General features: G+C 44.3%; 5 protein-coding genes across 7 annotated transcripts; 2 read left to right on the top strand and 3 right to left on the bottom strand.

The window, feature by feature from the left end:
• Positions 1-18,422: 18,422 nt before the first annotated feature.
• Positions 18,423-18,899, top strand: LOC117861730 (uncharacterized mitochondrial protein AtMg00810-like). Its single transcript, XM_034745277.1, has one exon. The coding sequence runs from the start codon at positions 18,423-18,425 to the stop codon at positions 18,897-18,899; it is 477 nt and encodes a 158-aa protein (XP_034601168.1).
• Positions 18,900-27,496: 8,597 nt separating this feature from the next.
• LOC140223126 (uncharacterized) lies at positions 27,497-30,093 on the bottom strand. Its single transcript, XM_072294624.1, has 3 exons — positions 28,701-30,093; positions 28,321-28,542; positions 27,497-28,239 (listed from the first exon to the last, which is right to left on the bottom strand). Exons 1-3 carry the CDS (start codon positions 29,196-29,198, stop codon positions 27,601-27,603), a joined length of 1,359 nt encoding a protein of 452 aa, XP_072150725.1. The 5' UTR covers positions 29,199-30,093; the 3' UTR covers positions 27,497-27,600.
• Positions 30,094-30,121: 28 nt separating this feature from the next.
• On the top strand, positions 30,122-31,876 carry LOC117860577 ((DL)-glycerol-3-phosphatase 2). The gene is made up of 6 exons (XM_034743898.2): positions 30,122-30,352; positions 30,460-30,684; positions 31,040-31,100; positions 31,218-31,365; positions 31,445-31,521; positions 31,594-31,876. The coding sequence occupies exons 1-6, from the start codon at positions 30,259-30,261 to the stop codon at positions 31,715-31,717; spliced, it is 729 nt and encodes a 242-aa protein (XP_034599789.1). The 5' UTR covers positions 30,122-30,258; the 3' UTR covers positions 31,718-31,876.
• A 66-nt stretch (positions 31,877-31,942) lies between these two features.
• On the bottom strand, positions 31,943-39,828 carry LOC117860576 (phosphatidylinositol 3-kinase, root isoform). 3 transcript variants are annotated; one of them, XM_034743897.2, is made up of 18 exons: positions 39,352-39,828; positions 38,838-38,934; positions 38,413-38,509; positions 37,720-37,878; positions 37,375-37,584; positions 36,914-37,092; positions 36,538-36,685; positions 36,062-36,157; positions 35,328-35,463; positions 34,842-34,963; positions 34,551-34,745; positions 34,286-34,456; positions 33,922-34,059; positions 33,609-33,763; positions 32,995-33,138; positions 32,760-32,904; positions 32,495-32,666; positions 31,943-32,391 (listed from the first exon to the last, which is right to left on the bottom strand). In XM_034743897.2, exons 1-17 carry the CDS (start codon positions 39,431-39,433, stop codon positions 32,529-32,531), a joined length of 2,412 nt encoding a protein of 803 aa, XP_034599788.1. In that variant the 5' UTR covers positions 39,434-39,828; the 3' UTR covers positions 31,943-32,391; positions 32,495-32,528. The 3 variants fall into 3 exon arrangements, with proteins under 3 accessions (XP_034599788.1, XP_034599787.1, XP_034599786.1); XM_034743896.2 differs by having other exon boundaries at positions 31,943-32,355; XM_034743895.2 differs by having other exon boundaries at positions 31,943-32,312.
• A 1,000-nt stretch (positions 39,829-40,828) lies between these two features.
• Positions 40,829-46,340, bottom strand: LOC117861616 (NADPH--cytochrome P450 reductase). Its single transcript, XM_034745189.2, has 17 exons — positions 45,802-46,340; positions 44,941-45,000; positions 44,747-44,823; positions 44,268-44,409; positions 44,125-44,161; positions 43,971-44,040; positions 43,682-43,873; positions 43,480-43,572; positions 43,146-43,374; positions 42,954-43,037; positions 42,715-42,866; positions 42,537-42,633; positions 42,199-42,348; positions 42,037-42,114; positions 41,834-41,956; positions 41,631-41,744; positions 40,829-41,187 (listed from the first exon to the last, which is right to left on the bottom strand). Exons 1-17 carry the CDS (start codon positions 46,129-46,131, stop codon positions 41,107-41,109), a joined length of 2,109 nt encoding a protein of 702 aa, XP_034601080.1. The 5' UTR covers positions 46,132-46,340; the 3' UTR covers positions 40,829-41,106.
• Between the last annotated feature and the right edge of the window lie 24,006 nt (positions 46,341-70,346).

Below are 70,346 nucleotides of genomic sequence, written 5' to 3'. Positions count from 1 at the left end.
TCCTGGGCCTAAATTAAACCGAGACTAAAGAGGGAGGGATCGAAAGTCAGTTCTCTAATAGTGAATATAGGACCCACATGTCAGTGGATCAATCTTCCCCCCCCCCCCCCCCCCCCCCCCCGCCCCTCTGTTCTCTCTCCCTTCTTTTGAACTTTGATATTTTCTGAAATGGATGAAAATGAAAAGAAATGGCCTTTGTGGGTTGGTGGGCGGCATGATGCAGTAGGTCTAAACTAGGAAAATGAATGTTGGACATTATAGGATGGCAGTGTAAACTTTTTCCAGCTGCTTGAACAAGGAAATTAAAGTACGGAGCATTTCAAGATTGTGTTAGGAAGACAAAAAGTTATTCCTGTTCTTCCAGTAGTTAATATTTAAGCAACTCTGCGTGATTATATTTTTCTCATCCTTGCTTCGACTTATTTGATTCACAAAGAACCACAAGCTTGGACAATCAAATTTCCCACGGTGTTCTCATAGAATTGTAGTGCTGATCACCATATGGTACCATCTCTGATCTGATCTACGCAAATGAACCTATATACACCTGTGTTGCGCAGCTATTTACTTACCAGTATTCAGTACTACTACCACCGTGCTATAGTATGAATAATTTCTCATGCATTATGTGCATGAATGCATGTGTGGTCAGCAAGAGGCATCGACGTGCTTGTTGTCTGACTTGTAACACATGTTCATGTCGTTGTGTTGGTGCCCAAACTACAAACTATACGTATATTATTGGAAGCATATACGAGTATGGCTATGGCCTACGGCCACAAGTCCAACGTGTTTTTTGCAGCTCAAATCTCTACAAGCTTATCTTACGGCAACTCCAGCATATATCCATCATGTTCCCCTTTACTTGCTTACTGGGGAACCTGGCCCTTTCACAAATTTTCAGGATTTTGGGGATGGATGCTTCAAAACATCCCTTTTTTTATTCTTCTTTCACCCGATATGGAGTATCCACGTGTGGGTCAATCTTCTTTCTCTCACTAGTAGAGATCTGACTTTCCATCCAGGTACTTTTGTCCTGGTTAATTTTGAATCCGGGACTAGGTATAGTTCCGGTTGGAATTACCAACCGGGATAAAAGGGGGGTCTTTTGTCTCGGTTGGAATATCCAACCGGGACAAAATCTCATCCCCTATAAATCCAACCAACCCGAAACTCTTCTTCCTCCCCCAACCAGAGCCGCTCCACCAGAGACTGAGAGCTTCATCCTTCTCTCCATGATGAGCAAGCAACCTTAGAGGAGGTGCTGCCCAAAATTTTTTCCTCATTTCCATGGGGATTTCAATCATCCAAAGTGTTGTGAAGGTTAGCTACTTCATCCTCCCTTCATTTATTGTTATTATGCTTTGTTTTATGCTTTAGAGAGGGAGAAAAATGAGTTTTTTAGAATGAGGGAGAATGGAGAGGATTTTTATTTATACATGTTTTTGAGCTAGAATTTGATGGATAGCTTGCTTGTTATATATGGTTCGTATTAGTTAAAAGAACTTGATCAATATTAGGTATGGGAAAAAAAATAGAGTGATAGACCAAGTTGAGATGTGACTTGGTCTATTTGTGATGAGTGATTGACTGAATGATTTGAGGCTTTACTAGTTGAGTCCATATTCCTTATGTGCTTGATTATACTAACAGCTAACCGAAGGTGTGAGTTGTGTTGTTGTGGTGTTTGTGTAAACTATATGTTGTGTGTTGTGTCTCTTGGCTTGTGATATGCAGGTGTAGGATGTGACATGGTGGTCGACGACAAGAGGTGAAGGTCAAGTGCGAAAGGTTCATGTCGATGTACTAGGGCTGTGAAGGATGGACCCGAGTAGGCTTGGACTGAGGGACCCGAGTAGTCCAAGCGGAGTCATGGGCGATCCACATGGTGCACGAAAGAGCAAGAGTACACACACGATGATAAAGACAGCGCCGGTCAAATCAAGAGGGACGGAGGCGAGTCGAGTAGGCGGCCTGGGAGCCGGGAGCGAAAGACTTGGAGGCGTCGAAGGCTTGGCGGAGGCCGAACATGCATCAACATCGGTGAGTCACGTCGTACACGGTGTGCAAGATAGTTTGACCGGTTTGGCCTCAAAACCGGGGATGAGTCACGCCTGCAGGGTGTGCAAGAGGGTTTGACCGGTTTCATCTCAAAACCGGGGAACGAGTCTAGTGCGGCTGGACAGCGTCGAGTCGGTGGATGCGTGGCACCATTATGAAGCTTGCGTCGAGGTGAAGCTAAGTCGTGAAGGCGTCAGGTCCATCCGATGAACGAAGAAAAAGGTGGACAGTTTTGCCCCTATGGGGTTTGGAGTTGTATGCATCAAGTAAGAGAACCTTGGGAAATAGCCAAGTGTCTATATATATGAGAGATGGCTGGTTGGGGCAGCTATCCCTTTTGTTATTTTGGTGGGGGTTTTCTCATTTGTTTTGTGAGAGCCTTTGGTAGAAGGAGAGAGGGAGAGAGGTCAGGGATCTTTATGTTGATTTTTTTGCTATCCTAGCTTGGATTGTGCTTAGGAGTGGCTTTGTCACACCCGATTTTAGTGCAAAAACTAAGTGCATCTTATATCTGTGTCAAGATCAAAATTTCACACATATAATAGACTTCAAGTGAATAACCACAACCACATCATAACGAAAGAGAGTATTAAAGTAATTATTAAAACTCAGAGTGACCCAACCATGCTGTGCAAAGTAGGCACTTATCACACTACCATGGTGTCATTGTATAAGGACACTACGAGGCCTTTACAAAGACGTCTCCAGTGTGTTCCAGTGCTTGAGGTTCCACGAGTCATGCCCCCTCTTATCATCAGTCCAGCACTAGAGTCCTCTAATTAGTTAGCCAAGACCAGAGCCATGTAGTTCTTGTGGTTCTACTCTTTTCCTGGGTGGTCGCTCCATGTTCCAATGATCTTGCAATTAATAAAACATACCAGAACATAGAGTAAATAATAAGTATAACCATGTTGTTTATTTACCAACCCAATTGAGAAAACTAAGCATCATCTACCATCAAGTTTATTTAAACAAACCGACTGCAAGGTATGATCAAAAGAAACTAGAAATCATCCTTAATAGGAACTCATCATATTAATGCAAGCGATAAATAAATATTGTGAACAAATTGCATGTCATTTAGGTATAAACAGGAATAACCAAGGACACTTGCCTTTCTCAAAGCACTGCTGCTGCTCAGAGTCTTCAAAGCCTTGAGCTTCAGGAAACTCCTCGAACGGCACACTCTCTACGCACACAAGCACATGCAAAGACAGCAATAAAAATAAAATAAGAAACAGTACACCAAACATTACTAACAGTACTGAAAAGAAGTACAAAACTAATCTACATGTTAAGATGAACACGTGAGCGAAAGAATCACTTTTCAGTACAAAACTAATCTACATGTTAAGATGAACACGTGAGCGAAAGAATCACTCAAAATGGAGCTAAAACGCAAAAGATATCGCTTAAACAAGATACAGGGACATTATTGCAAAAAAACTAAATTTTGAGGGGCATCTCTGCAAAAATGAAGGCCTAAAATGCATTAAAAACCTTCAAATTGACTGGATCTCGATATTATGAGTTCTCTTGGGTTCAAAAATGCAAAGCTGCCTTATCTTCTTCAACCTCCAGACATCACAGCTCGAGTGGCTGGCGGGGGAGACCTGCGGGCGGTGGCGGCCGTGCCACGGGTGCGGGCGGCAGCGGCTAGGCTTCAGCAGTGGTGCCACGTAGGCGACGGTGGCCAGGCGCACAGGACCCAAAGCGGCGCAGGCATGGGCGATGCAACAAGAGTCGACGGTGCTCAGGAGCGATGCGGCGCAGGGCGCGATGGTGCAGGGCAAGAGCGGCTTGGGCGAAGAGGCGGGGGGAAATAGGAAAACGAGCTCCTTCAAGGTGCCTACCATGGCAGATGGTGAACAGGAGCAAAGAGAGAAAGAAGAAGTAGAAAAGGGGATGGACGGCCATGGAACTCCAAACGCGTGCTGGAACGGCAAAGCCGGACGAGGACGAGGACGACGAGAGCAACGCGTTGGTGCACTCACCTTCAGCTTAGGGTTTTGCCTGATTTTCAAGCTGGAGTTCTCGCTGGAAAGCTCGCGAAGTTTAACAGATGCAATTATTCAGCGTCGAACTGTGGGACCTAGAGTTGTCGAAACAAGATGGGGTTTGCGGGATTGGAAAAAGGACACCATGGAAATTATCAGAAAGTATTTATAGGGCGGATTGGAGTCCGATTTTATTTTCCTCCTTTTTCTAATTTCTGGAATTAATTTCAGATTCAAAAACAATTCTAGGAAATCTTGACATCGCAATTAAATCATGAAAAACACTCCAAAAAATCCAAAAAATTCTGAAAAATTCCTGCAACGTTTTGGGACACGAGGAACCCAAATAAAATACTTGGAGCTCCTGGAAAGATATATAGAACCATCCAAAAATTGGATTAAGCTCTAGGAACATGAGAATAAATTCTCAGATAAACCTAAAAGACGCATAAATGTATTTTAAAAACTTTTGCACTTATAAAATACCACCAGCATGAATGCATGCACACACTTATTTGAACTAAATTAGTTAGTATGATGTTTGAGTTCAATTAGCTCGAAGGATTTCCAATTAAACCTAATAGTTTAATAAAGCCTTTATTAAATCCTAGAAAAATTCAGAAAGCTGCTAGATCAATTATGTGATGAATTTTAGGGTGTTACAAACCTACTCCCTTAATATGAATCCCCTCCTTAAGATTTGGATAGATTAGCAAAGAGCTGAGAAAATTCTGCCTTCAGTTCATCCTCTCTTTCCCAAGTTGCCTCATCCTCTACATGGTGATCCCTTGTACCTTGGACATCCTGATTACTTTACTCCTTGTAATCCTCTCTAGAGTATCCAAGATTTTGATGGGGTGTTTAGTATAGGTGAGATCATCTTGCACATTCAACTCTTCCATAGGTAATTGTTCCTTTGGCACTCTAAGGTACTTCTTTAACTGAGAAATATGGAATACATCATGCACATCTGAGAGTCGAGCAGGTAACTCTAACTGATAAGCTACTTCTCCCATCCTTTCCAAAACTTTGAAAGGTCCAATAAAGCAGGGTGACAACTTCCCTTTAACTTTGAACCTATGCATCCCTCTGATAGGTGACACTTTTAGATAGATATAATCACCTTCCTCAAAGGTCAACTGTCTCTTTCTAATATCATCATAACTCTTCTGTTTGGATTGAGCTATTCTCAGGTTCTCCCTAATAATCCGTACTTTCCTTTCAGCTTCTTGAAAATCTCTACCCCAAATAACTGACTCTCTCCTGTCTCACTCCAATATAGAGGGGTTCTGTACTTCCTCCCATACAAAGCCTCAAATGGTGCCATTTTGAGACTACCTTGGTATCTGTTGTTATAAGAGAACTCAACATAGGGCAAACTCTTATCCCAACTACCTCCATATTTAAGAGCACATGCTCTCAACATATCCTCTAGGATCTAGTTAGTCCTCTCTATCTGTCCATCTGTCTAGGGATGATAAGCTGAGCTAGAATTCAACTTTGTATCATGGACTCATCAAGCTTCTACCAAAAATGAGATGTGAACTGAGTACCTCTATCTGACACTATCTTCTTGGGCACACCATGCAAACACACAATCCTTAACATATACAATTCTACCAATCTAGCTCCAGAGTGAGTGGTCTTCACAGAAATAAAATGAGCTACTTTGGTCAACTTGTCCATAATTACCCATATAGAGTCATAACTAACTTGAGTACGAGGCAATCCCACTATGAAGTCCATGCTAATCTCTTCCCACTTCCATTCTGGCACCTTTAATGGTTGAAGTAATCCAGCAGGCCTCCTGATGTTTAGCTTTGACCCTCTAGCATATATCACACATGGCTACATGCTTAGCCAAATCTCTCTTCAACCCATACCACCAATACTTCTCCTTGAGGTCTTGGTACACCTTGGTACTACCAGGATGTATATAGTAAGTAGAATCATGAGCTTCCTTTAAGATGGTGTCTCTGAGATTCTCCACATCAGGTACACAAATCCTCTTTCTGAACCATATAGTCCCTTGGTCATCCTCTGTGAACTCTGGGACCTTTCCTTCTTCCATAAGTTCCTTGATCTCCTTTATCTTAGCATCCTCAAGCTATCCTCTTTATATTTCCTATTCCAGGGTAGGTTCTAGTTCCATAATCATTCCTTCAGTGTGAGCAACTATTCCGAGGTTGATTTTCTCGAACTCCTTCGTCAATTCCTCAGGCATCTGGAATGCTAGAGTCATGCTGGCATGGCCCTTCCGACTCAAGGCATATGCAACCAAGTTTGTTTTACCAGAGTGATAGTGAATCTTCAGATCATAATCCTTGATCAGCTCCAACCAACGATGTTGTCTTAGATTAAGGTCCTTCTGAGTGAAGATGTATTTCAGATTCTGTGATCGATGTAGATCTGGCATTTGGTTCCAGAATATAATGCCTCCAAATCTTTAGAGCATGTACCACTACTGCTAACTCTAGATCATGAGTAGTATAATTCTGCTCATGTTTTCTCAACTACCTGGATGCATAGGCTATAACATGTCCCTCCTACATAAGAACACAGCCTAAACCTTGTCAAGATGCATCACAATAAATATCAAAGCTCTTCTACAAATCAGGCATTACTAGCACTAGGGTTGTAGTCAATCTCTTCTTCAACTCTTCAAAGCTAGCTTGGCAAGCTTCTGTCCACCTGAATTCCTTTTCTTCTCCAGTAGTGATGTGAGAGGCTTCACTATTTTGGAGAATCCCTCAATGAACCTGCGGTAGTATCCTACAAGTCCAAAAAACTCCTGACTTCTATAACTATCTGTGGTGGCATCCACTTAAGAACATCCCTAACTTTGCCTGGATCAATTGCAATTCCTACATTGGTGATGACATGACCAAGAAAAGAAACCTCATTCAGCTGAAAATCACACTTGCTAAACTTGCATACCGTTGATTCTCTCTGAGCTTCTGAAGTACTAGCATCAAATGTTCCTCATGCTCTTCTTCATTCTTGGAGTATATCAGAATATCATCAATGAACACCACAATGAATTTATCAAGATACTCCACAAATACCTTATTCATCAGATACATGAAGTAGGTAGGTGCATTAGCCAACCCAAAAGACATAACTGTGTACTCATAGAGCCCATTTCTAGTGGTAAAAGCGGTCTTGGGAATATCTGATGGCCTGATCTTCATCTGATGATAGCCAGAACGTAGATCTATCTTGGAGAATATTTTGGCTCCTCTTATCTGAACAAACAAATCTTCAATGCGAGGCAATGGATATTTATTCTTGATGGTCACCTCATTGAGTGACCTATAGTCCACACACATCATTTGAGTACTATCCTTCTTCTCCACAAAGATAACCGGTGCTCCACACGGTGATGAACAAGGGCGAATGAACTCCTTATCCAACAAATCCCTTAACTGTTTCTTGAGCTCCTTCAATTCATCAACAGACATCATATATGGTCTCTTAGAAATAGGTGTAGTGCCCGGTATAAGGTCAATAACAAACTCAATGTCTTTATTAGGTGGCATGCCTGGCAAATCATTTGGAAAAATATTTGAAAACTCACACACCACTCTAATTTCTATTAAGGGAGTAACCTTCACCTGATTAACCACAGAATGTGTTGCTGATGGTAGTGTAGACACATACTCGATCCTTTCCCCTTGTGGGCTTGTAAGCAGCACTGATCCTTGAGCACATTGAACAACTCCATCAAAGGTGCTCAGCCACCCAATTCCAAGGGTTACATCAATGTCGGTTGATTCCAACACTACAAGGTCAGCTGGAATGTCTAACCCATTTATGTTTATGTTAGCTCTTGGACATATGCGCTTCGCCTTCATCTCTTTCCCAATAGAATCAACTGACATGGGTCATCTCAAAGGGACTGTGACTAACCCTTTATTTGCAACATATTGTTTACTAACAAAAGCATGTGATGCATCAGAATCAAAGAGAGCTATTGCTGGAGTAGAGTTAACTAGGAATGTTCCAAGTACCACATTTGTAGCACTTCGAGCACTATCAATAGTCATATGGTTCACCTTGCCTTGCTCATAGTTTGATTGTATCCAATTTCCTGAAGTAGAAACTTGATTGACATTACTTAATAGCGATTGCACTGGGCCTTCTTCTACCTATTTTTACCAAGTAGATGTAGGAGCTTCTTTGGGCACTGTCCAATTAAATGACCTTCTTGCTTACAGCAGAAGTAAGCCTTCTTAGTTGGAGTTCTTGGTTCACTCGGTATCATTTGGGAAGTCATTGGTATTGCCTACTCAGGGGTTTGGAAAGTAGGATGGGGCTCCTAAAACTCGGGTGGTCCAAGAGGATCCTGCCCAGAGTTGCCATATTGATCCATTGGACAATCATGTGGCCAAGGCTGTTGAATAAGATGCGAGCGACTGTTGCTGCTAAATAGTATTTTGGAGTTGAACTTCCTCTTCTTCTCTTGTAGCTCGTGATGCTTATCCTCCACCAGGAGTGCCTTATCTACCAGCTGTTGGAAAGTGGGGAATGTATGTGCCACCAACTAATATTGAATAGGTCCATCTAAACCATGTAGGAAATGATTTTACTTCTTCTAATCAGTAGCGACCTCTTCTAGTGCATAACAGGATAGCTGGATGAACTTATCTCGATACTCATTAACGAACATCCCTTCCTATTTAAGACTGAGAAACTCCTGCTTCTTAAGCTTAATGACACTAGCTGGAATGTGGTGCGCTTTGAAGTTATTCTTGAACTCTAACCAGGTGGTGGTAGATGGGTCTACATGGGCACCAGTATAGGAATCCCACCAATCTGCAGCAGGTCCTTCCAGTCTTCTTGTAGAATATAGAACCTTCTCCCTATCATTACATTAGGTGATCTCTAGCTTCTTTTCTACACTTTTGAGCCAATCATTAGCTTGAAGGGGATCTGTTGAGTGTGAGTAGGTAGGAGGTTTATGGCTCATGAACTCCATGTGCTTGTCCCTAGACTGCACAGGTGGTGGTGGTGACGACTGGTTCACTTGAGCTTGCAAATTGGCTACAGTGTTGGCCAGGTTCTTCAATAGCTCAGTCTGGGCGGCGAAGAACTGCTCCATCCCTTCTGGTGGCACCTGGTTCTACTAAGGATCAGGGTTGGAGTTGCCACTTCTCTAACGGGGCTGTGCAGGCTAATCAACTCCAGATCTGGACCAGGTGTTCACCATCTGATCATTAGAATTATGAGACTCAGATAGTTGTAGATATAGATAAATCAAGAAGATAGGATGATATGAATCCTAGATTATGACAGATTATATTTTTCTTACTAAATTAGATGTAACTGTCAAACAAGATATCCAAAAATAGCGAACCTTTTCCAGAACATATATTAAAAAAATTTGAAACTAACTCAACTGGAATCACCTCAACAAGAGATCTGGAACTCGAGATATTAAATAAACAATATGATTGTGTCAGGCAGTAATGATAGATTCTGAATATTCCATTAATATGCAGGTTTCTCTCTATCAAAAAATCCAAAAACTATGAAACCTTGCTAGAAATTAGCCTACTAAATTCTTGATCTAACCCAACTGGATTCATATCATTCTAAGTTTTGTAGCTCCAGATATAATTCAAATAGTACAGCTATGTCGGATGGTGATGAGAACAGATTTGAACAGCACAAGATTTATAGGATGGATAAAGAAAGATAGATAAACTATTACTTGAGAATTAAAAAAAAGAACTAGATTATACCCCCAAACTAATTAACTAGCTATATTGATTCAATTTTCTTAGATGCGGTCATCACTCCACAACTAGGCACAGTCATTACAAAGATCCAAATCACACATTTAGCACGGAAGCAAACACTCCTAAACAAAATCTAAAGCAACGATTCGACCTTCACAATGACTCAAACTAAACGTTTAACTTTACCAAGGGGAAGACCTATCCTATAGAATATAGGTGGTAGCACTAGGAAAGCCACCTTAAAAGCACTACTCCTGGTTAGAACCATCTATGGGTGGAGGAAGTAGAAGGTCAAAACAACTTTAAGAACCTCAAAGCAAGATAAGATATGATAGAATGAGTAGAGAATAAATAGTGACAAGGTTAAGTGAGTACAAATAGCAACAAGGAGAAGGTAAATAATCAATGAGTAAGAATATATAACAAAACAAGAGCAAGGATAATTAGAACAAGGTAGAATAAGCATAGTAATCCTTAAACAAAGACTGTTGCTAACTAGGCTCACGTCCTACAATCAACATAGCTCTGGTACTATTTCTGTCACACCCGGTTTTAGTGGAAAAACTGAGTGCATCTTATATGTGTAATAGGATCAAAATTTCACACATATAATAGACTTCAAGTGAATAACCACAACCACATCATAACGAAAGAGAGTATTAAAGTAATTATTAAAACTCAGAGTGACTCAAAAGTCTCAGCAGAAGAATAAATGAACGTTTAACTAGGAAACGTAAACAAAATCTCCAACTCCACAAGCAGCTGACTAGGGGACTCGCCTAGAACTCCTCAAAATCTTCAGTAAACTCCTCAAAATTCTCTGGATCTGAGCAGCAATCCAGGTGTTGTAGATGCAATATATAAAACACAAGCGTGAGCACATGTCGTACTCAGCAAGAGAAAAGAATATATGACATGCAAGGTTTTAAATGGTGCAAGGCTAACAAGGTTAACTGCAATTAGGACTTTTAGTTGGTCAAGTTTTATTTAGCAGCTAATTACTAGCAAATGTAAGTTTATAACATCCCACAACTAATATTGAACATCAATATACCAAAGGCACGAACATAAACAAAGAAAAAAAGTTGTTTCATCTTCAAGTAACCTTGAGCACGGTTGTTATAACAGTTTTTAGACACTCTACAGAGGTTGTACAACTTTACCACAAGTCACGTAAAAGTTTAATAGAACTTTAGACCCAACAATGTTGTACAAAAGTAGGCACTTATCACACTACCGAGGTGTCATTGCATAGGGACGCTACGAGGCCTTTACAAAGACTTCCCCAGTGTGTTCCCGTGCATGAGGTTCCACGAGTCATGCCCCCTCGTATCACCAGTCTAGCACTAGAGTCCTCGAATTAGTTAGCCAAGACCAGAGCCATGTAGTTCTTGTGGTTGTACTATTTTTCTTGGTGGTCGCTCCATGTTCCAATTATAGATATGGTCTTGTAATTAATAAAACATACCGGAACATAGAGTAAATAATAAGTATAACCATGTTGTTTATTTACCAACCCAGTTGAGCAAACCAAGCATCATCTACCATCAAGTTTATTTAAACAACCCAGTTATAAGGTATGATCAAAAGAAACTAGGCATCATCCTTAATAGGAATCCATCATATTAATGCAAGCGATAAATAAATATTGTGAACAATTGCATGTCATTTAGGTATAAATGGGAATGATCATGGACACTTTCCTTCCTCAAAGTCCTGCTGCTACTCAAAGTCTTCAAAGCCTTGATCTTCAGGAAACCCCTCGAATAGCGCGCTCTCTATGCACACAAGCACATGCAAAGAAAGCAATACATATAAAATATGAAACAGTACACCAAACATCACTAACAGTACTGAAAAGTGGTACAAAACTAATCTACACATTAAGACGAACACCTGAGCAAAAGAATCACTCAAAACAGAGCTAAAACGCAAAAGATATCACTTACACAAGATAAGGGGCATTACTAGAAAAAAACTAAACTTCAAGGGGCGTCTATGTGAAAACTGAGGGCTTAAACATGTTAAAAACCTTAAAATGTACTAGATCTTAGAATTATGAGTTCTCTCAAGGTCTAAAACATAAAGCTGCCTTATCTTCTTCAACCTCCGGACATCAGAGCTCGAATGGCTGGCCGGGGAGACCTGCGGGCGGCGGCGGTCGGGCCAGGGTTGCGGGCGATGGCGGCAGCGGCGGTTGGGCCTCAGCGGTGGTGGCAAGCAGATAGCGGCGGTCAGGTGCGCGGGACCCGAGGCGGCACCAACGTGGGCAGCGCAACAGGAGGCGGCGGTGTTCAGGAGCAGCACGGCGCGGGGCACGAGGGTGCGGGGTGAGAGCGGCTCGGGCAAAGACGCAAGGAAAACAGGTAAAAGGCTCCGGCCGGTGGAGCTTCAAGGTGCCTACCATGGGAGACGGCGAACAGGAGCAGAGAAAAAACGGAGTCGAAAAGGGAATTGCCAGCCATGGACCTCCAAATGCGTGCTAGAACGGCAAAACCGGACGAGGATGACGAGAGCAACGCGTTGGTGCACTCACCTTCAGCCTCTGGTCTTAAGGTTTCGCCGGATTTGGTCGTCGGAGTTTTCGCTGGAAAGCTTACCAGAGTTTAACAAGTGCATTCGACATCGAACTGTGGGAGCTAGGGTTGTTGTAACAAGATGGGGTTTTTATGGGATTGGAAAAAGAATGTCAAGATATTACTGCAAAGTATTTATAGGCCAGGTTAGACTTTGATTTTATTTTTCTCCTTTTTCTAATTTTGGGAATTAATTTCAGATTCGAAAACAATTCCAAAAAAATCCTAAAATCACAATTAAATCATGAAAACACCCCGAAAAGTTCTTAAACATTCCTGGAGACGATTTGGGACACGAGGAACCCAAATAAAATACTTGGTGCCCCTGGAAAGACATATAGAACCATCCAAAAATTGGATTAAGCTCTAGGAACATGAGAATAAATTCTTTGAAAAACCTAAAAGACGCATAAACGCATTTTAAAAATATTTGTACTCATAAAACACCAGAATGCACCAACATGAATGCATGCACACACTTATTTAAACTAAATTACTTAGTATGATCTTTGAGTTCAATTAGCTTGAAGGATTTCCAATTAAAACCTAATAATTTAATGAAGCCTTAATTAAAACCTAGAAAAATTTAGAAAGTTGCTAGATCAATTATGATGAATTTTAGGGTGTTATAGTGTTCTCCCGAGATTACTCCACCTGATCGCGGGATCCCGACAAACCAAATATCTGCCGATCTAAATCATCGACTGTACTTCTTGTTAAAGCCAATGTTTACTTGAACCGATATACTTTTCATTGCAAAGAAAACCATGAATTAAACACTAGGTCATTCAAATATTCAAAACCTGTTTGAGGTAGAAAAGAATAACCAATTTCTCTACCAGACTCCATGTTCCAATCTTAATAATAGTTTGCTTCAAATTGTATTGCCATCTCAATATTTTTGATGAGGTGGCTCTAAAATAATAAGGATGGAGAAGAAAGGGATTTCATTTAGCAAAACTACCTAGACACCGTTTCTAACACAAATATTGCCTTGCTTATGTGTTGTCTATGAAACAACAGAAATGAAACAATATATTGGAGGAAGGACTGTTTCAATCATCAATTAAACGCATTCTTACACATGTGGCACTCATTGCCCAATAGGGGTTTCATTTTTTGTTAAAGAGTTTCATATCGGTGGCACATTAGTACCGGGTGGGGCAACCAACCGGTACTAATATGTACGTTTTAGCACCGGTTGGTACCCCCAACCGGTACTAAAGGGGGTCACGGGGTGGCTCTGGGGGACTAGCCATTAGGTCCGGTACTAATGCTTACATTAGTACCGGGTCCAATTCCAACCGGTACTGATGCAGTGGAAGAAAGATCCATTCTCTAGTAGTGTGAGATAGCAAAGAAATAATGAACAGAGCAAAACTATGTGGGAACCATTTCCAACATAAATACTCTCTTTATTATTATATTGCCTATATAAAGGAACAAAAACGAAACGACACATCGGAAGGGCTATTTGAATCATCAGGTAAATGCTCTCTTTCAAATATAATAATCTTGGAAACATCATCCATATGGAATTTTCATTGGAAATGGCGTACTATATGTTTGTCTAAGAAAGAAAATGCTCATAACTACTAAAATGCACGGTTCATACAGAAAACAAATTCATTTGGGCACCAAGATTTAACACACCGTGGATATTCCTACCTACCGTGGTAACAAGCATTGCTTTGTATGCGAGAGAGCCGCGCGCAAGCTTCCTTTTGTGTACATTGGTCTTTGTTTCATGATGTGAACTTTAATATCCGAAAGATAGTGAAGGGTGACTCCAAATTGAACTGAATATGTAGCACTACGGAATCGGAGGCAATCAGGCAATGTGGGTACGACGACACATCAAATGCTATTTTGGCTATCTTTAAATTTCTAGCGTTGCTTTAAGTGTCCACTAGTATTTTAATATTCCTTTAACATAAACGCTAGGTCTAGGTAAATAATGTTTTATATAAAAAGATTTTAGACGAAAGAGAGATCCATACAGGCGCACACAACACGGCTAAAAGAGCTGCTCATTAACCTTTTGTTATCATCAAAACCAATACTAGGGAATAGGAGGTATCGGGAGAGGTATAGAGACAGATTGTTGATGACATACGTGTATCGGAGGCATCATGCATGAGAGGCATGGAGAAGTCGGGAACGAACAACCCAGGAGCTTCCACTTCTCCGAGCATCCATTGCCTCACATCTAAATTGCAGTAGTTGCTCCAAGCTTGTCTTAGCTGGCTCCGAACTGATGATGGCTTTGAGCCATCAACTCCATGGCTTACGAGTAAATTGACTTTGGCTTAGTAATAAGCCGTGAGAAGTCATCATTAATTAGTACTACTTAAATATTGACATGCTAATAATTAATCACACTTAGAGAAAACATCCAGGAGAGAAAGTAGAAGACTAATCACGCAGGGAACCTGTGGAAGACTAAGTAGTAAATCGTGCTAAAAAGCCCCTATTCTTGCTTGAAGAACACTTGTTCCAAATTATTATAATCATTATATAAGTTTAAAAAACAGTACTGAGAATTGAGAAATAGTAGCTTGAACCTCTATAACATATTCAAAGAAATGTAGTCACTATCAACACGAGTTACATATTTCACTTTGTCACAAAAAAATTCTTAAATGCAGGCAAATCGAGAACTAGATAAACTTGGTTATAAAGAAATTTCCTTTAAACATATATTTCCATAGGCCAATTGTTGGTCACCAACTGACCGCTTGGAACCATTTAGTAGCAAGATTGGATCCTGTTCAGTTGGGTAGTGTGCGAAACTTCTCCAACTGGGATCTACATGCAAATGGTAAATTCTGTCCATTCAATGTATAAAAAATTGATAAATTATCACACTTTCTAGTTTGTACACAACAAGATGGTTATGGGAGTTAAAACTCCCAGTTAAAATAGAGGCTTTTCTGCGGTATGTTGGACCTGTTTGTAGATGTGTGATTTTGACCAAACATAATTTAGTCAAAAGAAATTGAAATGGGAACATCTGAGGACTCCTGTATGCCTTCCGGAAGGCACGTAGCAACTGATTTTTAGCCCATATTAAATCCATGTACAAATTTTTTTTAACATTTTTACGTACATCAATATTTGTTGACATTCATCAATATTTTTTTGAAAAGCTTGGCTTAGTTGTCACCAACATTTTCTTATATATACCAACATTTTATTTAATATTTTGACATTCACCAACATTATTGCTTAACAATTTTTTTGCATGCACCAACTTTTTTTTGCATTCGCCAACATCTTTTTGCTTAACATTTTTCTAACATTCCCCAATTTTTTTACGTAAAAAATACTGAGACGGTTCATCTAAAAATGTTAAGATAGTTCCTTGGGTCGCTGTGGGTCAGTTATTATTAGGCTAATGCTCGGTTATTCTACCAGAAGATAGATAGGAAATCCCGAACGGTGTTATTTTACAACCAGAATGAAACCACAAGAGTGGCAAAAAAAAGTGAAACGTTGCAGGGCCTGGCTCACACAACAGTCCACGATCCCTTATGTCCCTTTTTTTTTTTGAGTTAACGATCCCCTATGTATGTGATTCTAAGTTCCGACTGGTCCGACCAAGGAAACAATTTAAGCCCAAAGAACAGAGTTTTTGCCAGCCGAGGCCCACCAAAGGGCGTCCCTGGCTGCCTGCCAGCGGCGTTGGTGGGCGCCAATGAGGCGACGACACCTAGGGATGAAAACAGGAGGGAAAATCCCATCCCGACCGACCTGGGTTATAGGCGCAAAATTCAACCATGTGTTATAGGCAGTGTCATGCGTCAAACCTGTGAGTTTTGGCAAGTCATTTCCCGGCATTTTGTTAAGCAAATTCACTCGGTGCCTAAAAATTTTGATTACTTTATTGTATTGTATGCCATAAATTTTTGAGAAATTCCTAGGGTGCCATACTTAACACCATATGGATGGAAAGATGGACAGAATGGCATTGAGGGGATAAATCAAAATTTTAATGGCACTAAAGGAATTTCTCAAAATTTTATGGCATATAAGGAAGTCATCAAAATTTCTATAGCACTGATTTTGTTTCCTGATAAGAAGCTTGAGATGTCAGAGTCAAATTTATTTGTATTGTTTCTGTAAAATGTTATGTGATACAAGTTTCTTACCCCTGACATAACTGCCCTGACATAACTGCATTGCATTTTCATCGATGGAACAGAACCCAACAGTCGCTTTTACTGAAGCATTTCTTGAGCAGAAAATATGCAGGTAGTGTGGTTAAAAAACGATACTTGCACATCACGGGTATAACTGAAACTAATAAGCTATGTACTCATTCCCATTATCTTCTGCAGTTTGCGGATAATGGCGTTCCTGTTTTGGTAAGTGGAAAATTATGAAAAGACAGACTATAATGGGAAATTTCAGCTTGGGCTCTGATATCATATTTGAACATATTTGTTTTCAGGAGATGCATTTCTAATGCGGTGGAAGCAAAATAAATTATCTATACTATCAGTGAATTTCGCCACTTTCTCTGATAATTACTGTTCGGCATCATATCTTTTGTGTGGTCATTCATTTTCCTCTGTCTTATTCACAAAATCTGGCTAAGATAGCCTGAACTCGGACAATGTAACATTCCACTCCATAAACGAAGATAAAAAAGCCTAATAGCTTGATGATTCCCATTTCCCAGGTGGCAGGTCTGTTGAAATGAAGACAATCGCGCTTCGGACTGCGACTGCGGCACGCGCGCCCCGACTGCTCCGAACGCGACCGCGCCATGCGCGGGTGCAGCCCTGACCGCGATCGCCGTGCTCCCGTCTGATCCGATTGTGACCGCGCGCGCGTGGGTGTGCTCCCGACTGCTCCGACCGCAACCGCATCACGCGCGGGTGTGGCCCCGATCGCATCGTCCACATCGGCGCGCGCTCCAATCGGTCAAGCAAGCACCCCGACAGCACCGGCGAACGCCCCAACCACATCGGCGAGCGCTCTAATCGGTCGGGCGAGCACCCCGACCGTACCGGCGACCACCCCGACCGCATCGGTGAGTGCTCCGATCGGTCGGGCGAGCGCCCCGACCGCACGGGTGAGCGCTCCGACCGGTCGGGCGAGCGCCCACAGTCCTCCCCCCTCCCACACCCGCGGCCCTAGCACCTACTGCGTCCTCCTCATCACCTTTTGCCCCTCTGTGCTTTGTCACTCAGTCTGTGACTTGGGCAGTCCAACGGGTTCACTACCAGGGCATGACAGCCTCGACTTCTTCTCTGCCCTCTCCGATTCCAGCGAACCATCACAATGCTCTGGATGACGCCAACTGGCGTGCCGCCATGGTCGATGAGTTCTAGGCCCTCCTCGACAACGACACTTGGTGCCTCGTCCCATGGCTGCACGGTGCCAATGTCATGTCAGGCAAGTGGATCTTTCAGCATAAGTTCCATGCCGATGGGTCCCTCGCCCGGCACAAGGCGTGCTAGGTGGTTTGTGGCTTCTCCCAGCGTCACGGCATCGACTATGACGTGAACTTCAATCCGATTGTCAAACTAGTGACAATACGGACCGTCCTCAGCATCGCCACTTCTCGCACCGAGCCGATCCACCAGCTGGACGTGAAGAATACATTTCTTCACAGACACCTCACGGAGATTGTCTACTGCTAGTAGCCTCCCGGCTTCATCGACCCCGCCGCCCCCGATCACGTCTGTCTCCTGCAGAAGTCCTTGTATGGACTTAAGCAGGCCCTGAGGGCGTGGTACCAGCGGTTCGCCTCCTTCCTTCGACAGCTCAGCTTTGTCGCCTCCACCTCTGACACCTCCCTCTTTGTATACAAAGAGGGGCCGAGCATTGCCTACCTGCTGCTCTACGTCGACGACATCGTCCTCACCGTCTCATCCTCGACTCTTCTTCGACACATCATGGGGCGTCTTCACTCCGAGTTTATCATGACGGATCTTGGCAACCTACACCACTTCCTCGGCATCTCCGTCATGCGTTCCTCCCGGGGCTTGTTCCTATCTCAATGACAGTACGCCCTGGATCTTCTCCAGGGTGCTAGCATGGCTGAGTGTCACTCTACAGCGACTCCCATTGACACTCATGCCAAGCTTTCGACACACAACGGCGCCAAGCTCCAGGACAGCTCTGAGTATCGGAGTCTTGCTGGGGTTCTTCAGTACCTCACTCTGACTCGACCTGACCTGGCGTATGCGGTTCAGGAAGTGTGCCTCTTCATGCATTACCCGCGCGAGCCCCATATGGCCCTGATCAATCGCATCCTACGCTATGTGAAGGGCACGCTCTCCTCCGGGCTTCACATCGGCACCGGCCCTGTTCAGTCTCTGACTGCCTACTCCGACGCCGACTGGGCTGGCTACCCGGACTCTAGATGCTCCACCTCCAACTTCTGCGTCTACCTCGGCGACAATTTGGTGTCTTGGTCCTCCAAGCACCAGACCATGGTGTCTTGTTCCTGTGCTGAGGCGGAGTACCGGGCTGTGGCTCATGCTGTGGCAGAATATTGCTGGCTTCGTTAACTTCTTTAGAAGCTTCATGTCCCTCTTGCTTCGGCCACTGTTGTCTACTGTGATAACGTGAGTGCTGTCTACATGACTGCCAACCCGGTGCATCATCGGCGCACAAAGCACATCGAGATTGATATTCACTTCGTTCGTGAGAAGGTGGCCTTGGGTGAGGTACGGGTCCTCCATGTGCCATCCTCTCACCAGTTCACGAATATCATGACGAAGGACCTGCCAACTCCTTTGTTTACTGAGTTTAGGTCCAGTCTATGCGTTCGTGATCCTCCTGCTTCGACTGCGAGCGGGTATTAGGAAGTATATGTGTATATTATGATGTATTTATCCTTTTCTTGTACACTTGATGTATTCCTTGTAGTCCAAGCCATATTGGCCATATATACAGAGGTCACCCCCCCTCATTACGATGTGTGATGTTTCCCATCTACTTCTCTACACTCTCCCCCTTCTCTCTTCCTACTCCCCTCTCTTCTCTCGGGTTAGCGCGGTGGCAGCGGCAAGGGAGGAAGCCTCAGTGGATGGGAGAGGCCGGGGGCTTGGCCTCCTTTTATAGGTTCGAGGGCTAGGGTTTGCGACCGTGGGGTCGTGCACTGTGGACGGTCGGCGTGCCTCATTGTCCACGCGCGCGGACGCATGGCGCGCATCGGCGCTACGAGGGCATGACAGGGATTTCAGCTATGCGCGGAGGCTTCTAGACGGGGTCACGTGCGGGCGCGCGGCTAGGGCTGCGGGGAAGGCATGCGACGCTCCCCTCGTTGTCGTGGAGTTGGGATGGCGCACGGGCTCCAACAGCAACGGCGGAGGCAGAGCAAAGGGTCGGCGCGAGCTTGGGATAAAGCTGACACGCAGCCCCGCATGTTAGCAACAGGGAGAGAAGGGTAAGAAGTGGTGGTGGTCTGGCGGGCTAGCTAGGTTAGTTTGGTTGGGCTGGCCTGCTAGGCTATTGCAGGAGAGGGAGAGGTTAGACGGGCCAGGCCGGTTTCGTTGCAGGCCCGCACAGGTTAGTTTATGTTTTATTTTTATATTTAGTTTGAATTTTGAATTAGATTCAAAATTCAAACATAGTCGGATTTGAAAACCAATGAAATCCAAAAGAGCCAAATCCAAACTAGCACTCAAGTTTGAAATCGATTTCAGATTTATTTATTAAGGAATTCTAGGTGAGAATAGAATTTATTTTCCATTTTTAAATAAGCACACAATCCACACAAAAAGTTTAAATTTTTGAAATTTCATTTAATTTAATATTTCTAAATTTTTAGGAATATTACAACTACCGAGTGGAAGTTTCTTTGAAAAAATCTTCGGGAAGATACATAGGTTTTCCGAGCCGAGAACTTTTTTTTATTTTTAACCCTTTTTTTTCTTTATTTTTCAAAATAACCTCAGCGGGGTTTTATTTGCGCGGCCTAACCCTTTTGGCCGCGCCAGACCGCCTGGCGCGGCAGGAAGATGCTACCGCGCCACATGCACTGGCGCGGCAGCCCCCTGCCACGCTTGCGCGGCGAGTCGCGGCGCCAGGCGGGCGCTGACGTGGGCGTGCGTTCGCCGCGCCAGCCCGCCTGGCGCGGCAGGGCCAACACTAAGTCCACGCGCCGGTCCCTTCCTCCTCCCTCCCTCCTTTCTTCCTCCTCCAGAAACGCCCGAGCCCGAAGCTCCAACGCCGCCCCCCGCCGCCCCACCCCCAAATCCACCCAAAATCCGGCGTTTTCGGTGGGGGAAAGTAGTGGGAATCGATCCCTGCTTCGTGTGGAAGGTATTCCCCTACTTATTCTCGTGTTTTACCGTTGCATTTGGTAGATCGGAGGATGTTTAGGTGACTTAGGGTTAGGTTAGTGATTTGAAATTTCAATGAAATGCAATGGTGTTTTGTGTTAGATGATACGTAGTTCATACGCAATTGAGTCTCTGCCCGCGATATTGACGTGTAGAACTTATTGATTTAAGGATATATTCATTGAATCGTATTGTGCAATGTATATGTGTATTTTTTGTTTGCAATTTGTCCAATATATGTAATGTGTGTAGTTGATATGTCGAATATGTGCAATGTGTAGTGTATATGACATGGTGAAATGTTTGTATTTTGTAGATGGATCGTTTAGTTCGATTTTTTCATGGTGGTATTGTGAAACAAAATGGGGAGTTAGAGAATATGAATGAGTCAATTGAAATATTTGATGGTCCTCCAAGTTTTAGTGATTTAGTTGACCGTGTAATGACGAAGTATGGATGTAGAGTGGATGAGATCAGTTTGAGAGGTCGTTTTGATTGTGGGAAAGCTAGAGCTCATTATGTTCTCATGAAGTTAGCATCCGATGTGAATTGGAAGCACTATAAGGATGTTGTGCACGAAGCTAATGTTGCATGTTTGGAGGTTATAGTCGAAATTGTTCGTATGCCTGGCCCAAATGTTGTCATGAGGGAGGAAGTGACGGTAGTGAACCATAATGGTACCCAGGAGTCAGAAATGTTGCATCACGTGTTAGGTGAAACAGAACGTGATTTTGACTTGGCTATTGCCAATGATGATTTTCCCAATAACATTTTTGAGAGGGATGAAGCAAATATAGATGTTGATAATGTCTCTATGGGTTCCGAAGATTGTGAATTGGAGGAAGATGGGGTAGTAGGTGAGGAGGTAGAGGAGGAATCACTATTTGAGAGTGGTGGGCATGAATATGAGAACGTCGGGGTAGAAAATGAAGAGGATGGACTGCAATTTGACACCGCAACCGTACATGATGTAGAAGGCATTCGTCGTATGGACGATTGTTTTTCTTACACCCAGTGTGAGTTGCGGATGTTAAAAGAACGTGATGTCGAACTGCCATCCGTTCCCAATGATAAGGACATAAGTATGGTTCACAAAGCAATATGTGAATCTAGTATGGTGAATGCCGAAGGGACGTCCATTGGTGAGAGTCCAGTGATTAAGAAGGGGATGAAGTTCAATAGTCTTGAGGAGCTGAAGTTTTTCTTGGCTGACTACGCGGTGAGGTTACATAGACCTTTTAGCGTAGTTCACTCTGACAAGAACTTAAGATACAATGTGATGTGCAAGCAAGGATGTCATTGGCGTGTATGGTCTCGGCTAATATCAAGCACCGGACAATGGAGAATTTCAAATGTTGTGCAACCGCATACTTGTCGGTCGTCACAGCCGAAGCGAGAGCATGTACAGTGCACAGCAAAGTACCTTGGACGGTGTATCCTAGGCATTATCCGTAAAGACAGCGATACATCGGTGCCATCACTCGTGGAGTCCATCTTCATCTTTAGTGGGTACCGTGTGAAGTATTCGAAGGCTTGGCGGGCGAAGCAACACGCTGTTGCCCTGCTTTGGGGCGACTGGAAGGAGTCGTACGGCATGGTTCCTAGGGTACTCTCAGCTATAACCTACTACAATCCCGGAGTTAAATGGTGGATCGACTCATGTGGCATGATGGTTCCTGACAATGGAGTGTTGAAGCATATACTGCAAAGGGTATTTTGGTGCTTCCCTCAATGTAGTGAGGCATTTCAACATTGCCGTCCTGTGATACTGGTGGACGGTACATTCTTGACTGGCAAGTACAAGGGTACATTAATGATGGCAGTTGCTGTAGATCCAGAACAACAGATTGTGCCTTTTGCTTTTGCCTTGGTCGAGAGTGAGAATAATGAGAGTTGGTCATGGTTTATGAAACTTGTTCGGGTAAATGTTCTTGGACCTTCACGGATAGTGTGTATGATATCAGATAGGCATCATGGGCTTCTAAATTGTGCAAAGGACCACATTGATGGTTTTCCACCGCTTGTGCATAGGTGGTGCATGAGGCACTTTGCTGCCAACATGTCGCGTCGGCAGAAGAGCAATCGTGTGATTGGAAAATTGAAATTATTATGCACAGTTCATACAGAGAGAGAATTTCATGAGAAGTTAGAAGATTTAGTGAAGGACTTGAACGACGACGCAAAAGAATGGTTGAAGGGTGAAATGGGGGACAAGGATAAATGGGCGCAGGCTTTCGATGAGGGAGGGATGCGGTGGGGTATTATGACCATGAACTTCTCGGAATCACTCAACGGAGTTTTCAAAGTCATCCGAAGTAGGCCCGTCGCTGGAATTATTGAATACACATTCGAAAAATGCAACGCCTACTTTGTGAACCGATGGGGAAAGGCACGTGAAATGTTAGATCAAGGCTATAGAATTGGGCAAGTTGCAGATAATTATTTATCAGAGGCTGAGCTTAGATCCGTGCACCACTTAGCAGAACCGTACGGGCCAGAAAGGATGGTGTATTCTATAAGAAGTTACGGTACGACTAACATTGGGGGTGAGAGTCATGGAGGCCGACACTATAGAGTGGATCTGCACGAAGTTTCGTGCACCTGCAATGTTCCTCAATTGTTGCACCTTCCATGTTCACACTTCATTACAGCTTGCAAGGCAAGAGGTCTTAACTTTGAAAGCCCCATGTACATGTCACCGTTGTACTCTAGGGAGCACACCATCAAAATTTGGGAATCAAGCTTTCAACCTTACCTAGATCCGTCACAATGGCCGGCATATGAAGGGGTAGGGTACGTGCCTAACCCCAGTTTAATGAGAAATAAAGTAGGAAGGCTGCAGAAGAAGCGTTTCACAGGCGAGATGGACGTGTCGGAAGGGAGGCTTTCTGCAGATTATGATACTGGTGATTTTGATATTGACAAGTCGGAAAATCGTTGCTCCAAGTGCCACAAGATCATCAGGAATTGCACATGCCGCAGTAGAAAATCAAAAGGCACTAAAACTAGACCGAGCAGTAATAGGCCGCGTACTTCGAACAATTGGGTATGCGCGTTGCTTGTATTATGCGTGGCTATTATTTTATCTTTTTTATAGTAGTACATTATCATATTTTCCGTACTTATCATGTAATGAAGCTTTTTACTAACGATCATTTATGTTGTTTCTTTAGGATGGCGGCCCCGGGGTACCCTCTTCTTGAGGCTGCTTACGACTTGCACCACCGTGCCCACCACCTCGCGGACCAGAATGAGGTATAACAATGGTTTAGGGTTTTTTGCTGATGAATGCATACCTTAGGATGAGAATTGCAAGATTTTCGTATGAAATGTTCTTATAAATTAATTAAGGATGTGCCTATCGTTACTATTCGCTTGTGTAGAGTGTAAACAATTTCATACTGCAAATGTCATTTGTATCATATTTGTGTTACTTACCACTTTAGAAGCCCGTTATTCACAATTGGATTGACTTCTCATTTTGGTAATAATCTTATAATGTTTTGCAGAATTTGACACCACTCAGGGCTAGGGTGCACTCACCACTTAGGTGGGATGAGCGGTACGCCCAGTACCTGCAGAGAGCAGGTTTCTTGGATATCGCTGTTCAGGTCGTGGGGGGTCTCCCTCCAATGGACGGACCACTGTTGACCGCTATGGTTGACAGGTGGCGTCCGGAGACTCACACGTTCCACATGCCCTTCGGAGAAATGACCATCACAATGCAGGATGCGGCTATGATACTCGGCCTTCCACTGCATGGGCAGCCAGTGACAGGTATTATCCAGAATGAGAATTGGCGTGATATGGTCGAGATGCATATTGGGATTAGGCCGCCAGAGCCAGAGGGCGGAGATAGCTCGAAGAAGACGTCCGGTGTTAGCTCGGCATGGTTGAGGGAGCACTTCGAGGTGTGTCCTCCGGGAGCAAATGACGAGGTCGTGCAGTGCTTTGCTTGAGTGTGGCTATGGCACTTTGTCAGTACATTCCTCCTTCCAGATGCAGCTGGGAACACAGTATCGTGGATGGTTCTCCCCATTCTAGGTCAAGTTTGGGAAAACATAGCCACTTACAGTTGGGGCTCAGCGGCTCTTGCCTGGCTATACAGACAGTTATGTGAGGCTTGCCGGCGCACAGCGAGAGATTCTAATGTTGGAGGGTGCACTTATATGCTCCAGATATGGATTTGGGAGCGAATGCCCGTGGGTCGACCTTCCCGCCTCCGTGTCGATGTAAGTCACAACGGCTAATTCCTTTTTCTACGTTAATGTTCGAAAAACTATTGTATCATGTGACCAATTGGACTTACTTGCAATTTCAGCCATGGCATCGAGACGATGCTCTTCCCACGTTCTATCACGTGTGGAAGCATGTGCGGCCCGTTCGTGGCAATCCGGATAGGCGCTACAGGGCGTACACGAACGAGTTTGATGTTCTCACGCAGCACCAGGTAATTTGGTAACCATAATAGTTTTTTAAGCTAACTTGCGTATAATGGTAGATGAAATAAGTATTACGTGAAAATTTTTGAATGTGGAATGGAAACCGTATGACCGTCAGCAGCTTAGCGATATCGTCTTTTCACCGAAGTGCTACAGAGACAGAGAGCTGTGGAGGTGCACGACCCCAATGATACTGTACTACGTGGTAGAGTTTCATATGCCGCATAGGGTGATGCGGCAGTTTGGGAGGATGCAACCGTGCCCTCCTTTGGAATTATCGACTTCGCAACAGCTGCACAGGTACGCAGGAATAAATAACTATTGGAGGGTATTCAATTAACGCAATTAACGTGTTATACTAATACTTCACTAATTTCTGATGCAGTATCGACCGCAGAAAGCGGTACAAGGAAAATGATTGGAGGGTGAAGCATGACCGGTACATCCACCTGTGGCAGAACAAGGAAGGATGCGATCCTGAAGGTGGACCGTACTGGCGACCCAACAATGAGTACATAAGATGGTACTGTACTTCGACGAGAACCAAAGTGAAACCATCTTGGACTAATGTGCCCATTGAGGATGCACCGTCTGATGATGACGCTGACATAGCTGACGCGTACGACACCGTGACACGCCATGGGACACAGCCTGAGCGTGCACCTCTCCACGACTACATGGTAAGCTTTCGGTTTGTAATTATAGTATCGTCACATTGATCACTTATGGAATGAAAACTACTGCGTGCAGGGACAGCAGCTTGCAAGGCTCTCTAACGAGGCGGGCGTGATTATGGAGCACGCTGTTGGGGAAGGTGATAGTCTGCTTCGTGCTTTTGCAGAGGTAGAAGCCCAAACAAATTTTCACTTATACTCGTACTATCTTTGTAACCATAAATAACATAGTCGTGAATATATGGCAGAGGGTTCGTAAAAGTTGCAGGCGAATGGCGCAGAGGATGAACTGCATGACATCCTCAGATGCGCACGACGGGGGCAATGTCCAGGGTACTTCTTCAGGATCACGTCGGACTGCATTGGTGACTACCCCCAGGGCTGCAACACCGTCCACTGCGGCAGGTCCTAGCAGGAGATCGCGAGGTAAGGAACCTGCATCCCCTCAGGAAAGCGAGGACTCGGAAGGTGAGCAGTCTGAGGATGATGACCCTACGTATGGTGAGGAACTCGAGATTTCTCACGATGCTCCACCTGTGACTCAGACGCAGGGAGAGTTTAGCCAGGTATATTCAGAAGTTCCTCCAAATTCAATTATACATTTTAATGTTCGCTCCCGAAGTGTCATACAAATTTTATGATTTGTGCCCAATTATTCAATAGGAACCTGCAACTCATACCCGGTTGCCACGCCGACGTCGTCGTTCCCGGGACCACACCGACGTTGGCAGCGCCAATGTGCTGCCCACGCATCCAAGGAGGGAGCGTCGCCCAAGAGATCCTTTTAGCCCTCCGGATGAGCGGCGGTCACGCCACTGAACCTAGCATGTGCCCAATTATTCCATGTCACGTTTATTCATGTCACGTTTGTAAAAGACTAAGTTGGTAAAAGACTAAGCATGTTAGGTTTATTCATGTCACGTTTGTAAAAGACCCCGTTGGTTGTTACGTTTTTTTATGTCCGTACAATGTTATATGTTTGCTCCATGATGTACTTGTAGTTCGTGTATTTTTCCGTAAATGTTCAGCACAAAAATACGTTTCGGATTGTGCAGCGCGCTCCTGATGCCCCACCCCCCTGGGCCGAAACCTAATGAAAGTTTACTAAAATTGGCGCGGCAGCGCACCCTTGCCGCCACCACCCCCCCCGGCGAAACCTACTGAAAGTGGGTTGCATTTGGCGCGGCAGCTCACCCCTGCCGCGCCAGGCCGCCTGGCGCGGCAAGACCGGCCACCCCCCCGGCGAAACCTACTGAAAGTAGGTTGGATTTGGCGCGGCAGCTCACCCCTGTTAGTAGTACAGAATACTAGGAGTAGGTAGCAAATCAGATCAGCTGCCTGAGAAGTGCTGTATGTGAGAAACAGAAAAAAGATGAAATAAAAAGGAACCAAGGAATCTACCGTCCGGTTTCCTGCAAGCGACCCAAGGAAACGCGTGGAAATTGGACGCTGGTCTGTGCACGGCCTGGCCTCTCTCGCATAGTTCACTACGTCGTCGTCTAGTCGGGATGTTTCGTCGGTTTTCCTTTGTTTCCATTCAGGTCTACCTTATTCCTTCTGGGTCGGGAAGATGCATGGAGATTGACTACGGTGATCCGTGGACAGGAGGTCAGGAAAACAACACGCCAAAACCACAAGAAGCCAGTCATGTCACGGCAAACTTTGATGCGTTTGAACATAGTTCTCTCGGAAATGAAAATAATTTTTGACAACTAATTGTAGTTTCCAGAATAAATATAAACATAATGTTCTACATAGTTTTCACAGCTACAGAGAAACATGATCCAGCTACATCAACACGTTCATCTAGTCCGAGTCACCTTCATATAGTAACTCGTCGTCATCATCATCATCATCATCATCTCCGGCAACAACAACTCCCTTGCCTTTCTTATCGACATTAACCTTACCAACAGGTAAATCGGCAACAAGAGCCTTCATCGTCTCCATCTGTGCCTCTTCCGCTTTTTGTTGTAACTCTTCCATTTCAAGCCTTCTTTTTCTTGCCCTAACTTGCTGCAAATATTGTTCCCATGAACCCTCAGGGTATTTCACATTCGGATCAACCACATAACCTAAGCGATCTCTTTCCTCCATCAACCTTTGTTTCTCCAACTCCCTCTCCTCCTGCAACTTCCTCCTATTTTCTCTCTTCTCATTTTCAGTTAGAGGTCGTGGATACTTGGATCTATTTTGCCTCCAATACTTAATAATAGTTTCCCTTGCATAAAGTCCTTTAGGTTCCACTCCAGTCTCATGCACCATATCTTGATATATTTTTCCCCAAAGCAAGTCGTCGTCAGGAATAGGCACATCATACTTCTTCCTAATCTTTTCTTTAATTTCTTGTTGTTTCCTTGACTTCCATGGTTCCGATGTATTTCCCAACTTTAATAACAAATCATATCGACCACAAAAATCTTCCCAATCACATGTCCTTCCCTCCTGCAACAACAATTAAATATTCTTACAAATTTGAATCAAGTTACAACCTTCATAAAACATAAGAGACGAGTAGTTACTAACCCAGTAATCGCCATGTGCATTTCCACAGAACGAACCATATCCAAGTTCAGAAGGCACCACACCTTCTGTTGCCAATATACCACACTTGCATCTATCACTAGGAGAGGACACACATGGCCACGGTGCATTTTCACTTTCAAACTCCCGCACTTCCTCCTCTGTTGGCCACATTGCCATTGGGCCGTATATATACTCATTGAAATCACACAACGGCCACCCATCCTGCAAAAAACCCACGACGTGAACTACTCATATGTAAAGTAACTACAAAACGCTGCTCCAACTTCCAAGCAATAACATCAAGTTAAAGTATGAATAATATACTGCAAAATTATAACTGCTAGCTAAACGACATACTAATATTCTCATAATATACTTACATGAGTCTTTAGGGAGCATCGAAAGAATGGAGTAAACTTAGGTGGATCCCCTAAGTTAGGACGCATAAGCTTAGCAGGAACACCACACTTGCACATGGGAGGATCCCTCACACGCCTACAAGCAGCCTCCTGCTTCTCCTCATCGGTCATCCTAGGTGGGTTTGGTGGAGGAGGAACCCAACGCCTAAACTGATGGTATGGTTTAAGCTCTGTGCTATGATATGGGAATAGGCGGATCCTAGGATCATATTTGTCGGGTCCATCGATCCACTGAAAGAAATCGCAAGGTGCGACAGGCAATGGATCAAAAGTCCATTTGCATATATAGAAGGCTCTTCCGGCTGTCTTTGGATGCCTTGATTGTTTCACCTCTGCTTGCGCGCCACATCTACAAAGTGGTACCGGAAGAGCAGGAGGTACGGGACCAGCAACATTGGACTCGCCCACATAACGCACATACCACCTACGCCGTTTGTATTCACAACCAAACGACACCATCTCACCTGGAAATCAAGTGCAACAAATTTAATATACAAATAAACTTTACACACGTAATCCATACTAGCTATATACATCATTTTGATAAAATGTAAACAATCGATCTACAAAATACAAACACTGAAACAGAAATGAGACTAATTAATTGAACATATAAAAAAAATACATGTCATGTAAACCACACAATTGGATGAATATATACCTTAATCGAAGCATTCAACGAGTTCTACACGTCAATATCGCGGGCAGAGACTCAATTGCGTATGAACTACGTATCATCTAACACAAAACACCATTGCATTTCATTGAAATTTCAAATCACTAACCTAACCCTAAGTCACCTAAACATCCTCCGATCTACCAAATGCAATGGTAAAACACGAGAATAAGTAGGGGAATACCTTCCACACGAAGCAGGGATCGATTCCCACTACTTTCCCCCACCAAAAACGCCGGATTTTTGGTGGATTTGGGGGTGGGGTGGCGGGGGCCGGCGCTGCAAGGTGCTGCTGTGTGGTGTTTCTGGAGGAGGAAGAAAAGAGGGAGGGAGGAGGAAGGGAGCCGGCGCGCGGGCTTAGTGTTGGCCCTGCCGCGCCAGGCGGGCTGGCGCGGCGAACGCACGCCCACGTCAGCGCCCACCTGGCGCCGCGACTCGCCGCGCCAGTGTGGCAGGGGGCTGCCGCGCCAGTGCATGTGGCGCGGCAGTATGTTCCTGCCGCGCCAGGCGGTCTGGCGCGGCCAAAAGGGTTAGGCCGCGCAAATAAAACCCCGCTGAGGTTATTTTTAAAAATAAAGAAAAAAAAGGGTTAAAAGTAAAAAAAACTTCCCGAGCCGAAGCCGCGCTGTAAACAAGCTCAAGTGAACAGGCTTCACTGTAGCCCAGCCCACCCGGCCCGCAAGTGGCCGAGGTCCTCCACCTTTTTTTTTTCTTCCCTGAAGCAACGCCGTCGGCTGAGGAGTTCGGAGACGCGCACGCCAATCTGCCACCACCGAGATTCACACGGAAACTAGCCAGTCATCTAGACCCAGATCTCTCTCGCTCGCTCACCGGGCCGCGCCAATGGCATCCGCCGGCGCCGATGAGGCCTCTGCGGCGGCGCAGCCCAGGGCCGCCATCACGCACGTCATCTTCGATATGGACGGCCTCCTCCTCGGTATCCTCTCTCTTTTCCTCCTCTGTTTCCTGGATTCAAAGCGAGAGTCTTGTCTCCCGATTCTACGGGACTTGCGCTGGTTCTGAGTGCGTCTGGTGGTGTTGCAGACACGGAGGGCTTCTACACGGAGGTGCAGGAGAAGATCCTCGCCAGGTACGGCAAGGTCTTCGACTGGTCCCTCAAGGCGAAGATGATGGGCAAGAAGGCCGCCGAGTCGGCGCGCATCTTCGTCGACGAGTGCGGCCTCGACGGGCTGCTGACACCCGAGCAGTTCCTCGAGGAGCGCGAGAGCATGCTCCAGGCGCTCTTCCCATCCTGCACAAAGCTGCCAGGTGAGCGAATGATAACCCCACATGTCTACGTTTTGGCATAATCGTTCAACATTATTGTAGGAAATAATCTATTTTTGATTATTTCGTTTGCGCGGTGAATTGCTGGGGAAAAGATAACTCAAAAGGAACGAACTTGCGTTGCCAAAGGTTGTCTATTCAGTTGTAATTCCTAGATTGCTTTGGGCATTTAGTTTTAGCAAGATGCAGTTTTGGGCTGCTTGTTTAGTCAAGTGTCCTGTGATTGCCTTAAGTTATTCTTCAAATTGTTATAATGTCCTAGGTGTAGCATGCTGACTCAGATATGTATGTAAATAGTTTGCTTATCGTAGCACATAATGAAACCTGTTTCTTGCAGGGGTACTACGTTTGATCCATCATCTTCATGCGAATGGAATACCAATGGCTGTTGCAACAGGGTATGTCTTTACATGTTCTCATCCATTTGATCTTAGTTTTGTAAACTATCCTTTCTGCTATTGTGCTTTTCTGAATAAGAATCGTATGAATGATCTGTTCTTTCATGTGGCTTACAGATCCCATAAACGTCATTTTGCACTGAAGACACAGAACCACCAGGAAATGTTCTCCCTGATGCATCATGTTGTCATGGGGGATGATCCGGAGGTGAAGGCTGGCAAGCCATCTCCTGATATTTTCCTCACTGCTATGAGGAGGTTTGAGGTATTGAGTTTCACGATATGGTGCAATGTTATATTCCTCTAGGATACCTCCTGATTCATTTGCATTACGTTGTTTTCAGGGCAATGTAGAACCCAGTAAATGCTTGGTTTTTGAAGATGCGCCATCCGGTGTAGCAGCAGCGAAAAATGCTGGAATGTAAGTGGTTGTTCTAGGTACACGTTTCCGCAAACTTTTGCTCTCTGACGGCAAACTCTGCTTCTTATGCAGGTCTGCGGTGATGGTTCCAGATCCGAGGCTTGATGTTTCATACCACAAAGGAGCTGACCAAGTTCTTAGTTCATTGTTGGACTTTAAACCCAGCGAATGGGGCTTGCCGCCTTTTAATGAGTAGACAAATTTTGTATAATGAGAGAACTCAGTGAAGGACGTGAGAAATTCAAGCGCTGAAAGCGTTAAGATGTTGCTCATTGATTTGTCTTAGGCCTTGGGCCATAGTAACAATTTGAGGATTCTTGTTGCCTCTTATTCAATGAAGATCGTATGACAGTAATACAGATGTGTTCATGTATGTCTTAGTTTTCTTTGCAAGTGCGCAAGATGTTATGTCGCTTGCATCTAGCAAATCAAGTATTTACAGTCAAACTTGTAAACAATCAATGAAATAAGCATGTTATCAGTATCCCAGCTGTGTCACTCCCTACCTTCTTTTTCAAATTTCAGTAACATTACCGAGGCTACATGGAAATGTTGTGCGGCATTTGTTGACTGCTGGGTAAGCTAGTCTTCTCGTTACAAACTAGATACGATCATCTAATATTCAGAAATTTGTTGGTCTTGAAGTTGATATATACGTCGTACATTTAAGGTATGCCCATGGAGGTGCGAGAGTTAGTGAAAAACTATCCATCACGGGTGAGGGGAGACAAACATGGAATTCCTAGGGATCACCGGCATGACCACCTGTCCACCTCCATTTACAGCAGCGTCTGCCACAGATTAACCTCAAATGTCAGGCTCCCATCCGCTAGTCTACACAATCCATTTTTATTAGTTCATAACAGTCAGCTGGAATGATCAAAACCAACCAAAAAAATTAAATATTAGTTCCCTTTGTGAAGTGTATCACACTCATAGTATCATGACAATGGGGAAATATTGCCCAACTCACCATGTACAGATTTGTGCTTGACTTCTGTGTCAGCTTATCGCCAATACTGAGCCCATCTATGGATGGTCTCAACCATTTGTGGGAACAGTGCACTGACGCTTTCATTGATAAGATCCTGGAAGAAATGGATAGCCTCCTCATCATCCAGATCCAGTCGGAATTTCTCCTGGAGCTGATAGACGATGCGCCACAGAAACAGCAAACATGTCATTTTGACTGCTCTTTCTAGAGTCCACAAGTTCAACTCGTAAAAAAACAAATTTACCTTGAGACCTCCACTTTCATCGGCAGAGATATCTGGAATGCCTGACCGTTCCATCAGCTTAAACAGATTCAAAATGAGGCTGCTCGACTTTCTTAGAATGTTGTACGCTTCACAGCAGTAGGACTTGAATCTCGTATAGTATTGGCTGAAACATAAACGTAAGTTTTGACAGTACATAACCATCTATCGAATGAGTGAAAGCACAAATATTTGACGAAATCGTTCAACGAATTACCTTTCTGCACCACCCATGGCCTCAACCATTTCTTTACATAGCTTCATCGGTGGTGGAAATGGCTTTGGATCTCGGCCAAGGATAAAAGCAAAGTCAACATGGAAGAGGCGTCCATCATCTGTTAGAAGAAGATTATCCAGATGCCTAGAGAACACGAACAAAAAATTTTATTACTGGCAAATTCTTATTTCTATATGTTGTATCATTGCCAAACGGTCAAACATGGGTAAATTAGGAAGAGGGCGAAAAAACACTGCATAACAGTGTCAGCCAGACTCTGAACATGTCCTGATCATGAACAAATTTCCATTAAAGCATGATGTGCATATCTTTATTATTTAGAACAATAACCACGAATACCCATGTTTAGCTACATAATCCTAGCTAAACACAAACAGAAATCACACATATCTTCATGCCTGGGCAATCATCATAGAAAAAAAACAAAGTGAACAGATAAATAAGTTTAAGAGTCCTCATCCGACTATCTGAGCTTGCTGATTGTAATATTAGAATAACTGCTTTGCTTATTACGGAGCTGAAAACAAGACCTCTAAACCAGAAGGTTACTATCAGAATGGTACTCAAAACCAGAATGTGTTAAGAAAACGAACCTGTCTCCAACCCCCAATATATATGTAATGACAGAGTAACCAGCACAGCTTTTTATGAAAGTTTCCAAACATTGAGCTGTTATACCAAAAGGACCATCCTCATCAGGATGGAACTTCTGTAGGTAACTTGTAATACTGCGATGTTCTGATAGGATCTGGGAACACACAATACTTCAATCAACATACCTATCTTCATGAAGTTTGTAGAAATAAAGCCTACTAATGAACCGAAGCTAGAATTTGCAGGAAGCTTCATTGCATGGAAAGAATGTATTGGCATTTGGCAACTCAACAGTAGCCATTACCAAGTTACCTGTGCGAGAGAACTGGAAGGTATGAATTCAAGCATCCCTTCATCTTGTCCAGTTGCAAGAACTCGATATGGGGTAAGGTGCAAGTCCAGGTTTTCTAGTTTGAGTAATCGGTCCATCAAAGAAACTGTTTGAATGACCTACAAATTATACCAAAACGATTAGCCATGATTCTCTCCTCCCATTCAAGTCCTATGTCAATGGATACCCTTGAACATGTTACAAGTTGTCAAGTGAGTAATTGATTAATATTAATCACCCATTTAGAGATGGCAAGCACCAAAACCATTACACAAAGAGTTGTGTACAGCCTGGAACAAAAGTAAAGCATTTGCTAGTAAATGTAAAGCAACAATGATTACTTACCAACTGATCTTGTCGGAGGTCATCTCCCTTTTTGTAAATAATCTTGGATGTTCCCCCGTTTGCTGTCTTAAATGTCAGGCGCAAAGGGTTCAAGGCACTTTTAAATATAGATGATTCTTGAGGCACAACTCCTGTAAGGAGAAGAGTTGGCGCTAAAGGTGAACGAATTGGCTGGAACCAGTTCAAAAGAACAAGTCAGTTATAGATATGAAGCAAAGTTTGTCTGTGACCACTTTTTTAACACTAACAGACAATACAGATATACCTCATCAAAGTTTGTAAGCTCACTGAAAACTCCAGATAATAACTGCCTGAGTTTTTCAATTTTCTTTTGTGCACTACCGCGTACATTTCTTACATCCTTCATAATAGAACATAATTGAGCAGTGAGGTCTGTCTGCCGGGTTAAACTCTGCCACAGTCGAAACCCATCTTCATCCCCATCCTCCCTACCAACTAACTGTGAAGAACAGAAACAGAATTATATAAACAATGCATATTTGCAAACTGGGAATGATATAACCAAGAGGATTATGCAAAAGAAGGAAAATCATACTTTCATCATACTATTTTCAAGCATGTCATATGTACCGTAGTATCGTCTTGCATATGCGGGACTATGAAGCTCAACTAGTATATACCACCGAAGGAAGCTAGCAATTTCAATGTTCGACAAAGCTGGAAGGCGAGGGGGGAAAGAGATAACAACATTGTCGTTAGCTGTTACAGAAACAGTTTACAGAGAAGCTAAAAGCTGACAAAATGTCTGCTAGGTAAAATTTCTGCATTTCACGCAAAGCTAAAAGTTTACAGGGAAGACTCAAATCTTGCATCAGCAATAATAAAACTAGGCGTTTTAAGTAGCATTTGGTGCTAAAATAATTCAAACTACAGCCATAGTAATCTCGGCAATATATGCATGCATGAACAAAATGCCATTTTTTTCCTTTCGGCAAAAAAATAGTATACTTCATCAAATTTCAGTGACCAAATGGCGCAGATGGATTTGTGATCAAATATTTACATATGCACTTAAACATACCACGGTTTACAAGAAAGAGAGCCAGACGGGACTTGTCAGATCTTTCAAACCGAAGAGCTTGCACTAACTGGAGTAAATAGCACTGTAATTCTTCATCATCAGCCCTTTCAAGTACGCTGACAGCATAACCTCGGACCTTTGCACAAAAACAGTTGTTACCTTAAAGTGAAATCAGAGTCTAATTATTGACTTTAGGAAATGAGATAATAGGATAATCATTTGTAACCAAACATTTTACTCAGGAATAAAAACTTACTATTACCAATGCATGAACCTTTTCAAAAAGAAAGGAAAGCACACAAGTCAAGGAAAAAGGGCACATTAGATCATCTTATGCAAATGATAGAGGTCTTGGATAAGAATCTACAATGCGGTAAAGTGCTGACAACTCTTTACTTCAATGACGTTGAGGTATCAAGTAAAGAATGTCTAATAAATGGTGTGCCAGGTAAGCAACCAGCAAACACCTACAGCTGCAATGCCACCTCCAACCCAGGTGAAAACCTACTGCAAAAACTGCACAAAGAAATTTGCCAAAAGAATGTATTTTTTTACTTGTTGACAGCAAACTGCTAGAAAAATTCCAGAACAAGAATGGCATCAGGATTCAGATTAATTCACGTAACTGAACAAAGGATGAAGAAGAAAAATTTATATGTAATTTAAGAAAAATCTACAAATAAGTTAACATAATACAACCAGAAGATGTACAAATAAAGGCGGCAGATGCATACTTCGTCACTTTCAAAATCCGGTGAGAGAAGCTCCAGTGCATCAGCTACATCAATCATTTCCCACTTTCCAATCAATTCAATAGCTTGCTTAGCTTCCTGCATAGCATTATCACATTTAGGATTAAGACCATGTAGTGTTCACTACTGTGAAAATCAACACTAGATCCCTTCCAGTATACATGTAAAAAAAGAATTTGACACGATCGACGGCAGATCTAGACAAGCTGATCATCGGGGCCATGTCCAAAAGGAGGCTGGGGTCACACTGCTGCAAACAGTGATTTTCCATTGAACTTAGCAAACTTCATCGGGGTCAGCTGACCCTGATAAACCCCCCTAGATCCGCCCGTGGACATGATAAAAATGTGACATCAGATAAGCTAAATGCAGATTTTCAGTACACTTCGTCCAGGCAGACCTAATATGACAGTACAAAACAAAAGAAGCATTTGCACATATGGGTTTCTTTTACTAACTTGGTTATCGCTCCAATCCACTGAACGGACAAATTTCGTTAGAGCTTTCTTCTCAGACATCAAAGAGAAACGAAATTTCCACACCAATTGCTTCTCATAAACCTCTAAAGTACGTGTAGGAGGAAACTTAATAATTGTTTGTAGTAACCTACATGGTAAGAACAAAATCAATCAGTTAGAAACTGACCAACAGCCCAACACGCTTAACATAAATAACAAAGTTCTGCTTCCAGCATCTCCTAATTCATTCAGCTGGAATGTGGTTGGCTCGCAAGTTCATGACAGCATGAAACCAAAAGTTAGAGAAGATTCCTCACAAAAGATCATAAGTTGACAGCAGGGAGGAAGAAATAAAAAAAATACAACTTGCACTTACTTTCGCTCATTTGAGCTTGGTTTTAGATCTCTATCAACTATCCCACGAGTCAAGCTCCTAGCAAGCTTTAACTGCTTGTGCTCAGATGGATTGGTTCGTCCAAGTTCAGGGTCCCATACAGTAACCAGCTCATTTGATAATGATACCGGGGCTGGAATATAAAAGTTTGCTCCAGATTCCTGCATGGACAAAAAAGAGTCAACACTTCTCCAGCAAAGATGAACAACCACATTTGCTATAACTTGCAAGCAGAAGTCATGTTCAGATAAATATTATATGACTCCACAACTTCAGACGGTGAAGTCCTCCAATTACAATAAGTAGCATGGGAAATCCCCTTGTGCACAAAAACACAAGCAGATAACTTTTAACAGATAAAATGGTCATTTGGCCACATAGTTAGTTAAAGAAAAAAAGGCTAGTACCATAACATATATGTATAACAAGGTGAGACAATTAACCTGGAAGACAACTCTATGTTCGAAACTGCACAATTCAACAACCAGGCTAGGGTACAAATTGGCCTTCCGCTCACACTCTTTCTCCTTAGCTTTCTCCATAGCACTGAAGGAAAGACGATCAAGCCAATCCACATGTTGTATCTGCCCTCTCTCATACTTGTTAACAAGCCTCTCCAAACGCTCTATCTCACCCCTCTCATTCTTAGGAACCTAAAAGATACATAGGGAAAAAAAAAGGTAAGTCCACCTTGAGGTAATAAAAGCAAACAACAAGTGCAGACATTAGTTGAGAAGAGAACTACAACAGATGAATCCCGAGTTCAAGGAAGCAAAGCTGCATGTTACCTTGCCAGGGGTTGTGGTGGGGACTCCTCCATCTGCTTCCTTTTTGGGCCATAGCCGCAGCTTCTGCCTTCCTGTTTTAAGCTGCCTTTTGCTGTTGAAAAGAAATATGGTGGCCCCACCAACAATCTCAGGGTCCTCACCAGATGAGACATCCCACACCTACATGAGAGATAAAAAGAAACACAGGAAGCTAAAACGCAAGGGAATCCATTTAGTTGAGAAGTACATAACCACGATGGACACCGATAACCTAATTAACAGGTTTTATTAACACATGGCACACCACTTATTCATTAGGCATAGCAAGGCTACTTCCTAAAAATAGTGTGCCATCACTACTATGAAGGTATAACCAGGGCATTAAATTTTGATTCATAATTAATGGTGATCTCCAACGAAATTGACAACAAAACACATCTTCCTATTTGGTTTATTCAAAGTGTAAATGGAAATCATACATTGTCTCTACTTTGGGAAGCTAACATTTTCTACCAATCAAATGAACAACTGCACAACATGTTCAGTACAACACAATTTTATTAGATTAAACAAATATGTTTAATTTGTTCAGTCTTCATATTCACAGGAAACCCTCCAAATGTATGCTAAAAAAATATGGACCTCTGACACACACATATAGTATTCCTTTAATTTACAACTTACAGGAATGGTGTGCAAATCTAAGAAATATACCGTAAATGCAAGCTGTGAGAGGGAAGTCAGGTCCCTGTATTTGGTACTTAGTGTTATCAGTTCATTCCAAAAGTACGTTGGTCCTGAAGGTTCCAGCCTAGCATGAGAAAAATTGTGCATTAAACTCCAAGAAACAGCACCTGTACTAATGATGATTCCATAGAAAGAACATTTGAAGTAGATGTTCTAGTTTTGTCCTAAAAACTTCTCTAACTTCAACCAAATTTATAGAAAAATATATTAACATCTACAATACCAAAAAAAAATGCACTGTCAATTTCATGGTGGATTTAATGAAACTAATTTGTTATTGTAGATGTTGGTGCATTCTTCTATAAACTTGATCAAAATTAGAGAAGTTTGAGTTGGGACAAAACTAAAACATCTTAATTTTTGAAACAGAGGGTATACATAACAAAGTGTACCTTGTCTTTACAGGCAACCCAAATAGTATCCCATCGATATATAGCTTGCACTCAACAAAGAGCTCTGGGACTTTTTGCTGCGTCAATAGGATATGTTCTGGAAACAGGGAACATAAATGAATTGTGGAATATACATGAAAGAGAAAGCAGACTTAACATAAAAGATTTCTTTCTTGGCAAGAAGTACAAGAAGAAGTTAAAGTAGCCTTTGTTTTTCCTGTGGGATGGAAATATGGAATGAAGAGGCAGAAGCATGGAGAATTGAAGTAAAGACTGAATAAGAAATAAATATGGATGGGTGTTGTGTAATAACGGTGAAAAACACTTCAATGCAGTCATGAATCAGCAGAGGAAATTACAGGATCACTTGGATTGGGATCACAGTTGGGCGAATTTGGGACTGAAAACAAAATTGGAAAAAGATGGGTTTTTGAAGCGGGTGGTAGCATAGCGAGCACATCAGGCCGAATTGGCGAGCAAATTGAAGGGGAGGATAGAGGTAGTAGTAATATACCTGCGTGGAGGACGCGGAAGGCGAGCGGGAGGCTGATGTCGCAGGACAAGAAGAACCGGAACTCATTGCCGCCGCCGACCATCTTTCGGTGACGAAGAACCGATATGCTGCGGGAGAGGAATTCGAGGAAGGTGTGACTGGATCAAAAACGCGCGCAGCAATTGCGGTTGCTTGGCATGGACGGCGTGGGGCCGGACCGCCGGAGGAGGAAGAGGACGCCGGGGAGAAGTGGGGAGAAGCGGCTGCGGACGGGCGGGGCAATTGCAGCGGGGGGCGACGAGTGAAGGGCTTGCGGTTTTGCTGATCCTCTCCTTCTCCCTCTTTTTTTCCCCGCGTGTACAGGCGGCGATCGAGCCGACGAGGAGAGATGCGGCGGCGGTGCCGGGGAGCGCCGGCGAGGAGACGGCGGTTGCGTGACTCCAGCTGCGAGGGGGTTCGCGTGGATGTGGATGAGGCTGTTCCCGCGGGTTCGACCCGAACCCGTTCCGTTCTAGTCTTCTAGATTTAGCAAGCTGGCCCGTAAACCTGTCCAAGTCAACCCATTCTTGAACCCAGCCCATTTAACCCGAAGAAATACGGCCCATTACAGGTTAACGGCTGTGTATTTCAGATTTTGATTCAGATTCCGTTACGAAAGTTCAGAGCTCGGGGACACAGAGTAACTGATTTTGACCTCTCAAAAAAAAAGAGTAACTGATTTTGAAATTTAATAACTAGACTAAAAGGAGAGTTTTTTTGAACTTACAGCTCACTAGTGCCCCAGTTTCAACTGGAACTTTTACATTTCAACGAAGTCGCACACTTTGACCCGGATCCCAACTAACTGTTTTGCTTCCACTTAAAATTCAAATCATTTCTAAGCTTTGACATTAGAGTGTCAACAATCATCTATGCGAACTAAACGTACCTCGGTTGCTTAGATTCCTTATAATTTGCCTACCTAGTTGTATTTTTCTAAATTTATTTTCTACATCAATCTTATAAGATCTGTCGGCCTGGTATCTCAGACGTGCTCGTAAGCGTAGGGTGTGGGTTCGTAGGTTTGAATGTACTCGCATGTTTGTGTGTCTACTTGTGAATTGTTTGCAATGTCTATACCATTCAAATTAAAATTGAAAACGAGGCAGCACAAGATGTTTCGCACGCAACTAAAACTGACTCAAAAGCACGGCCGAGTTCAAATAGTTGCGCCTCTGCTTCTCTCGTGCAGTAGTGCTCAGCCTTGGGGAACTTGCGTAACATATAAATGGAGAGTACTTGCATTTAACAGACAACCGAAGCAGTTTCACCTTCCCGCTGGGATTTTCACGTTTCAACTCTAAGTGATCGGATTTATGCATAAGCAAAAGAAATTTACACTTTACTTTGCTTAAATCCAACTTTCCCTGAGCTCCGACCAATCTAATTTCTGGCTTATAAACCGATGATTCACCACCCATACCTTTACACATAATCGATGATCACCCGAAACCCTATCTAAGATAACTATAATCACCATTCCAGGCTTGTTGTCAAAATTGTCCTCATCTTATACATACATATAAAGAATTTATAATACACAGGTGCAAAAGCCTCTTGATAAAATCTCAAAAACAAAAGAAAAAGGAGAGAAAAGGGTGGGGAAAAAAAATGCAGAGCCACTAGAAACATCTGATCTTAGTCCCTTGTCAGTACTCTTCCAGCAATACTTGTACATTTCCGTAACATGAATGAATGTTTGCCCCGTGAATATCGGGAATCTTTTATGTCCTAAGCTTACCACACATCCCTCAGATATCTGCCCTCCGTATGGAGATTCTTCACAAAGCTCTCTGCTTTGGAACTGTCAAGTGAACCCTGTTTTAATAAAAAAAAAGTTAGAATCTGCATGAGAAATGACGAATGTACCTTGAAGGAGTTTTTTTACGGTACACAATATTACTGCTTAGTAGTATATATAAGATTTAATCATTCATTTTACGGATAATTTAGTAATAATTACATTATAAAAAGTGATATTTGAAATGGAATGATCTTGTAAAATTTATGCTAGTGTCAAAAAAAATATTATAGTGATACCATTTATGTTCTTTTACCATGATACCCTTATACTACTCATGTATACTACCCATACCGCAGGTGAAGGTTTCAGTAGCATACAATTAATCTTGACCGTCGGATGTTTTTATACCCGTCCTTTTCGAACATAGTATAGTCTAGTATTGTGTACCGTAAAATAGTTCTTTTTTATGGTATAAGTACTTTTAGTCCAACATAAAATTGAGGCCTAGAACCATTACCTGCTCCTGAACGATGGTGTGGAGAACTTTGTGTACATCTTTGGCCATGCCTTTGGCATCACCGCAGACGTAGATGTAAGCACCTTGGGAGATCATGTCCCAGATTTCAGATGCCTGGAAATGGACAAAGGGGAATTATAAGTCAAATGGACTAGGGGCTGGAGGGGTAAGAGAAGATAATAAGAAAGGAACGGTTGAATTACTTTCTGCGCCATTTTGTGTTGCACATATTCCTTGGTAGGGCCCTGGCGCGAGAATGCAAGAACCAGCTCAGACAGTGCTCCTTGCTCAAGGAAATTGTTCAACTCATCCTCATAGATGAAGTCCTGAAAAATCAAAATTATGTCAGCTACAGCCTAGAGCAGTGCAGATATTTGGTGTTAAGTGGCATCTGTTTGGTGCGTACCATCTTGCTGTTTCTGCATCCAAAGAAGAACACGGATCGACCAAGCTCTACTCCAGATTCTTTTTGAGCTAGCCTCTCCTGGTATCATGAATGAAATTTGCATATTAGCCGTCTGGCTGATGAACAGTAGAAATGGAGAAGTAACATGGGGCAGAAATAAACCTGCAAGAAGCCACGGAAGGGTGCTAGACCGGTCCCAGGGCCAATCATGATAATTGGCACTGAAGGATCAGCTGGCAGTTTGAAGTTTGATTGCCTCACAAATATCGGAGCCCAGCTGCAGTCCTTGCTCTCTTCTGATGGAACAGCATTCTGAAAATCCATTGCAATGGCAAAGCAATTTCAGAGAAATGTGGATAACAATGACAGCTCAATTTACTCATTTAACAAGAATTATCTTTGGTACAATCACGATCAGTGAGAACCAAAAGATTTTTTTTATAGAAAGAACACAGAGATTTCAAAACCCTAAACACAGACAAAAAACAATCATAAGTTACCTTGATCCAAGTTGAGCAGACCCCCTTATGTACCCTTCCAGCAGGTGTTGTTTCATTCACAAGCGCACATGTGACATGAATCCTAGTTGGTGCCATACTGATTGAGAAAACAAAATATACAGGTCAGCAACAGAGAACTACTGATAATGAGAAGTAAAATGTAAGTCGGATTGTTTACCTTGGTGAAGATGAAATAGAGTAATATCTCGGTTGAAGACGAGGGGCCACAGCTGCAAAGAAGACTCCTAGGGGAGGCTTTGCCGAAGGGAACTCTGCCATGACTTCCAACAGGCTCCTCTGATTTGCCACAACCCATTGAGCGTACTCATCCTAAATCATGAATAAACTTGTTAAATCTTATGCTTAGGATTTCCATATAAAGATGAAAAATTGCACGGTTCACTGAGAGAAGCTCACCTTCCCAGCAGGAGAGGCCAAGAACCTCAAACGATCAGCCTCAGCAAGATCTGAAGCATGTGCAGCTAATGCAAGCAGCGAACTCTGCAAATCATACACATCATTTGATTAGTAAGATTTTGATTAAATTATCTCGTCCATTGCCATAAGAGCTGTAGGATTTTTGGCATTTTGCCCTAATAAAACGCTCACCTTCTTTGGTGAATTCAGAAGATCGGCATATCGGGCAAGTGCATTCCTCACGGTGATTGGGGAGGGGAAAGGAGGAGCAAGAGATCCACCACCTAGTGGAGTACCATCCTCATTGTCTGCATGGATGGTGAAAAATGTCTCCGGTGAGTAGCCTAACAACCTCTCTGCCTCCTCTACAACGTCAGGGCAGTTCTCGGTGTATACACCAACATGGTCACCAGTTTCATACCTGATAAGCAGCATGGTAAATTATGTCAGGAACTGAAAAATTAACAATTCCGCTAGCAGTATATTTCTGGTTAGACAATGCTCAGAAGTTTAGATGACGACTTACATAAGACCAGATCCAGCAATGTCAAATTCCAAGTGAGTGCATGAACGATCAGAAGCAGGACTGTGGAGCTCCCGCCGCACAGCCACGTTAGCCCTGAAGATACAAAGAGGATGTCCAACTTATTAATTTGAAGTCCAGTATTACAGAAAACCTTAGGGCTTCCTGCCCTTACTGCAAATGTAGGAAAAATAGAGATTCGTACCGGCAAGGGTGCTGAGCATCATGGACTGCATGACCATTTGCAAGGCTGAAGTTTTTCTCCAAATGAGCTGCCTCCTCAGGCTTCATAAATTCAACCCGGTATTCAGAAATAGCAGCTGTGTAAGTAGTGCCTGTGGAGACATCATTTTCATCACGAAGTAAACGATCCAACTCTGGCCAGAGAGCTTCTTTCCTGAGGACACAACAGAGTTCAGGAAGGGCACTGTAAATAACACTGAAGCAATCAAGTGACAAATTTTCAGCATGTGAGAGAAACTAAGAACACAGACCATGCATTGAAGTCATCCTCAATGCATTGATCATCGTCTCCAAGACCAACCGGCACAAGGCGTTTTCCACCTAGTCAAACATGAAACATCTAAGATCAGCTGAACACCTTGACTAATAAAAAAGACGACATGGTATGATAGTCATGATGCATACCCTGTTCAGTTAGGAGCTCGTCGACCACCTTGGCAACCTTTAGCAGAACCAAAAGATGAAGAAGATGAATGCCAGCATAACAAGATTTTGCAAATGGGGAAACACATAGTAAAGACGATCTGATAATTATTATCTGTGAGTACCTTGTTGAAATGCTCGTACTGTCGATTGCCCAGACCAAACACAGCATACTCAAGGTCACTCAACCATACTCCCCTCTCATTCCCCTCAGTGAACCATTTGTAGAACCTAGCGGCATTGTCTGTTGGCTCACCATCTCCGTACCTGAAATTTTACCAAACTAACATTAGCAATGTTTCCCTTGAATGTAGCAATATAGAGTAAATGAGAACATTCATCAAATTTGGACACCACCATAATTGTTAACCCAACTATTATAAGTAAGGCTTCATCCAATCTGACAAAATGAATAATAAATAAAGGCAGGCAAAGTGCAGAGGTTCTAAGAAATTTCAAGACAAGATTATGAACGTTTTGGTGTTTAGAAGCTGCAAAACTACTAATGACTTATTGAACATTTCCACATTGTGCTACAGATTGATGTGCAGCATTCAAAGTATTCGAAGACAGCATCGCACAATGGCGAGAATAAACATCTTACGTTGCCACGAAGAACAACGCTAGCTTCTCCTTCTTCAACTTCTCCTCGTATTCCTCATCCTCTGCGGCATAATCTTCCTATAAACATCCATACTTTGTGTGTAAGATCATCTGAAGCGATCCTTCTCTTATATTGATACACCAGACAAAAGTTCCATTAATGTTCATGGTTCCATGCTGTTATCTGTTTCTTACCAAGTCCGCAACTTTAAAGATTGCCTTGTCGTATCTTGCCTTTGCCTCCTCAGCAAGCGACTGTTAAATACATAGCATACCAAATAATTAGAAGACCATTATCCCTAAGAAAAGACTTGCATACACCGAAGGATGCAAACAAGGGTTCAAGACTAGAAAAGACAACTGCCTTTTCCCACCAAATCTACCAAACAACTCTTTCCCCTTTGTTTGTTCCTTCTACGCTCGAAACCAACCACGACGATGTGATTTGGTTGGGGCCCAGAAAGAAAGGTAGCAGGGAGAAGGTTTGTTTAGCCCACCAACTTCCCTCCTTGAGAGTTGACATTGACACCCACATTATTTGCAGCCAGATGGCTGTCTTGCTTATTTCTGGTCAACATGCTGCTACCGCACATGCCGTTGGCCAGTTGCAAGCAGTGGTTGAAAAAAAATCTGACGGCTGATCAAGGAAGTAGCGGCTTGACTTTTTCAAGCAAATACTACTAGGTCGGATAGTTGGACTAGGACACACCGGGAAATTGAAGTACCATACGATTCGTTCTTTGTTCCAAACTATTCAAACGTCGCGGTAACATTAGTGGCTCATGTGCGGTGAAATTTCCACCCCTCGCGAAAGCGATCTCGAGGACGGCACGACAATGATGGAGAATAATTTAAAAATCCGTCGCCATCACCGAACAAGAAGTAGTTTCTCTCCCTTAATTAGAACTCCCCGTTCCCTTGGAATTATGTAATGTTTTTTTTTGTAGCGTAAACAAGAGAAAGTTTCATTCAGCAACAATTCGTCAAAAACAAGAAAATTTAGCAGACGTCGGAGACGATGACCAACTAATTGGTTGCTGCGCAGGACGAACGCACCTTGGCGAACCCCTCGGCGGTGCCGGTCTGCGTGCCGAAGAAGACGGTGACCTTCTTCCTGCCGTCGTCGGCGAAGGCCTCGTCCGCGGCGCCCTTGGCGCCCCTGGCCTTGACCTGCGCGGCCTCCGCGACGGCCACCTCCCGCTTCCGCTTCTTCCCGGCGGCGGCCCGCCTCCAGAGCACGAAGAGCGCGGCGCCGAGCACGGCGGCCGCGAGCGTGGCCACGAGCGCGCGGCCCTCGGCGCCCTCCCCGCCCATCAGCTCCGGCGGGACGCGACCCCGCAGCAGCGCCGCCACCAGCTCCATCGCCCCCGACGTCGCCGAGTCCATCGTCACCGACTGGCCGACGATCAGCGCCGGGGTCGGTCGGTTAAACGGGGCGGTGTTGGTTGGTGGCGGGCGGATGGAGTAGGTGAGGCGACGGCAGGCAGCAGCGGGAGGAGTGAATGAATGCTGGACGCGGCAGCGGCGATGGGTTCGGTCACGGGGCCGGCAATTACAGCAGCTGCTGGAAGGAATGCTGCTGCCGGCGAGGGGGGTTGGCGCGGGGGCTTATATAGCTGGGCGGGTGGCGGGGTTGGCGCGGCGCGGTCAAACCACCTACCACCGCGGCACCGCGCCGGAGGGGCGGAGGGAGAGGAGAGGCTTCGCGCCTTCGCTGGGACTGGGACGTGGGGTCGGGGATGCCGCGTGCGGGCGTCAGTGCGTGGACCCGGAGCATGGGGTGGTGGTGGGCCCTGGTGGGGTAGGTTTCGGGGGAATGGGAGAAGCGTGGCTGCTCGGTGGCGTCGCGTTGGGAATGGGAGGTGGGCCCGCGTGTCGGGGAGGGTGTGTGTTCCGTGTTGCTGGGCGTAGGTGGGGAGAAGAGAACGAAGCAGAGGTCAAGCGTGGGAATGGGAATTGGCGGCGTGGCAGAACGGCAGAAATTATGACGTAGCTTTCGCAGCATAATTGGAAGGCGAAAATGAGACCTGGTTTAGTTCCTCAAATTGGGAGCGGCAAAGTTTGCATTTTACCATAAATGCGCAACTGTAGCATTTCGTTTGTATTTGTGAATTATTGTCCAAACATTGACTAATTAGGCTCAAAAGATTCGTCTCGCAAAGTACAACAAAACTGTGCAATTAGTTTTTAATTTCGTCTACATTTAGTATTCCATGTATGTACCGCAAATTTGATGTGATGTGGAATCTTCTTTTTGTATAGTGTCAAAGTTGGAATTTTGAGGGGAACTAAACATGGCCTGAATTTTATAGTTCGAGAAATAGCTTCTCTGCCCTTCGAATTTTGGACTCACGTCTTCCTTCGAGATTTGTGCTCGGGGCCGGGGCGGCCGGGGCTCCTATACGGGAACGGAAGCCGGATAACCTCCATGGCTTCCGGCCCATCACCCCCATCTATCCATGTTCTTCTCCTTCTCCACCAGCACTACCGCCATCGACTCCTTCTTACCTAACGTCCTAACCCCACCCCCTCCTCCATTGGTCCGGTCGACGGCGGGAGCGTCGCCACGCTTCCCCCTACCAACCGCCGCCGCCTCTTCACCCACCCTACCTAACCAGTGCGCCTCCTCACCCCCGCCATCGACCACCGCCCACCTAGGTCCAGCCCTACCCGATCGGCAGCGCTCCCACGCCGCCTCGCCTCCGCCGCCGACCTCCTCCTCTAGAGCCACCAGCCATTGGAAGCCCCGGAACCTAGAAACCCTAAAACTAACCCCGTCAACCTCGACCACCACCCCGGCAGGCGGCGACCTCGCCGCTGGCCGCTCCTCCCACCTCCTACCCGCTCCTCCGTGCTCACTCCTTGGCGGAAGGCAGCGCAAGAGGTAGCGGCGGCGTGGCGGAGAAGAGAAAGAGTGAAGGGACAGAAGAAGGGGATCAGACGGTATTCAGTGCTCGCACGAATCTTAAAGCTGTGGAAGCCAAGTAACTAACGGGCTTCCGGAAGCCAGATAGGAATGGTGGGGGCGGCCACCTCTTTCCAGTGAGGATGCGAATTCGGTATCATTGAAACCAAGGATGGATTCATTGGGCTACCATGCTGCCCAGTGGCGGAAGATGGATAAAAACTAAGTCATCTTCGAGCAATCAAAATTATTATTCCATCCGTTCCAAATTGTAGGTCGTTTTAGTTTTTTAGTTTATAGATATTATTATGCATCTAGTATAGTGTATGTATAGGTGTATAATAATATCTATAAATCTAGAAAAGTAAAAATGACCTACAATTTGGAACGACTATTTACTCACAAAAAATAATATTATTATTTGTTGTGTGGGTTTATTACCTTGCAGCCTCCACTGCTAAGCTAGGACTCCCCCTCCCTACCTTCCTCTACAATTGACATACCTTGCCATCATGCTCCTCCACCACTGATGCAGCCCACGAAGCCCTCCACATTTCACTACTGGAAAACACACCTTCAGTCCCGATTGGTAAGGGTCATAGATCCCGAAAATCCAACCGGAACTAACTATTCGAGACAAAAGGAGGGTTCTTTAGTCCCGGATCATTCACCCGGGACTAAAGACCCTACCAACAGAGACTAAAAAGTTTCCAAAAAAAAATACAAAAATGGGCCACCCACGCCCGCGCCCGCTTGGCCGCCCACCACACGCCCGCCCGTGCCCGCCTAGCCGCCCACCGCCCGCCCGTGCCTGCCCGGCCACCCGCCGCTCGCCTGCGCCGGCCCGCCTAGCTGCCCAGCCACCTGCTTGGAAGAAAGGGAGAGGAGGAGAAGGAAGAAGGAGTGATAAGTTGGAGAGGCGCCGGAGCTGCCTGTGTGCGCGAGATAAGAAAGGGAGAGGAGAAGATAAGGTGGAGAGGGGGGAGGGCGTGAAAAGGCCCCGGTTAGGCATTTAGTCCCGGTTGGTGTTTTGAACCCAGACTAAACGCCTCACCAGATTCCCTCCATTACAACTGGAACTAAAGGGGGCTCTTTAGTCCCGGTTGATATTACCAACCGGGACTAAATAGCCCATCGAGGTGGCCGTCGGTGGTTCATTTTTGACCCGGGATTAAAGGCCTTTTAGTCTTGGGCCCAAAGACAACCGGGACAAAAAGGGTTGGATGGAAGGTGAGTTCTCTAGTAGTGTTTTCTAGCTCTGGATAAAGAGAAGAAAAAGAAAATGAGAATGAAGGAGAGAAAGAGAAAATAGAGGAAGAAGAAGAAGGGAAGGATGACCCCCTCCCCACCCTAGGTTCAATCTCTGGATCCACCCCTAGTTCAAACCATATGTAGTATAAGTGATCGCAAACCGCTCAACATGATGAACCTGACCCGATTACCTTGAAAAAGAAAAACTAGTCTCAGTTGAGCTCGAGCTCCAATCTCACAGTTTTTACACCGGGGGCAGATGTGGCATCCATTTCTAGACCTACCCAATTAAAAAAAAGTTCCAAAAAAATCCAATCCAACAAGTCAAGACAAGCACAAACCATGAAACCAATATTTGGGTTGACATCTGGCTCGAGGTAAAAAGAAATGCATTGGGGATTTAAAATACTAGTTTTAGCACAATGGTCGTTTAGGACAATGACATGATCGCTAAAACACTAGTTTGGCCATTTTCTTTGAGTAATATAGATATACGAAAAATATGGCAAAGTTACGGTATTTTGAAACTATTTTAGTGAAAACGAAAGTTCCAGCGAAACGGTATTCCAAAAGTTCATGTAAGATAATATTTAAAGAAGTACTGGAATTCAAAGTTCAAACTTGCTAATTGCACGTGGCCTCAAACTAAAGTCCATGTATGACCTGCAGGAGCACTACCCTATGCAGATTTTATATACTTTTATCAAAAAGAATGAAGCTAATACATGGTGACCTCTCAAAATGGAAAAAAAAAGCTGCTAATATGGGTGGATATTTCCATCTACTAGGTGAGGAATAGTTAAAAGCATCATCAAATTGCGTACGCTGGGTAAGAAGAGAAGGGTGAGCGGATGGAACAGGTTTTTTTTTTGTGAGAAATGACTTTGACGTGATTCAATTCGGAGCGGCAGGGCAAGAAGCGGCCGGGTGGTTTCTTGGGCGAGAAAACAAAACGGAGAAGCCAAGAAGAGTTGGAACAAACGGGAACGTGGACCTCAGGGGTGCCTTGGTGGCGAAGGCCTTCCAACTCTGCCTCGATCCAAATGGCCGGGGCAAGAGGGTTGACCTGGTCTGAGCGAAGCCAGGAGCACGCAGCTGATGTGCCAGCGCACAGCAGTGAACAATCTGTTGTTGCCCAGCTGGTTACGCTATGTAGCTGCAGGTCTATCAGATGGTCAGAGTGCACGCAAATAGTGGCCCGGGCAAGAGGGTTGACCTGGTCTCAGCGAAGCCAGGAGCACGCAGCTGATGTGCCAGCGCCCAGCAGTGAACAATCTGTTGTTGCCAAATGGTTACGCTATGTAGCTGCAGGTCTGTCAGATGGTCAGAGTGCACGCAAACGGCCTTGTTTAGTTGCCATAGTTTGGAGGTGCCAAATTACTGTTACAGCACTGTACCATACTGTAGCGTTTTGTTTGTATTTGTGAATTATTGTCCAAACATTGACTAATTAGGCTTAAAAGATTCGTCTCGCAAAGTACAACAAAACTATGCAATTAGTTTTTAATTTTGTCTACATTTAGTACTCCATGCATGTACCGCAAGTTTGATGTGATGGGGAATCTTCTTTTTGCATAGTGCCAAAGTTGGGAGTTGGGGGTGAACTAAACAAGGGTTGTGTTTGCTTGGTTGGGTTCGCGATCGAGTGCACCGATCCGGCGGTAATGTGCACTGGAGAACTGATCTTCGATGCGCTTCTTTTTTTCCGATTTAAAGTTGATCCGGAATAAAAGGGGTGCGTCATGGTAGGCAAGAATGGAGGGGAGATTTACTCCCGGTTGGTATTTGCAACCGGGACAAAAAGTTTAGTCCCTGTTGGTAATTCCAATTCCCTTTTGTCCCGGTTGGAGGCTCTAACCGGGAGTAAACTTTCAACCGGAATAAAAGGTGTTTCTTTTGTCCCGGTTGGAGTTTTTAACCGGGATAAAAACTCATCCCCCATTATATATCAAGACAGAGGCCTTTCTTTCTCCTCCAGCCCGAACCAGTCCACCACAAAGACAGAGAGCTGAGCTTGACCTACTCTCCGGTGGTGCCGAAGCAAGGGAGGTGCTGCCCGAATTTTTTTCCCTTGTTTTCGTGGGAATTTCACTCATCCAAAGTGTTGTGAAGGTTTGCTACTTCATCCTCATGTTACACTTTGATTTATGCTTTGGAGAGGGAGAAAAATGAGTTTGTTTGTTAGAAAGAGGGAGACTGAAGAGGATTTGTATTTATACATGTTTTTGAGCTAGAATGTGATGGATAGTTTGCTTGTTATATACAATTCGTATTAGTTAAAACAACTTGATGTGTAGAATGGAGATGGATAATTTATTTGCTAGAATGTGAAGTAGAAAATGAAGAGGTATTTTGAGCTAGAATGTGAAGGAGATTGATGTGTCATTGTCGGTTTAGACCGGCAACCCGCCTAGGGGGTTCCCTAGGTGGTCTTTTATGCGGTAAGGGTCGTCGAGAATCAAGGAATCAATGGTGACGCAAGGAACACGATTTAGACAGGTTCGAGCCGCTAGATCGCGTAATACCCTACGTCCTGTGTGTTGGTATGTATTGATCTTGGGGTTTGATGATCTAGAGTCGTTCTTATGTCCTGGGCTTGGGTGTTGAGGTATGACCTTGAGGTCTGACCTGCCGAGCTAGGTACCCCTGCCCTCCTTTATATACTCCAGGGGGCAGAGTACTAGTCGGATTACAAGGAGGAGTCCTAGCAGGAGTACACGGGACTAGTCCTAGTCGGATTACAGGGGAATCCTAGTAGGAGTCTGACTTCTTCCTTCCTTGCGGGTACTGGGGATGTATCCCCAACAAGCCCCCGAGCGCTTCATAGTCGAATGCAACAGTCTTCGAGTAGTCTTGAGATATTCGCTGAGTAGTCTTGGTGCTCTTCGAGTACTTTGTCAAGCTGAATCTTTCAATGCTTCTCAAAGCTGCCATGAGGCTATGGTGTGCTCAAAGTCTTGATCAACATGATATTGTAGTCTTCGTGTATGGAGGGCGGCGAAAGTCGCACTCCATATGGAGTAGCCCCCGAGCCTTAGGTTGAATCGTAGAATCAGGCTGAGGGTCAAAATCTTGAATCTTCCTCTTTCAACTTGAAAAAAATCGATTGTTGGGTGTAGCTTATCAGCCCCCGAGCCTTGGATTGATTGAATAATCAACTCGAGGGTCTTGAATCTTCACTCAGGTCATCATTCAAGTAGTCTTGCGGTGTCCAGCCCCCGAGCTTATACGTCAGGTAAGTCGTTGGAGCCACGTCGAGTGATTTTGTGGCGTCCAGCCCCCGAGCCTGGGAGCTAGCTGAGCCACTGGAGATATTCCGAGTACTGATTGGTGCTTAGCCCCCGAGTTCAGGAACTAGCCTGTGCCGTTGGAGGCATGCTTAGTGGGCGTCACGACGAGCGTCGTCGCCAAAGCTTGACCTGAAAGAAAAAATGCGTACATTATGTAGCATATTTGTAGGATTTTGAAACTGCTGAAATTTATTCAGTGATCAGTATGAAAGTTGTGTCATGCTCTTATTCTGGTCATACTCTTTTCGAGTAGTTAGCCTGTTACACTTAGGCTCTCAATCTCTAGGTAGTCGTTGCCGCTGCGTGTGTGAGATCATTCTCGTATACGCGTATGGGCTTAGGCGTGACAGATGCGCCTGAGGCTTTCACGAGTTAAGGCGTGTTCTGCTCGAGAAAAGTAGTGACCTTAAGAGAAGACAAAAGTGAGAGTAGTCGCTGCTGCGACAAGAAAGAGACTGCACGATTGCGAGTCAAGCTCTTGTTTCAGTCATACTCTTCCCGAGTAGTTAGCCTGTTACGCTTAGGCTCTTAGTCTCTGGGTAGCCGTTGCCGCTGCGTGTGTGAGATCGTTGTCTCGTATACACGTATGGGCTTAGGCGTGACAGATGCGCCTGAGGCTTTGACGAGTTAAGGCATGTCCTACTCGAGAAGAGTAGTGACCTCAAGAGAAGACAAGGAAAATTCGCTGTTGCGATAAAAAGGGAGCGCGGTAGCGCGAAAGAGTTTGCTGCCCTCCGGCGAATAGAGCGCGCGTTGCGCGCAAGAGTTTCCGGCGAGTAGAGCGCGTGTTGCGCGCAAACGGAGAATAAGCCGGAAAATAATTTAGAAAAGTGACTTAGCTTGATTTGTGGATGATTGTTGACGAAGCCGTGACAGTCGTTGATGAAGCCGTAACGGTTGTTGACGACTAGTCGGAGGCGATTCTGACTAGTTGTCGGTGATGCAAAGTTTGCCCCGACTAATTTTTAGTTGAGACGAGTTGAAGTAGTCCGCCCTCGACTAGCCTTGTAGTCGAGATGAGTAGTGGAAGTAGTCGTCAGTGAGCGTCACGATGTGGTCAGAGTAGTCGTCGGCAAGCCGCCCGTAGTAGTCGGCGAGCGCCGCGATGTACTTGGATAAGTCGTCGGCGAGCGTCATGACGAAGTAGTCGTCAGTGTCTTGCCGAGCAAAGTAGTCGAGGAGAGCAGTCGAAGTCGTTGCCGAGCCGCCCGTAGTAGTCGGTGAGCTCGCAACGTAGTTGAAGTCGTTGACGAGCTGCCCGTAGTCGACGGAGTCGTCGGCAAGCCGACCGTGGTCGTTGGCGTGCCCGCGACATAGTTGAAGAAATCATCGGCGAGCCGCCCGTAGTCGTCGGCGGGCTCGTGATGTAGTCGGAGTTTCGAGTTGTAGTCGAACTCAGAGTCGCTGTTAGACTTCGAGTCGGAGTTGGACCCAGAGTCGCCGTCGGACTCCAAGTTGTAGTCGGACCCGGAGTCGCCGTCGGAGTTCGAGTTCGAATCGCGGTGGAACCCGAGGTCACCGTCAGAGTCGACGATCTGGTGCCGGAACGATCCGGCACCATCGGCAATGCAGAGCCAGGATCCAAAAATGAAGGTTGCGCCCGCTTCGATAGCGAAGATGGGCTTGATGACGACCGTGCCATTGAGTTCACGCTGAGAAACTCGACGAGGCCCCTACCTGGCACGCCAGCTGTCGGTGTTTTAGACCGGCAACCCGCCTAGGGGGTTCCCTAGGTGGTCTTTTATGCGGTAAGGGTCGTCGAGAATCAAGGAATCAATGGTGACGCAAGGAACACGATTTAGACAGGTTCGAGCCGCTAGATCGCGTAATACCCTACGTCTTGTGTGTTGGTATGTATTGATCTTGGGGTTTGATGATCTAGAGTCGTTCTTGTGTCCTGGGCTTGGGTGTTGAGGTATGACCTTGAGGTCTGACCTGCCGAGCTAGGTACCCCTGCCCTCCTTTATATACTCCAGGGGGTAGAGTACTAGTCGGATTACAAGGAGGAGTCCTAGCAGGAGTACACGGGACTAGTCCTAGTCGGATTACAGGGGAATCCTAGTAGGAGTCTGACTTCTTCCTTCCTTGCGGGTACTGGGGATGTATCCCTGACAGTCATATATAGTATGTATCCTTGCAGTGGTTTAAGAATGATGCTACCCTTGTCTAGACGGTTTATCTTGTCAAATTCAATATGATTTTTCAAATCCATACTTGTTGAACTTGCATACCGTGTTCATCTCGGTGAGCATGTTCTCCGCCGAGCAGCAATGGACGTCAAGGAGGAGCTCCGATTCTACAAGAAAAAGCGGATACAGACATCGTGAAAGATTGTGTCCCCTTTTTCGTAGAATCGAAGCTCTTCCATGACAAAGTACGGTGCCGTCCAGTTGAGAACATGCTCACCAGATGATCACGGTCTTCAAGTTCAATAAGTTCTGGAGTGCTAAGGTATGAATTTTTGTACATAGATGGCTTCTGCTACTGGAGGAAGTGGCAATGGTGGGGGCGATCGTCGTTCCTCTTGCGGCAAGGGGGAACCTCCTTTTGGTGGTCGTATGCTCCACCGTTAGTCCCGGGTGTTTCACGTCCACTTAGTACTACCGTTCCAGAAGGAACAAATAAACTACAGGATGAGGCTGGGTCAGCGGAACCTTCGTCTTCACTGTCCAAGGATCCTTAAAGTCCTCCTAGATAATAACCAGTGGATAGCTTATCGTAGTGTATCATGTTGTTTGGATCTGTAATTTAAATATGTGTATTTGTATCTATATCTAAACTTTCAGCATTATTTGCACTACAACGTTTGAGATGCTTTCAATCGTGAATCCATTTTCATGCGTAATCAATTTTCAAGTGTAATCTATTTTCACGCGTAATCCATTTTCAAGTGCAATCCATTTTCACGAGTAATCAATTTTCAAGTGTAATCCATTTTCACGTGTAATCCATTTTCAAGTGTAATTCATTTTCATGCGTAATGCGATGCAGACGGATCGACAATGGATGTATAATGCGGATAGACAGAGCAAGGTGTTTATTGATGGCTTGCATTATTTTCTCGAAGTAACCAAAGCGAATAAGCCAGAGAACGGGTTCGTATGTTGTCCATGCTTCCAATGCAGTAACAAGAAGGACTATTCAAAGGATTCCTAGATGACTATTCACATCCACTTGTTTAGATATGGTTTCATGCCTAACTATTTGGTTTGGACCAAGCAAGGTGAAAGAGGGGTTGTAATGGAAGATGACGAGGAGGAGGAGGAGGATGACAACATTCTGGACTGGGCTGCAGGCCAAGCTTTTACAGATATAAAAATGGGCGAGGCTGATGAAGATGAGTTTGCAGAAAATGGCCCTACTGATGACCTTGGTCAGGTGCTACGAGATGCACAAAGAGATTGTGAAACTGAGAAGAAAGCAGTAAAGTTGCAGCACATGATAGATGATCACCAAAATTGTTGTAACCAGATTGCCAGCAGGGTCGTAAAAAACTAGGTACGACACTAGAATTTGTGCAATGGACTAAAGACCCCCCCCTTTTGTCTCGATTGGTTTATCCTGGATGGATTTTCGGAAGATATGCACCCTACCAACCGGGACTAAAGGCGAGTTCTCTACTAGTGGTGCGTGCCCTAGCAACTGCCTCCACATATACAGTTCAAAAACTGTAACAAAAAATTTTATTTATCGAGGTATATTTTCGAACAATTATTTTATAAGTTATGTCATTTCCGACCTAATTTAAATTGAATTTTTTATTTCTATTAGAGTAAAGTGAATGACCAGTATTTAAACTTGTCCGCCCATACTCTCAAAATGCTTATCTGACTCTCTAAACTTAGGCACGGGTGTCAGTTAGGTCCATATAGTCTCAGAATGCAGATCTAACCCCTAAACTTTACTTCGGGTGTCATCTACGTCCATATACTCTCTAAAAGCATTTGTCATCTCAATTAAATTGATAAAAAATTATATTTGCATAGAGTTAATTATAGTCAAATTAGTGAATTTTAACTCAACGTGTGTGGAGAATATTGATGTGCTGAATGCAGAAAGATTGATGATCTTTTACTTTAGAGGCAATATCTTTAACTTGCTAGGTGCGCATGACGATCGGGCTCTATTATTCTTGGAAAATTATTGAAATTTGAAAAATCATAGTTGCAGTTACTAAACTAAAATTAGGGGTTTATAAGATAAATTACTAGATTAATATTAGGAGAAGAAGGGGCTATAAAACAAGTTAGAAAATGTGCCAATGAGAGTAATGGCTTGCTTGAAAGCATAAATTTTATTTTATCATGTTGTATTAATGGGATGACACTACATTTTAAGAGTTTAGGGACCTATATGACACCCGAAGCTAAGTTTAGGGAGTAAGATATGCATTTTGAGAGTATAGGGACCTAAGTGACACCTAAGGCCAAGTTTAAGGATCTAGATATGCATTTTGACAGTATGGGGACCTAAGTGACACAGTTGGACAAGTTGAAGGACAGGCCATGCATTTTACCTTTTCTGTTATTATCGTAAATCGGCAAAGTTCCTAATTGACTGGCAATCATTTCCATATAGATAATATCGTTATCGACCGTTTCCGACCATTTTCATCATTCGTCGATTGGTGTCCAGTTCACATGAAAGGATAATTAATTTTTTTTGAATGAACGGGCACGAGATTGTGCCAATTTCATTGATAAAGAGGATATGATACAACTGGCTAACTGGTGAGAAAAAAGAAAGCATGTTCTCTTCTAAGCATGCACGCTAGGTGCCTCGCTCCAACTAAAATCCAAGCGCTTGCTTCTTCTTTAATTTTTGCAAAAAGAGTGACTGCGGAAGGTTCTCATGTTCCACTCTTTCCATATCTCCCATATGATGAGTAAGGTCAGGATTCGAATCGCTTTTCTTTGGGATGCTGATATCAATGTTATCTGAGTCCACCATGAGTTGGGGTCATCACTCGCTCTCCAATTAGCTGGTTTCATTTCCTATAACCCAACCCCAGTTCGCCGCAAGTGACCATATTCTCCTCGTGTATCGGCACTCTACAAGGAGGTGGTGTGCTGACTCCATGGTCTGTCTGCAAAGGACATATGTCTGGCTGTGGGGCCATCCACGCCGGGTGAGTCTGTTAGAGGACCAGATTCTATTCTGTGTAATGAGCCAGGCAAAGAATTTGCATTTCGAGGGTGCCCTTGAGCACCAGATCAAGTTCAGTTGCAGCTGCTTGGTGCTTCCGATGAATTGGGCCTTATAGGGCGATGCCCATGTGTATTACCCGTTTGTAGTTAGCTTCCAGGTTATGGTGTCTTCAGTCTATGTGGTTAGTTCGGTGAGTCTCACCAAATTCAAAAGTGAGATGAACTCATCGAGGTGGATTGCTGTAATGCCGCTTCTAATGTTGAGGTCACGTATCCAAGTGTCATTTGTTAAAGCGGCAGCCACAGTTCTCTTTTTCTTCCTCGATATGGCGAGAGGTGCGGTGCCATGTCCTTTGGTCGCTGGCCATAAATCCAGGCAGAGTGCTAGAAGCTCATTTTTTCCCATTACCCACTATAATTGTGGTGCAAGCGGCGAAGAGGAGATGGTCAGTGTCATCACAGGGTGTCGGGGTGCCGATCCATGCCTTGTTTGTTGACTTCCACTCATGCCATAGCCATCTGACCCACAATGCTCTCGCGAATTTCTCCATATTGAGAACACCGAGGCCTCCATTTTCTTTCAGCAAACAGCTCCTGATCCAGTTGACCTTTCATTTTCCCCTTGAGAGCTCTCTGTCTCCTGCTCACAGGAATTTTTTCCTCAGCTTGTCCAGGTCTTCTACTATCTCCTTTGTTGGTTTGAGCACCGTTAGTAGGTATACTGGCTATGATGATAGCACATATTTGGTCAAGCTCACACATCCAGCCTGTGTTAAGTTTCTTCCCTGCCAGCAAGATAACTTGGATGTTGCTCTGTCCACCGGTGGTTGGAATTCTATTTTTCGTAGGTGCCTGATCGCAAGTAGAAGCCCGAGATATTTCATCAGGAAGCCCATTCTATTAACTGGTAAGTCCGCAAGGATTTCGTTGATGTCAAAGTTGGAGCAGCTTATGGGGGCTACACTTGTCTTTTGCAGGTTGGTTTGTAATCCGGTCACCTATCCAAAATTGGTGAGGAGCTGCATGAGGTTAGATACGTCCATTGTCATACATTTTAGGAAAATCGCTGCATCATCTGCTGTCATACGTTGATGGCAGTTAGCATGCCAATATGTGAACCGCAAAGGTATGAATCAGTTGTAGCTCTTCCTTTAAAGTAATCCCCCGAGGTTTATCAATCCATGGAACAAGTGGATTTGCACACTTAACTGAGCACTAATATATGTAACCAAAGGTTCTTTGTATATGATAAGATTGAACTAACAAAAGAACTGGTGACTTAGATTAAAGAGGATAGAGAGTATGGATGTAAACAAGATAGATAAAACTCATGTCCTAGGGATTTAGGATCACTTGTAAATGTAATAGCTTTGCATGAAAGAACTACATCTAAGTGTTATCGTGAGTGGATGTGAACCATGCCTAACACTTTCCCTCTCGCACGTTGTCACTACACGAGGGTACTGAATTATTGAACGATAAGAACATGACATGATGATCATTCTAGGTAAACAAATAAGTAACCCAAAGTAGCGCTGGCCAGCCATTACATGAAAGAGCATCTTCAAGATATCATAGATAACAAAAAGATCTTAAACAAGAGGGTCAGCAAATACAAATCAAGATCTCCATACAACCCCGAGGACAAACAAATCCTTTACCCCATGATCTTATATATGTTGATAGAATTCTAGGTAAAGATCGCCCTGTAGATAAACTGGACTGAAGACGGCGATGAACGGGGGCAGAAAAGCCCCAGGACGATCGGCTTGTGAGGTTTCTCCCTCCTCTGGTGCTCCGCTTTGTGTGGCTTATCGTAGATCCAATCTTCTCTTCATTTTTCCTCCTTGCGGCGGTAGTGGATGGTGTTTGCGTGGTGTTTTCAGCTCTCTCTCCAACTCTTCTTCCTTGAAGTCCATGCAGGGCTATTTATAGTCTCCCATAGGCAGCAGTTCTGGGTCGATGTGTGTGAAAAAACCCTAGACATCATCGTAGACTTCACGCTGAAGAAATGGGAGGTCGACGGGGCCCTGGAATGTGTCAGGCCAATCGGGTCAACACTGGGCTCATGTCATCTTTGTGTCATCCGCCGCGGAACTCCCCAATGCGCCATCATGTGGAGTACGTGCGTTCACGGTGCACCACTTCACATTTAGCACGCCTATGATGTCCATATTCGCCGCATCCTGGGTTCTCAAAGTTGACATCCTCGTCGTTGCGGTGGCGTGGCTAGGTGATGCCGTTGTTGTCCACATACCGTCTCGTTGTGTCGCGGTCGCATGGCGCACGGTCGCGACCGTGGTCGTCGGGATGCTCCCCCTGAGCGTTGATGTGGCCTGGCTAGCGAGGAGCGCCTTGAATGCCTTCTGCGTCCTCCCGCTGTTGTCTATCTTGACTCCAGTACCTCCTGTGCAGGTGGCGTGCGGCACCGCAAAGCCCTGACAGGCTTCGTCCTTCACTGCTCGGAGTAATGGTGCTCCCTCGAGGGGGAGCGGCGAGTTGTAGTAACTCTAGGGGCTGGTGGTTGGCGCGCCATGGTGGAGCTGCCATGCTGGACCACCTCATCGTAGGTGGGTACCGGATATGGCATTTTTGGCACACAATCGAACTCGAAGAAGAAGCTATCCTAGGAGCTTCCGGGCCCGGGTGGTGGTGGCAGGTTTGTGGAGCGGCGGATCTGGGAGGGCGTTGGCTGGGGAGGCTGGATGTGGCGAAGGATTTGGGGTTAATCGCATGGTTTTGGTCCCACCGGTCGGTGGCGGCGCGACCGAGGGGAGGGGGAGCAGGAGGGCATACTTGGCTAGCCGGCTGAATGAAAGGCTAATTAATTAATTATTAGATCCTTAGGCTTAATGGTTACCTTACTTTTGCTACCCGTGACAAGTTGAACAACGATCGACAAGGATGATGAGCGAACATTCAAGCAATGCATCAACACCCACTGGTAGAGAAACGACTTTTGATCCTTGACATATATCTCAGTCGTTTTTGGACCCAGGACTAAAAGAGCTTTAGTCCCAGGTCAAATTCCCACCACGGACTGCCACCTCTGACGAGCTCTTTATTCCCGGTTGTAATGGCTAGTAAAGCTAGAAGCATCGAGGGGAATCTGGTGGGTCATTTAGTCCCAGTTGGTAACACCAACTAGGACTAAAGACATCACAACTAGTCCCGGTTCGTAGTTCCAACTGGGACTAGATGATGTTCTTTAGTCCCGGTCCAACCAGGACTAGTTGTGATGTCTTTAGTCTTGGTTGGTGTTACCAATCGGACTAGACGCCCGGTCTATAAAATCCCCTTCTTCGTCTCCGAGCCCAAGCCACTCACACAGAGAGCTCGGGCTCTCCTTCTCCATGGTGACTTGGCAAGCTTAGGGAGGTGCTGCTCGATTTTTTGAATCAATTTCATGGGGATTTCACTCATCCAAAGTGTTGTAAAGGCTAGCTACTTCATCCTCCCTTTATTTATTGTTATTATGCTTTGTTTTATACTTTAGAGATAGAGGAAAAATGACTTTTCTAGAATGAGGGAGAATGGAGAGGATTTTTTATTTATATATGTTTTTGAGCTAGAATTTGATGGATAGATAGCCTACTTGTTATATATGATTCATATTAGATAAAGAATTTGATCAATATTAGGTATGGGAAAAAATAGAGTAAAATGTTTTTAATATTTAATTCTTGTAATAAAATTGAGGTAAATAAATAGTCCTTGCAATCAAATTGAGGTAAAAAATAGAGTAAATGTATCTTTAATATTTAGTCCCTGCAATAAAATTAGGTAAATAAATAGTTTGCATGTTAAATTATAGTGACATGAACCCACCCACTGGTCAACTTAATTCTAGAATTGTGGAACAGGACAACAAAGATACACTAAAGACTACATACGCTCCATAGTGGACTTCACGGAGTCAAGAATCCAAAAATAATGGTAGAACAGAAGAACTTTGAGTCCACAAACTCTGGCTCTTGAAATAGTTTTCCAAACACCAGCAAAGGATGTACAACACAGACAGACGGACCAAGGAGTTCGTTGATGGCTTGCATTATTTTCTCAAAGTGGCCAAAGCCAACAAACCAGAGAAGTGATTCATATGTTGTCCATGCTTCCAATGTAGTAACAAGAATGACTACTCTTCCTGGAGGACTCTTCATAGCCACTTGTTTAGATACAATTTCATGCCTAACTATTGGGTTTGGACGAAGCATGGCGAAAGAGGGGTTATAATGGAAAATGGTGAAGAAGAGGAGGATGATAACAACATTCCCGACTGGGTTGCGGGCCAAGCTTTTGCAGGTACTACAATGGGTGAGGCTGATGAAGAAGAGTTTGCAGGTGTGGCGGAACCGCCCAACTTAAGCTGGTTTAAGTGCGCCTAATCGCTGTCGGAGCAGCAATTATCCGAAACGCACCTAAAACAGCATAAGTCCGGTAGTCCGTCGAGTGTCCCTAGGACTCCTCGAAAGATCCACGGCGTGTTTCATCACCATACATCAGGATAATATCCGCGATGGGATAATATCAACAAACATTACATTTTTACATACATAATTAAGAGGTACGAGTTATTACAAGACTTCAAGTTGAAACAAACTTAGTGATGCATAGTTAGACAAGCTCTAAGATTAAACATAAATAGTTTAGGAGAAGATGCGTCGATAACGGTTTTCTAGAGTATTGAGAGACTCAGGTCAATACTCTAGGTCTTCGGGGTCTCCTCCTCGACAGCTTCTTGGGTAGCTTCTGAAAGATAACCACAAGGGGAAAACCCTGAGTACGGGGTACTCAGCAAGGCTTACCCGACTAACCAATATAATAGTTTTTCTTTGGAATGCATGTCAGCCTTTAGGTGTGCTTGGTTGACACAATTTTTGCCGAAAAGCTTACTACGAGTGAGGCCTTAGTTTTGTCTTTTAGTTTAGTTAAGTTGTTACCTAACCATTCTAGATGATAACAGAAGTAAAAGCAATCACAGCTGTTGATTCATACAGTACTTGGCAACAGAAAATTTTATATCACATGAGTTCATGCTACGAAGCTCAACAGTGATCAAGTGCATTCATAACCGAGAATTGCGGCGATCCGGATCAATTTACATCCTGCAGGAGAGCACCCCGATCACCAGCATCATACGACTGTCCAGGTCGTACTAACAACCTCTCGATTAGTAAAGTCAATGATTAGGAATACAACTACCCGGACCCAGGGATGCACCCCCACATGGGACCCCACGTCTGGCCTGATCCCCATGTGAGTTTCAGGCTACACCCCTGCCAATCTCCAGCACGTCAAATGCGGGTACGAAGCATTCCTGATCATAGAATTTACTAATCTACTGGGCTTTACTGGTCCCATACCCAGTAAGTGATCAGATGTTATCACTTGATCAGCAGTTAAGACACGGATCGGTCCTCAAGCAGATTAATAAGCAGACAGAACTACATCTCTAGCTTCTGTCTGGTTCTATATTCCAAACTATCTTTCACAAACAGCATGTATGATTAAGAGTTTTCCCTAAGGTTGGTAAACCAAGCATGTAAGCGAGTAAGCAATTCTAGACTTGGGTAGTTTCTAGGATTTGAACAAGTGGCAAAGATGTCCTTAAATCAAGGCATGATCATACACAAGAATAGGTTTCATCCAACTCCTAGACTTAGTGCATACAATAACCAATTAACCTATAACTAGCCACATGAAATAACGACTCCAAAATAGATAGGTATAAATGCACCGGGGCTTGCCTTGATCGTTAAAAAGATTAGTAGACGCCGACGGATTTGCTTCACAGGGAACGAATTCAAACACCTCGTCGGACTCCAAGGGTCCTTCTGAAAATTCCCAGTAATCCTCTTCTGGTGCTTCTGGATCTATGGCGCAATATATGCAGGGGTTAGAATGCAAACTTTTTAAATAACAGACTATACAACTTCCCTTCATGATAAAGTTGCAAGCCAACAAAGACTATACGACTTATCACGAATAGGTTGTAAGTCAACACACAAAAGAAATCTAAAAAGATTAACCTAGATTTTTATTTTCTTAATTAACCCTTCCTATAGCTTTTTCTTTTATTTTTAGAAAAAGTGGTAATTACTTTCTAACTTGAAAATCTGATTTCCTATAAGTTACGAATTATTTGTGATTAATAAAGTGTTATTCATATTTTATACATTTTATAAATATTAAGTATTTATTTAATTACCTTAAAAGGAAGGCATTAAATAAATACCTAAATTTTTATTATTTTCCTAGGGTGTAAAAATTTTAATGCATAAAGGAAAATAAAATAAACCTAACAAAATTGGTTTCACTAATTTTGGACACTCCTACAAATTTCTGTGATTAAAATGGTGTAAAACGAATTTAAATGAATTATTTTGCTAAAGAAATCTAACTTTTCCTGAAAATTCCCCCGGAAAACTTTTCTTACTTACCCCCTCTCTACCCCTTCTCACGAACACCTGGACCCCACGACGCGGACCCACCTCTCCTATTCACTCTACCCGCCGGCCTTACTCCTCTTCCCGACGGGCCCCGTGGGCCGATTTCCTCTCCTCTCTCTCCTGGTAGCCCAGCACCGGCCCACGGCCCCTTTTTCTTTTTCTTTCTTCTCCACGCGACGCCGGCCTGTGTTGCTGCTCTGGGCCTCCGGCCTCTTCTCTTCGGATCACCCGCGCGCGCCACTGGGCCTCAACACGCCGGCCCAAGACGGCCGCACCGCTTCGGCCCTCTTTCTCCCCCATCTCTCTCACTGACGCGCGGGCCCGGGTGCACAGCTCCTTCTTCCTCCTCCCGCCAAAAGCGCGACCGGAACAGGGGGCGGCGCGGCTCGCCGGCCGGCGCCCTCCCGGCGGCGGGTCTTGACGACGACACCAACCCTAACCCTACACGACCTCGCGCGCGGCGACAGCTCCCCTGGAGACGACCGGAGCTATCTCCTCCACGGCGAAGGGCGGCGACTCCCTCGGCCGGCCGTGGCTACTCGCGACTACGGCACATCCTACTCAAACGACTACCCCGACACCATCCTAGGACCCTAAGGACTCGACTACGACTGCTCAAGAAGGAAGAGAGACAGCGCGAGGGGGTTCTCACCGAGAGCGGGCGGTGCGACGGCGGCGGACAGAAGCAGCGGCGATACAAGGTGTCACGGTGAAGAAGCTGGGCAACAAGTTGGTAGGGCTACTGGTGGGGTGTAGGCGGAGGTGTGGACGGAAGGAATCGAAGGGAGCGGCGGTGTGGAGGGGGAATTTTGCTTGGCGGCGGTGTTTGACAGAAGAGGTGCTGGCGGCAGTAAAAAGAACGGCGGTGAAAACGGCGGCGCGGGAGCGGTAGTTATTCAAGCATTTACCCCTCGCATGGCTGCCACCGTGGTCTACCCGTAGGCGTATGTGGCGAGGAGGTGGCCTAGCTTAGCTGCGCTGGCGGACGACCGACGACGGCGGCGGCGACACGTTTGATGCTCAGTCACCGCCCGTGATCTTCAGAGCTTCTCCGCGGCTAAATCCCAATCCGACGGTGCTCAGATGCTTTAACCAAAGTGGCAGATAAACTCGAGCTCTTTAACTTTTATTTTGGTTTCGGCATGAGATAAGCACCGAATTGGCTTGAATTTGGATTTGTTTTCTCGGGTTCTTTTGAATTTCGACTGAAACCATTCTTCAGTTTCGTCAGACATCGTCAATGTCATAGAGCTCCCTTAGCAACTCGATTTCATGCTCAAATTCTTCTGCCCTTAGTCCAACTTCACCTCAGACATACTCTACTATGTCCTAATGTTCCATTTTGCTCATGAACAAGTATATCTTTTGATTTAAATTGCTCTGAATTTGAGCTCCAAGTCGATGCTTTGCTGCCATTCAGACTTAGTGAAAATTCAGAGTTTCAATTAACTTTGTGATTTTGTGCTGACTTTGAGCTCGAGTTTGACTTCCTTCCCTTTACTATTCCTGACCAACAACACATGATTATTACAGTCCAAGGTTCATACTTTAATATAGTGTAGTTGTCTTGATGCACTTAGTTGCAAATTCTTCCAGAATTCAATTTCCAAAACAGACTCTGAGCTGTTTTTCCTGGAACTCTATTGTCGGACGAGGAACAGTAAACGACTTTTTCTTTTTCTTTTCTCTGATTCTTCCGAGAGATTTAGCACTAGCTTAGTTTCAAATTTTTGATCCTTTAGTCCTAAACACTCTTACACTTGTATTCCACACATTTGACAAATTTTTCTGAATTTCAAAATTGAAATTCAAATTTTGGTCAAAATTTGGCCGAATTTGACCTTTTTGCCATTTTTCCTTCTTTTTCTTTTAAATTTCCTTCTGAATTTTTTCATGATTACTATATTATTCCAAATGGCATTTATTACAGCCTCTCCCCCTTAACAGAATCTCGTCCCGAGATTCCCGGGGTTAAATCCTTGGTTTTTGGAATGGAAAGGAAACTGCGTCAGGTCATTTACTTTTTCTTTTTCTGTACAAGGATAGGGGGGGTAGTGGTTCTTGTTCATCTGTCCCTGATGGTTTCGAATAACTCCGGATATTTAGACTCTAGGTCTTCTGCTTTTTCCCAAGTAGCTTCGTCCGGAGTATGATTTTTCCATTGCACTTTATAAAACGTGATACTCCGAGTTCGGGTATCGCGTGTCTTTTGATCCAAAATTTTAATAGGTTTCTCTTCATATGTTAAATCCGATTCGAGCTCAATTTCTGGATCCTCTAAAATTTCTTCTGGGACTCTTAGGCACTTCTTGAGCTGAGATACGTGAAATACATCATGTATAGAGGTAAGTTGATCAGGCAATGACAGCTTATATGCCACTGGCCCCTTTCGTTCCAGAATTTCATAAGGACCAATATACCTCGGGGCTAGCTTACCTTTTATTCCAAAGCGTTGTACGCCTTTCATTGGGGATACCTTTAAGTATACAAAATCTCCGGCAGAAAATTCCAAGAACCGTCTTCTTTTGTCTGAATAACTCTTCTGCCGGGATTGAGCTATTTCCAAGTGCTTGCGAATTTTCTGGACCTTCTCCTCGGTTTCCATAACCAAGTCCGATCCCAGATGTGTCCTTTCTCCTACTCCTGACCAATTTAAAGGAGTTCGGCATCTTCGACCATACAAGGCTTCGAATGGTGCCATCTTAATGCTAGTTTTATAGCTATTATTATAGGAGAACTCGGCTAGGGGTAAATATTCGTCCCATAGCTTAGAGAAAGTAAGGACACATGCTCTTAACATATCTTCCAAAATTTGATTAACCCTTTCTGTCTGTCCTCCAGTTTGAGGATGATAAGCAGAACTTCTAATGAGGGTAGTACCCATATCCTTTTGTAGTTGTTCCCAGAATCTGGAAACAAACTGGGAACCTCGATCGGAGATAATAGTTTTTGGCACTCCGTGCAAGGATACAATCCGGGCTATATAGAGTTTAGCATATGTCGACATCTGGTAATTAATCTTGACTGGAATAAAGTGAGCTGATTTAGTAAGGCGGTCGACAATAACCCAGATGGAATCATACCCCTTAGAAATGGTAGGTAATCCTACTATGAAATCCATAGAAATATCTTCCCATTTCCAGACAGGAATTTCTGAGGGTTGTAACGGACCTGCCGACTTTTGTAATATGGGTTTAACTCTTTGGCAAGTGTCACATTCTGACACATATCTTGCAATTTCAGGTTTCATTTTGGCCCACCAAAATCTTTGCTTTAAATCTTGGTACATTTTATTGGTTCCGGGATGAATAGAGAATTTGGATGAATGTGCTTCTTCCAGGATCAATTTTCTCAGACTCTTATCTTCCGGAACTACTATTCTGTTCTTGAAATATAGTCCTCCGTCTTCTTCTTGATTAAGTTCAGGAATCTTCCCCTCGGCTTTTTGCTGATAAAGTGCTTTAATCCATGGGTCTTCTTTTTGGGCCGTTATGATTCTTTCTTTTAGGGTATCTTGAATCATAACATTCTGGAGGGTGCCTTGTTTTACTATTTCCAAACTTAAGCCTTCCATTTCTTCGCATAGGGTCTTCAGGTTAGACTGGACGGTAGTGCAATGGCATTGGGCCTTTCTGCTCAAGGCGTCGGCCACCACGTTAGCTTTTCCAGGATGGTAATGAATCTCTAGTTTATAATCTTTAATCAGTTCTAGCCACCGTCTTTGCCTCATATTCAAGTCCATCTGGGTGAAGATATATTTCAAGCTCTTGTGGTCAGTAAAGATACGACATTCACTACCTAAAAGATAGTGTCGCCATATCTTTAGTGCATGCACTACGGCAGCAAGTTCTAAGTCATGAGTAGGGTAATGTTCTTCATGACGCTTTAACTGACGAGAAGCATAAGCAATAACCCTGCCTTCTTGCATTAGAACACACCCGATGCCTGTTCCCGAGGCATCGCAGTATACATCAAAGGGTTTTTCTATGTCAGGTTGAGCCAGCACTGGGGCTGTAGTCAGTAATTTCTTCAAGATTTGAAATGATTCTTCACACTCAGGTTTCCATCCAAACTTTGTATCCTTCTTTAATAACTCGGTAATTGGCTTAGAAACTTTAGAGAAATTGGGAATGAATCTACGGTAATAACCAGCCATTCCCAAGAAACTTCTTACTTCATGAACAGAAGTTGGTGATTTCCAATCCAATATATCCTTGACTTTTCCGGGATCTACTTCAATTCCTTTTTCGGATAGTATATGCCCAAGGAATGGAACTTTCTTTAACCAAAATTCACACTTACTAAATTTGGCATATAGCTGGTGTTCCCGGAGTCTATTTAGAACAATGCGCAAATGTTGCGCATGTTCCTCTTCATTTTTAGAAAATACAAGGATATCGTCTATAAAGATAACCACAAATTTGTCCAGTTCCAGCATGAATACTAAATTCATGAGATACATAAAATGCGCTGGGGCATTTGTCAATCCGAAAGACATAACCAAATACTCATATAGTCCATATCGGGTGGAAAAGGCTGTTTTTGGTATGTCCTCGGGTTTTATCTTAATCTGGTGGTACCCTGACCGAAGGTCGATTTTTGAAAAGACCTTAGCTCCAGACAACTGGTCGAACAACAAGTCAATCCGTGGCAGCGGATACTTGTTTTTGATGGTTACCGCATTCAAGGGACGGTAATCCACACATAGCCTTAAGGTACCATCCTTCTTTTTAACAAAGAGAGCTGGGCAACCCCACGGTGAAGTACTGGGTCGGACAAAACCCTTATCCAACAATTCTTGGAGTTGTGTTTTTAATTCTGCTAACTCCATAGGTGGCATTCGATACGGTCTTCTAGAGATAGGGGCGGTGCCGGGTTCTAATTCAATAGTGAATTCTACCGCTCTGTCAGGCGGTAGCCCAGGCAAATCTTCTGGAAATACATCTAAGAATTCATTGACAACAGGAATAGATTCTAGAGTCACTGCTCTAGTCTTTTTGACCATTTGGTCTAAACAGGGTTGAACGGGTAATTGGAGTTCAAAAGAGTGGCCTTGGTCATCTTTCAAGTTAACAACCTGTGTAACCACATTAATTTGAACTTCGTGTGCTTTCATCCAATTTACCCCCAAAATAATATCTATTCCTTGATCTTCCAGAATTAAGGGATAAGCTCCCACTTTATTTCCTTCTAGATTTAAAATCACACTGCGAGCTACTTGATTGGTATACTGCGTAGCACCAGTAGCTTGAATAGCATATTTGACATCTAAAGTATGAACTCCTAGTTGATGTTGTGTGACAAACTCTTTACTTATAAAAGTATGTGATGCACCGGAATCAAACAAGACCATAGCAGGATAATTGTTCACAAGGTACGTACCTGCTAGGATTGGTTCTCCTTCTGGAATTTCTTCTACAGTCATATAGTGAGCTTGGCCTGTCTTGGTGTTGACAAACTTGCGACGGACGAACTTTTGTCCAGAACCTTGGCCCGAGGTCTGAGCTTTTAAGTTCGCGTTTCCCCCAATTTTGGGAAAACGACAGTCTCGGGCGAAATGTCCTGGCTTCCCACAGTTGAAACAAACCTGTGGGGTTCCGGAAGGAGTAGGGTTACGAAACCCAAAAGATGGTGCAGTTCCAGGACGAGGGGCAATATTGGGAGTTCTGGCATTCCAGGACTGAAAAGGTCGTTGCTGGAATGAAGGACGATACATGGGTCGGGGAGGACCTCTATATACCATCCTCATCCTTTGTGGAGCATTTCCAAAATTTCCAGAAGGAACAGCCTTCCTCTTTAATGCTTCTTCTTTCTTTAATGTTTCATCCAATGCTTTCATCTTTTCTTCTGCGGTAATGGCTGTGCTTACCGCGGAACTGTAATCAGCGAACACGCAGGTGGATAATTTTTCCTGCATTCTTGTATTAAGCCCCCGGAGATAACAATCTCTCTTTCTGGTTTCAGTATTAACATGCTCTGGGGCATATTGAGCTAAGTGGTCAAACTCATTAGTATATGCTAGAATGCTGTGAGTTCCTTGTTGCAGTCCCAAGAATTGTTCCAACTTCATCCTCATGACACCCTCGGGTATAAACTGCGTCCGAAAGGCTTCCTTAAAATCTTCCCATGTGACTTCCCTTCCCACTGGCTGCCTGGCCAGATGACTGGTCCACCAAGTTGCTGCGGGACCTTGAAGCTGAAGCCCCGCAAATTCGGCCTTCTGAACGGCAGTACATTGGGGAATTACTCGAAATTTCTTTTCCATGGCCTGAAGCCACTCATTAGCTTCCAAAGGATGCTCAGCTTTTAAGAAGACCGGGGGACGTGTTTCCAGAAATTGGGTGTAGGACACCCCCTGCTCCGGCTCTCTTCTACGTCCACCGTTGCCGGTGTTCTGTACTATCATCTGGAGTAAGCGGGCTTGCTCTGCCCCGGAATTCATCAAACTGGCTATTGCATCCGCCAATGTAGGCGCTCTGGGTAAGTCCTCTTCCTGTCCTCCGGAGCCTGAAGCTCGGGGTTCTCTGGGGTCCGTCATACTGCCAAGAGTAACAAGGTA

The sequence above is a fragment of the Setaria viridis genome, chromosome 6 (genome assembly GCF_005286985.2).
Source record: "Setaria viridis chromosome 6, Setaria_viridis_v4.0, whole genome shotgun sequence".
Taxonomy (NCBI): Eukaryota; Viridiplantae; Streptophyta; class Magnoliopsida; order Poales; family Poaceae; genus Setaria; species Setaria viridis.
The sequence above is the reverse complement of the archived record's forward strand: the minus strand, read 5'-3'. Positions and strand labels throughout refer to the sequence as shown.

Bases quoted from the DNA above. Each gene is read 5' to 3' on its own strand.
- LOC117861730 (XM_034745277.1), top strand. From the start codon at position 18,423: ATGGCTGAGTGTCACTCTACAGCGACTCCCATTGACACTCATGCCAAG.
- LOC140223126 (XM_072294624.1), bottom strand. From the start codon at position 29,198: ATGGTGTCGTTTGGTTGTGAATACAAACGGCGTAGGTGGTATGTGCGT. The intron at 28,543-28,700 runs GTAAGTATATTA...GGTTTTTTGCAG, and splicing joins GATGCTCCCTAAAGACTCAT to GATGGGTGGCCGTTGTGTGA. The intron at 28,240-28,320 runs GTTAGTAACTAC...TTGTTGTTGCAG, and splicing joins ATGCACATGGCGATTACTGG to GAGGGAAGGACATGTGATTG.
- LOC117860577 (XM_034743898.2), top strand. From the start codon at position 30,259: ATGGCATCCGCCGGCGCCGATGAGGCCTCTGCGGCGGCGCAGCCCAGG. The intron at 30,685-31,039 runs GTGAGCGAATGA...TGTTTCTTGCAG, and splicing joins ATCCTGCACAAAGCTGCCAG to GGGTACTACGTTTGATCCAT. The intron at 31,366-31,444 runs GTATTGAGTTTC...CGTTGTTTTCAG, and splicing joins CTGCTATGAGGAGGTTTGAG to GGCAATGTAGAACCCAGTAA.
- LOC117860576 (XM_034743897.2), bottom strand. From the start codon at position 39,433: ATGGTCGGCGGCGGCAATGAGTTCCGGTTCTTCTTGTCCTGCGACATC. The intron at 37,585-37,719 runs GTAACATGCAGC...TGTATCTTTTAG, and splicing joins CCACCACAACCCCTGGCAAG to GTTCCTAAGAATGAGAGGGG. The intron at 32,667-32,759 runs GTAAATTTGTTT...ATCGTCTATCAG, and splicing joins ATGAAAGTGGAGGTCTCAAG to CTCCAGGAGAAATTCCGACT.
- LOC117861616 (XM_034745189.2), bottom strand. From the start codon at position 46,131: ATGGACTCGGCGACGTCGGGGGCGATGGAGCTGGTGGCGGCGCTGCTG. The intron at 44,410-44,746 runs GTAAGATGTTTA...GTAAAATTTCAG, and splicing joins GCGTTGTTCTTCGTGGCAAC to GTACGGAGATGGTGAGCCAA. The intron at 42,349-42,536 runs GTAACTTATGAT...ATGGATTTTCAG, and splicing joins TCTGCTCAACTTGGATCAAG to AATGCTGTTCCATCAGAAGA.